This window comes from Cibotium barometz, chromosome 7, assembly GCF_041138505.1.
Source record: "Cibotium barometz isolate CiBa-2024 chromosome 7, ASM4113850v1, whole genome shotgun sequence".
NCBI lineage: Eukaryota > Viridiplantae > Streptophyta > Polypodiopsida > Cyatheales > Cibotiaceae > Cibotium > Cibotium barometz.
In genome coordinates this window covers 49,136,145-49,208,233 of record NC_141052.1, presented here as the reverse complement: position 1 = coordinate 49,208,233, position 72,089 = coordinate 49,136,145, and the positions used below count along the sequence as shown (strand labels likewise).

General features: G+C 41.9%; 1 protein-coding gene across 5 annotated transcripts; it reads left to right on the top strand.

Moving 5' to 3' along the window:
- The first annotated feature begins 36,303 nt into the window (after positions 1-36,303).
- LOC147637125 (uncharacterized) lies at positions 36,304-59,396 on the top strand. Of its 5 annotated transcripts, XM_086800727.1 has the most exons (8): positions 36,305-36,459; positions 37,217-37,359; positions 37,463-37,535; positions 43,533-43,660; positions 44,011-44,086; positions 58,350-58,530; positions 58,625-58,746; positions 58,862-59,396. In XM_086800727.1, exons 3-8 carry the CDS (start codon positions 37,496-37,498, stop codon positions 59,113-59,115), a joined length of 801 nt encoding a protein of 266 aa, XP_086656853.1. In that variant the 5' UTR covers positions 36,305-36,459; positions 37,217-37,359; positions 37,463-37,495; the 3' UTR covers positions 59,116-59,396. The 5 variants fall into 5 exon arrangements, with proteins under 5 accessions (XP_086656854.1, XP_086656853.1, XP_086656849.1 ...); XM_086800728.1 differs by having other exon boundaries at positions 36,304-36,459; positions 37,217-37,535; positions 43,533-43,597; XM_086800723.1 differs by having other exon boundaries at positions 37,217-37,535.
- Positions 59,397-72,089: the final 12,693 nt, after the last annotated feature.

The window sequence follows — 72,089 nt, the reverse complement described above, 5'->3', positions numbered from 1 at the left end:
ATGCCACTGGTGGTGAAACAAAGTACTGAGTTTGACTCCAAGGTTGGAGTGACTCAGATTGGGGAGGAGATCCAGACACAAGGAGATCTACATCAGGCTACAGTTTTACTCTCAGCTCAGGATCTGTTTCATGGAGTAGCAAGAGGCAGCCAACTATTGCCTTGTCATCTACAGAGGCAGAGTACCGGGCTGCTTGTGGTGCTGCTTGCGAGGTTGTGTGGCTGCGGAGGTTTCTTGGTGAGATTGGGTTTCCATAGAAGGATCTCACGGTCTTCATTTCTGCTGTGCATTTTGACAGGAACATGTGTGCATATTGTCCCAAATAGCTCAGTTTTGGACCATGTGATCGTCTCTTCTTCCTATCTATAGGTGATCCTGAAGCACTTGCTTGTGTGACAACCAGAGTCTCCTCGACTTCCGGTTCTGGGGTTGCGGAGGTCAACATCTCAAGTCGATGTTGCACACAATGCGGGTCGAAGATGACTTAGGAAAATTGTGAGCGATGAGCAATCACTCAAGAGCGATGCAGTAGTTGAAGGATTCATGCAAGCAAAATACACAAAATGAACGAAGTCAATTTTATGGAGCAACTGTCAGTCTCTTGACGGCCATCTTAATGAGGTAAACCATGTGGCCTTCTATGATTGGCAAAGAGAATGTGACCATTTCACGATGTGAACCATTTTGGATTAGTTCATGACGTAAAGCACTAATGGTCTCACGACATGAACCATTTCTGATCCAGTGCGTGCAAGGTTGATACCCTATGTACTTCATCTCTTGTTATTACCACGGACACCAATTAGGCATGTTATGGCTCACCCTAACCCCCCTTGAAACACATCTAATAAGAGATTACCTGGTGAACCGCAACTGTCGTGAGGATCTTTCCAATGGCTGAGCTCATAACCCTTGAGGTCTCCAAGCACTACAACTCCTTGGGAAGCAATTCCACCATGCCTTCCATGAGCGTTGTCACACCGCTGCGTTGTACTATGGGTACTTGTCCCTCCTCTCACCTCACTTCACTCACACACACTCACTAGCATGCATTAGGGAGAGAGATTAGCAAGAGGAAGACTTAATTGCACAATGGGAGAGTATCTTGTATTATGAGAGATATTCACTTATATACATGGCCATAAGTGTTCACACTCACTTAAACTGTGGCCAGCCGGGCACTTTAGGCTCATAAGAGGCCTAATGCTATTACAATGACTACTCTCATAATATATCCATGAAGTACATCACTTTACGACTTCATCCTATCTTGCTACCACATGCTCTTCAAGCGGGAATCGCCATAAATACTCCATCACACCATTACGGGCGCCCGTCCAAGTTGTAGTTTTGGACACTATTGCTTCATATCTTGAATGTATGACCCTTTGGTGTATCTATCGTGACTCCTTGATGTAAGATAATGGCAATAGATATTATTAACCCTATAATTGGGTTAACATCCCCCTCCTTCCTAATGGCGATTGCGTCGCATTGAAGACCTTTGTGTGGGGAGAATGCACAAGTTTTATAGATGGCTTTGATGTTGATTGACACTCAATGGTCTTTGTCCCTTCGAAAGGAATAAGAAAATCTAGTTAGTGAATAAAAAGGTTAGTGGTTTATTGGGAATTCCTAACGGGGTGGGGGTGGGGTTTTTTATGAATGAGATTGCATTTGTATATTTGTGTGAGCATGTTTTTTATGAATGATTGCATTTGTATATTTGTGTGAGCATGTTTTTTTTAATACTTTTTGCTCACTTTGTTTTTGGAAATCATAAGAAATATTACATGTCATTTGTGTTAGTGGTGATGCTAAGAGATGTTGACAATCGGAGAGAAGAGAGGGAAGGATCCAGAGGAACGTAGACTAAATCATCAGAACGAGATGGTGATTCTCAATTCCTCATTTGATTCATTGAAGCGACATTCATCATCTGAAGAAATTGGCTTTCGATGATGTCCCTTTATGTGGCAGGATTCTTGTCAAATGTTGAGTAGGACCTGTTCCTGCTTTCTTCTTCCCATGTGCTTTTTATGTTTTTATGTAGCCACTTGTTGGTGAGGATTAAAAGAATTACGTTGACTTGCGAGGCTAATATAGATATCTTCACTAAGGATTGAAGATCATTGATTTGTGAAGATGGTTGTGTCACTTGGAGAGGTTTGGAATTTGAAGGCAAATTCAGGCGATGGGTTGTATCATTAACCATGCTTTCGCCCACCATGGACCCCCTCCAGAGATGTACCTAGAAGTTGTTGATGGTGAGGCTTTGGTGCAAATGTTCTCCGGTGCATGAGTATGAATATGTACTCATGGAGTAGCTGCTACATTAATTTAGCCAAAAGAATAGTAAGCTATAAGATTAACAAATATATGATGGCTATTGAAGATCGTTGGGAAAGTGTTAATGCGTGAGATGGCTTAATCCGTGTGATATGGCTTAAATCGTGAAAGTGCAAGTTCTTAAGCCGTGAGAATGTTAATTCGTGAGAGACCTAAACTCGTGAGATTGCAGGTTTTTTGGCCGCCATGAAGGGATATTCCGTGAAATAGCCTAAACTCGTGAAAGTTAATCCCGTGAAATGGTGTTTCCAGGCTGTGAAAGGGTAATTCCGTACAATGGAATTCTGTGAAATGGGTTAATTCTGGGAAATGGAATTCCGTGAAATGGGGTAAACCCATGAAAGTTAATTCCGTGAATTGGAATTCCATGAAACGTAATTCTGTGAAGTGGAATTCCATGAACCATAATTTTGTGAAACGTAATTCTGTGAAGTGGAATTCCATGAACCAGAATTTTGTGAAATGTAATTCTGTGAAATGGAATTCCATGAAATTGCAAGTTTTGACCTTGATTTTTATTTGAAATGATCCTATGGGTCAGCTAGGGCATGACGTGCAAGCAACAGGTTCTTGTGTACTTATGCTTCACATCCAGAGGGGTGACAAGAGCATTCTGAGTTTGTTTGATTTTGGCAACCATATGATGGGATTACCATCATAGTACCCTTGTTGTTGAAGCACACGCACATGCACCCATCTATGATGAACATTATAAATTGGTGGGGCTGATGTGCTTGGTGCTAAGGCTTTCTTCTTTGTGCAAGCTTAGGGGACTTTGTGATGCGCTTGGGAATCCAAGCTTTGCTATTACTTTGGTAGTACCCTTGTGCTTACAATAATGTTTTTGGTACCCACACTTGTTGACTTGGTGGAGTTCTTTGAGAAACTCGCATCGACTTTTGTGGACGGTGTTGTGCATTATTTGTCTTTTTCTTTGGCCTCTGAGTGCTGCGTTGAGAAAGAGGCATTGACTGCCGAGACACCCAAATTTGATTAGCACCTTCATAGTAGCCTTGAGCTACAAGTAGCTGCTTTTCCACCCACATCTTGATACTTTTTAAGATACCTTGGTTGTGGTTGTCTTGGTGGACTTTTCTTTTGGGTTGATGTGGAAAGTTTGGGGCCCTCCTTTGGTTGGCACTGAGGCTACAGGTTTGAGACTGCACTGTTGACGATGATGAGGCTAGAGTCTCTTGTGGAGTGGTTGTTGATGATGAGGCCTTCGAGCATGCGGTTATCTCCTTTGGTGGGGTTTGTCAATGAAGAGGCATAGAATCCAAGGCTTTTCCTTTGAGTTCCTTATTTATTAGAGATAGATCGTTGTGCTGTGGGAACTTCTTTAGGAATAGCTATTGATTACGAGGTATTGGCGGACTCACGGCCACATGTTGATGATACCCCGGCGCCCCTACTCAAACTTCATAGGTGAGGATGGGGTTGAAGGAGTAGATGCTCTAACGGAGTCGATTGTTAACATAGATGGTAGGTCATTGTGTACAGGGGCTTCTGTGGAAGCGGCTTGTAACCTTTTGCGTTCAGTATCATAAAAATCCATTAAAGTTGGATCCTCTTCCTTACATTATAGTATTGTCAACTTTTTATCATTGACCATCATGATGACTCTATCACTAGCAAAGCACAGTGGTGCTTGGGCAGCAATAGTCCATTTAAGCCCCAAGATCAAATCTGCTTCCAACACATACTCAACCACAAAAAACTTGCAAGTAAGGGGGTTAGTTTCAATATAAATTGTATGTTCAAAGTACCCCAAACATGGCATGTTCAAGTCTCGTGTAAAGGGAATTCTTTCAGGATGTGCCTTGAGTGTTGGTTGACCTAACAAATCCCAACTCTTGGGTCATGGGATTGTGTTCTCGTGTTGGATAAAGCTGTGCTTGAGCTGTGGTGATTTTATTCCAAATTTTCAATCCAACCATAATTCTAGGGATCTTTTTAGTAAGATATGTTGGAAGTTCTAGGTCCTCCAAGGTCTCTTCCTCCCGTAATAGCAATTGTACATTACCTGCAGGAGTGTTCAAGGTGACTGTTTGCATGGATTCATTAATTGAATACAACGAGTCACGTATCCAAGTTCCACCAACCAAGGATGACATCATACTCAAGGGAATCTAGGGTAACATGGAATGTAAATTCCACATCTCCATCGATTTTTTGAGTAGCATAGCTAAAAGAACCAGGAACTTCAATGTTTTGTCCATTGGCTCCTCTCGCAAGACTATTGTCTGTAGGGATGAGTTTAGGTTGTCCCAACAATGACACCCAAGTGTTTATTGTCACATGATGTTATAACTAGCTCGAGGGTTAATCAATGTGTGTTTGTGCTTAACATCATTGTATGTAGGGAAATCTAACCATAACATGATAGAATCTTCCAAAGGAACCATGGATGTTTCAGTTTTTATTTTAGCTTCAGATCCCGTGTTTGTTTCATATTCCCATTCACTTTCATCCTCATTTTAGCTCTCGGCTTTTTCAAGAGTACCCAATGTGTACACTGGCACACCTAGTCCTCTGACAATTCTAAATGAGGTCTGTTTGGAAGCTTGTGAATCCTCACAGTCATGTTTTATGGAGCTCTTTATATCTTGGTATAACTTATGTTAAGCCCTTAAAGGTGCAAGTGCTGATGTTATGAGAGAAGAGCATTCCTCTAAATGAGGTTTTGAGAGACTCCTTTAATTTTGTAAGGGAATTATCAAATTCTTCACGTGCTTTCTCAACCGCGTAATTCGTGCAATCTGTCTCGAATGACTCTTCTGTAGTAGAGAGTATGTCTTTCTCTTGAAAGGGGAAGCGGTGCTCCTCTGGGTGTTGTATTTTGTTTTCTTTTTTTGGATTGGCATTATTAGGCTCAATCACAACCGATGATCCTGTAAAACACTCAACCAATGCTCTCATGAGCTTGCTTTTTGCGTTTCACATATATCATATGATCATGATTCTCAATTTGGGGTGATTGGGTGGGTTCTAGTTTCTTCATTGGTCTGTGAAGTGCACTAAGTGACGAATCAGAACTTGTTTCATCCCACTAGGTGACGTACTAGAACTTGTTTCATTTTTTACCTTTCTTTGGATTGTCAGTTTTTCATTATGTTTGCCCGTGCGACGAGATCAAACTTGCTTTTGGGCTTTTGTACCATGTGTCGCAAAGGTTTTTATGGTGGGCTTTGAGGTGGATGCTTCTACATCATGTATAGCTTTTGGCTCTTTTGGTTATGTCCCCTTTTGGGTTTATGACCATAGGCTCCTTTTCCTTGTCCTTTAATTTAACCTTGTTTTTGATAGTTTGTTGTCCCTTATTTTTAGCTCTTTTGGGTTTATGTCCCCTTTTGGGTTTATGACCACACAAACTCCTTTTCTTTATCCTTTAATTTAACCTTGTTTTCGATAGTTTGTTGTCCCTTGTTTTTCTTGGGTTTAGAAGGTTTTGCTTTTTCTTTTGGGTTCTACTTTAATGCATGTTCTTCTACCCATGTTGAGGTATTGTCTTTTGCGTTATTTTTGACCATCTCTCGTGCCTTGGCTTGTAAGCACATTTAAGGGTATCGTGGATAATTTCCCATTTTGTACACTTAAGATGTTAAGAGTTGTATTTTGTGAGACAAGTTGTATTGAAGCAACTCGTCTCCGACAATCTTAGAACATGTGATCAATGCCACATTGTTCACACATGGGTCGCAAAGTGTCAGTGAGACTATGGGCAAGGATGTATTCCAAACTGTGCAGTCTGCCACCTTGTGAGGTCCACGACAATAGAAACACTGAAGTGTTCGATTAACTGCTTCCTGAGCAGTTTCTTTCCTTTGGATTGTTTCCGTTTAGCGCATAGGAGATGGAGGTTTTTAGTCAAGTGTAGATGAAGTGGGACACTTTTTGGTGTCATGATCAAAGGTTTTACAATATATGTAGTATAGAAAAACAGGTGCCTTGTATGCACAATGGAGATTGGGATGGTCGTAGTGATTACACTCAACACAAGGCATTTCATTCCTCACTTGTAGAGGCATTAAGGGTGTTTGTTTTTTATGGATGTTATCCTTTCTTAGAGATGTTAATTGAAAGCTTTTAAGCAAGGCTGCATAGAATTCAGGGAATGATAATTTCGAGACCGATCGTTCTTTAGCCATTGCTTCACTTAGTCTAGATGAGGAACAACTCATAACATGATCATCTTCCAGCATGTATTCATCTAAACGTACTGCTTCTTTACAACATTGATCGAATGTTTTTGGGTTGGATACACTGATCAAGTTGTGTAAGCTGTTTTTCTTTAAGCCCATCATGAAACATCTCTTCAATTGAAAATCATTTAATTTTTCCCATGACTCACATCGTGAGTCCAAGAGTTTTATCCGAAGGATAAAGTCTCTAATGGATTCATTTGGTTGGCGCTCAATTGAATAGAGTTCTTTTGCTGCACTCCACCGATCACCTTGTCTTGAAAAACCGTGGATAAAGGCTATTTTCAAGGTTCTAAAGTTGGTCTTGATCATCGTCGGTATCAATGTGATGAACCATCAACTAGCTTTTCCCTCTAAGCATAGGTTCAACGCATGTACCTTGGTGGGACAGTTGGGATTTTCAAAAGCTTCACATCTCTGTTCAAATATTTAAATGAATTGAATAGGGTCTGTTGTTCCATTGTATTTGCCCATCATTTTGGAAATCTGTACGGTCGTATTTCTGTATGAGTCACTGAGGCCATATGTGAGTGCTCTTGTTGGGAGAGACTCACTGAGTCTTTGGGCTACCTCCCTTCCTAGATGAGTCAGTATGTCCAAGGTGTGGGCATCCAAGAAAGGGTTGGTACCTATAGGATTTGTGGGAATATTAGGTAAGGGACCAAAGCCCAGTGGGATCGAAGCGCACGGTGGTGTAAAACCGGATGACATGCTTGTTATGGGCATGGGCAATGGTATTGGGAGGTGCATTTGGGACATAGATCTCAATGGCTCAAAGATGTCAGCCATTGGGTTCAGTCCTTGCGTAATCCCTGGCAATCCCTCTATCGTTGCATGTCGGATCACCTAACATATTTTCTAATTTTTAAGCCCCTTGAGCAAAATTAATCACTCTTAATGACAAAAGCCAATTCATTAAGAGTGATTAGTCAAATTTAAGAGTTTTTTTAATGATTTTTTACTCCTAATGCTTGCTAACCCTCTAAAACAAACAATTCCAAAAAAAACATAATTAAACTAAAATTAATGATCTTAGTTCTATGTTTAACACTAAAGAGAGCTAACATTCACTAAAAATTGCATTCTATTGCATTATTTGATGCAAGGATGCAAGCTAAGCCTAATACAACCTATGTGCAAGCCCTAAAAACGTGAAAAACCACAATAACACAACAACAACAAAAATAACAAATTAAGCTAAAAATTAAGCAAAAAGTATTCTTTATAAAAACAAAAAAGAGAGCTATTCTACACTAAATCATACACAAATCACCATCAAATCCACATATTTTTCATGGGAAACTATTAATAAAGATAATGGGCAATGAGTAATATGTAGATTAGAGGAAAAACGATGGAAAAAGCCAAGGAATGACTCCCCCGACAGCGGTGCTAAAAATGTTATGGTTCACCCTAACCCCCCTTTAAAACACATCCAACAAGAGATTACCTGGTGAACCGCAACTATCGCGTGAGGATCTTTCCAATGGCTGAACTCGTAACCCTTGAGGTCTCCAAGCTCTACAACTCCTTGAGAAGCAATTCTACTGCGCCTCTTGCGAGCATTGTCACACCGCCACATTTTGCACTACGGCTACTTGTCCCTCCTCTCACCTCACTTCACTCACACACACTCACTAGCATGCATTAGGGAGAGAGACCAGCAAGAGCAAGACTCAATTTTCTTAATGGGAGAGTATTTTGTATTATGAGACATATTCACTTATATACATGGCCATAAGTGTTCACACTCACTTAAACTGTGGGCTGACCGGGCACTTTAGGCTCATAAGAGGCCTAATGCTATTACAATGACTATTCTCATAATATATCCATGAAGTACATCACTTAGGACTTCATCCTATCTTGCTACCACACGCTCTTGAAGCAGGAATCGCCATAAATACTCCGTCTTACCATTACGTGCCCCCGTCCAAGTTGTAGCTTTGGACACTATTACTTCATATCTTGAATGTATGACCCTTTGGTGTATCTTTCATGACTCCTTGATGTAAGATAATGGCGGTAGATCTTGTTAACCCCATAATTGGTTAACAAGGTACCTTGGCACTTATGGACATATGTTGTTTGCAACCGCTTCAGTTCAAAGTGGGAGTGCTTGATAATACTCTCTATCCAATTGAAAGATGACTCCTTGATGTAAGATAATGGCGGTAGATCTTGTTAACCCCAGAATTGGGTTAACAAGGTACCTTGGCACTTATGGACATATGCTGTTTGCAACCGCTTCAGTTCAGAGTGGGAGTGCTTGATAATACTCTCTATCCAATTGAAAAGTGCCTCCACTTAATCATGTTGATTGAGTATTGTTTCTTTTACATGTGGGTGCATGCTTTCTCTTTTTTGCTTCTAAAATTTGTTTATCCCTTTTATCTTAGTGGTTGCAGTTGGCGGTATTATTATCTTCTATATATTCGATGTATTGAATGGGTTTCTTTCTCCGTACCAATTTTTGTACCTTCTCAGCCTTTGCTTTAGCTGGAATTTGGTCCTATTTATTTTCATTGTCCTTCCTTGTATTTTTGTAGGTATTTGCGATATTGTACCTTAGGTAGGACTTGAGCACCCAGATTGTTGTATTGCCTTGGTAATACCCTTGTGCAACTAGCAAATCCTTTCAAACCCATTGCTTTTTTGAGTACTTTGTGGATGGTGGCTTTTCTTGGAATACTACTAGCTGACTTTGGATGGCCTTTTGTTTCCTTTACATGTGGTTTGAACTTTTTGCTTTAATACTCCAGTTACTCCTTTTGCTTCATAGTATCCCTGGGCTCAAAGTTGGTCCTTGGGAAACCACTACATAATTACTAGAGATTTTAGTTGTTTTTTGTGTAGGGACTGTGATGTTGATGCCTTCTCTGGTACAATAGTTGCTTTATTTGGCATTGGCATTTTTGTGTCATCCATCAGTGTGTGCTTTCCCTTATTTAATGGGCTCCATAATGGCATAGTAATGATATCCTTGCCCTCATTAAGTTGTGTAGCCCTCTTTTCCCACTGGATATTACAATTACTGCGCACAAAAATCCAAGATCGTCCAAGGATCATTTCTCCCTCCCATAGATCTTGCAGGCATAACAAACACCTTTCCAACCAAGGAATTACTTCTCATGGAAATATTAACACTTAAGAATCCCACAACTTTGGTAGTTGACAGATGCACACTTCATACTTGTGCATTGGCGGCCTTAAGGTGAGGTTTGTCTAAAGCTTCCCATGTTTTATAAGAGATCAAGTTATGACTTGATCCTGTAAATGCAATTCTCATTACATGACTTTTAGCCGTAGTAGAGACTTCCACACTAAGACATGCCGGTTCAACGTCTAGGTCATCCTCTTCAAGGAGGGTTAATGAAGTCATGTTCACATGTAATACTCGCTCCTGGAGTCTCTATTTGGCCTTGGCTTCTTCCTGAGCTTGCTTGATTTTTTCCCTGGCTAGCTCTTTCTGTTGTTTTAGTAGAATAGTTTCGATTCTAACTGACCCTTGAGGTGAGATTTCAGATACTAGAAATGGTCCAAATCCTCTATAGTTGAGTTTGTTTTTTCTAGTGCTTCTGACACCATACATAAGGACAAGGTTCCTCATTTTTAATTCTTTTTGTTTCAGGTTATGGTCAAACCCACGCTTCCTTCGTAATTTCTCGACCATAAGCCCATGTGATGCAATTAGCCGGGTTTTATCAAGTTTCTCTAAGTCAACCAACCTTTCGGCTAATGCATTTTTAGTTAATCTCTCTTGCATTGTAATTTGTAGGCTTAGAACTAAGTACTCCATAGGCATGATTGCCTCAACGCCATAAGCTAGACAAAAGGGAGTATACCCCGTCACTACCTTATACGATGTTCAATATACCCATAAAGCTGCAGTCAGCTTATGTTCCCAATCCGTGCAACTTGCTTCTAATGTTTTTGTCAAGATAGTACACAAAATCTTATTTGTACTCTCCACTTGATTGTGGATAATAAGGTGATGACTTTCGGATTACAAGGAATCCAACATGTAAGTGATCGATCACCTCATTAATGAAATGTGAACCACAATTACTGACTAATTTCAATGGGTAGCTGAATCTCGAAATGATTTTCATATAAGAACTTAGTCATTGTTCGTGCATCAGCTCGCGTAGAGGCCCTCGCCTCTACCCATTTTGTGAAATAGTTTGTGGCCACAATCACATATCGGGCTTGTGATGGATGCACAGCTGGACTAATGGGTCCAACAAAATCAATTTCCCATTTTTTGAAAGGCTGTCTTACAATCATAGGGTAAGCGGCATCCTGTCTCTTTGTTGCGGAATAGTAAATCTTTGACACTCTTTGCATCTTTCTACAAACTCCATGGCATCCCTAAATAACGTAGGTCACTGTAGTCCTACTTGGTTGCGAGCTGTAATTTCCCCAACGAAGCCAGCTATTCTTGAGTGTGCTTCATCTAATATTGTGACAAATTCATCTTCCTGCACACATCTCCTTAAGACATTGTCCTTACCTAGCTTGTATAATTCTCCAGCAATTAATTGATAAGGTGCAGCGAGCTTAATAAGCTGACGCATTTTATCTTTATTCAAAGGTCATTCTTGCTGTGAAAACCATAAGCTAAATAGTCTGATATTTCTTCACTCCATTCAAGCACCATGTCTAATTTGAACAAACAAGCATCTGGGAGGTCATCTCATCAACACCAGTTGCTGGTTTCCCATTTGGAATCCTCGACATATGATCGGCTAACACATGCTATATTCCCTTTCTTACCGTGACCTCATGAAGTCGAATTCTAATAGTAATAACAACCAGCATCGTGTGATTCTTCTCATGGTGCAAGGCGTATTCACCACCAAGTATAATAAAGCCTGATGGTCCACAAAGAATACAAATTTGTTGGCTAATAGGTAATGTCGATACTTCTTGATAGCATAAACCATGGCCAACAAACCCTCTCGTTCTGTGGGTGATGTAATTTACCTCTGCATCATTCAATTGGCAACTAGCAAAGCAGACTGGGTAGTCCAACTTGAACTCACCAGGCTATGCCAACACATATCCTATTGCAAAGTTTGACGTATCGATGTGCACATGGAATATAAGATCCCAGTTAGGTGGTCTCAGAATTGGTGCACTAGTCAATGCTTGCTTCAATTTATCATATGCTTCTTGGCATTCTTCAAATCCATTCAAAGACAATGAGTAGCCTATATAATGGTTTGAAAATTTTAGTATAAAATACTATGAAGTGACGATAATACCTAACGTGGCCCATAAACCTCTGTACACCTTTGTAATTGGTGGGTGGAGGTAATTCCAAGATCAGTTTGACTTTGCTTTCATCTATGGAGATACCGTTCTTAGAGATAATGTGTCCCAAGATCACACCGTGTTTGACCCAAAATTGGCATTTCAAAGCATTTAAGGATATACAATACAATCGACATCGCTCAAACACCTTTCTCTCAAGCAAGCTAAATGGTCCGTCCATCATGAGTGTGCACACAGATTGTCAATGAATACCTCCAACCACTTTTCTAAGTAGTCTTTGAAGGTTGTGCACATCAATCGTTGGAATGTTGTTGGGGTATTGGTGAGGCCAAATGGTATAACCTTATAAGAAAATGTCCCCCAAGGCCATTTTATGTTGGTCTTCGGGCGTTATAGACACCTGATTGTACCCTGAAAATCCATTTAAGAAGTTGTAAGCTTCTTCACCACCACCTACCCTTTCCAATACATGTTCAGTATAAGGTAGTGGGTAATGGTCCTTCCTCATAGTTGCATTAACTTTCTTGAGGTTGAGATAGACCCGTAGTTTCCCATTCTTTTTTGGCACTATCACAATTGGTGATAGCCAATCGGTGTGTTCTATCTCGTAGATGAAATCCGCATCAATGAGTTTATCAATTTTCTCATTTACAATTGTTGCATATTTTGGATTCATCTGGTACGATTTTTGCCTGGTTGGTCTTGATCCTTCCATGATTGGGATCGTGTGTTGCACCACTTTAGGTGGTACGCCCTTCATCTCTTTGTAGTTCCAAGCAAAAAAATCCTTAAACTCCTTAAGGAGAGCAATAAGTTTCCTTTCCTCAAGTGGAGTCAAGTCCTTAGCGATATAGACAAGTTTGGTTTTCTCCCCTGGCTCTGCAATATAAATTTTCTTGACCTCAGCTGGTGGGCCATGGTATAATGTGGATAAACCATCTTGACCTCAGCTGGTGGGCCATCGTATAATGTGGATAAACCATCTTCTTTAACTCTTTTGGCCATCAATTGGACCACTTTTCGTTTGTCAATTGTGTATGTCTTGAAATGGTTTGGCACTGAGAGTAGGTATGGTTTATCATCATCCCCTCTTTTTGTTTGAGCCATCACCTTCTTAGCCTTGCGCTCGGCATTCGCCAAAGCCTTGTTTTGTTTTTGGTGCCCTGCTTTTGTAAAGCTTAGGCATTTCCAATTCTTGAAGGGTGACCTCCTTCTTCTGTTTTTCTTCAAAAGGGATATCTTGCTTAACTCCTCACCCCAATTCTTAGAAAACTCATCGTGCACCTTAGTAGCTTCGAGGTATCTCAGCCACTAGGCATCCGTGGGTTTTCTTCGTAGGCAGGGCATTTCGTCGAGCGATATACCATTTCTGCTTTCACCATCTTCTAAGGCGTTGGGCACAAGTGTGGCCTTGTGATCCAGTACTTTCTATGCTGAAGGCTTCCTCCTCCGATTCCTCTTCAATTGGTTGCACATTGACCATATAGACAGAGGTGGTGAGAACATTCTCAAATTCAATGTACTAGGTTCCTTGGGGTCGCATAACATCTATGGTGGCCATTGGCCCACACGTTTCCCATGTGGACTCAAAGATCTCAACATGTTGAATCAGATCCCCATCCCCTGAGAACTTTTGTATGAGCTTGGAAATGATGTGTGGCTTCATTTGGGATGGCCTAGATTCTAGAGTAGTGCCTAGTTCCCTAACCATTCCTCGGCCCATTTTCGCAGCCATATTCAACAAATCTGCCCTTGTGGATGCATTAAGATCTACAATTGGATCCACCATTGGTCTTTGGGGAACTACTCCCCCCTACCTAGACCTCGTCCTCTTCCTGCATTGGCTTTTCTATGCATTTCGGGTCTATGGGTAGGTCTGGCCACCTCATTATGGCCTGGCTCATTATTAGCAGCTTCTGCTCATCTTTGTTGAATTAAGAGCTCCATATCCTGCAAGAATGTGGGATGATTGATCATTTACTCTATGTCTTTCTTTATGTACAGGTGGTCCTCTACTTCTGCAATTTCCCTAGTTAGATTATCCCCTTCGTTCTGGGTATCAAATCCTTCCTCTGCTCTTGGCTCTTCATTAATGGGCTCTAAATTTGGGATGTCTCCCTCAATCCTGCCCATGACCATTTCTGGTTCATTGCCACATGATTGAAATGGATTCACATTTTCCATTTCCTTTTATTCAACCCTCACTCTTCAAGTATCGAGCTCTTGTTTACCTAAGCTCAATTCTCACAGTTGTTGCTCTACTTCAGGCCTTTTCAAGTCTAATTCTACTTCCTCTGAGGTTGGGAAGAAGAAGACTTGACTTGTCCTTGCTGCGCTTTCCATGTCTCTCCTCATCCTGGGAGTTCCAGTGTTAGACAGCCTAGAACTTGAAGGTTGGGTTGGTAATTCTTGCCTTGGACCTAGTCCAATGCTGGTTGACGGACCTGTACCCGTAGATTACGCTTCCTCATCATTACTAGTTTGGAGACCAAAAAATCCCTGGGCTATGTCAATGATACCACTGGATCTTGTAGGGGAAGGTGGTTTTTCCTCCTCTCCAATCCTAGAGAATCGTAGCCCTTCTTCCATGGATTCTTCACTACTTGTATCAATGGTGGTCAGATTCCTCAAAACACTCAATTGAGTGCTCGCTGAGTGGCTTGAACCAACACTCTTTTGATGGGAAGATCCTGGGTAGTTCGATGCACTATCGTCGGGAGTAAGGTTATCTCTGATGAGTTTGCCAAACCTTAAGTACCTGAATATGATTTGATAGGCTGATTTGCTTCCCCAAATGAATTTTGGTGGGATTCTGTCGATCTTAATTTTTTGGTGTGATGAGTCTGCAGAGAGTAGTTCACGCCATGAGATGTCAGGGAATCGTCACGTGTTGTGAAACCCTAAATGGTTCACATCGTCAAATGGTAAGTAATTCATGTCGTAAACTAGTTTCTGCACTCTCACATGCTCGAGGGTTACTTCGGATTTTCAAGTCCACGTAGCCTTGATCTAAGTTGATTGGTCTCAAATTGCCTAATTAAGGCACTTCCCTAACCTTAATTTGACAATACTAGGTTCATGAACTAGATCTGTTTACGCTGTGAAACTGTGGAAAACAGTTCATGTCGTGAAATATTTACTGGTTCACGCCATTGAAAAGGTATGCGGTTCACATCGTGAGATCTAATTGGTTCACGCCATGAAACAAATGGTGTTTCACATCGTGAAGTATTCTCTACTAGTTCATGGGATAAAATTATGTAGGACGTGGTGTCAAAGATGTTAGGATAAGGCGACCTATTTTTAACAAGGTAATCCCGTGATTTTTGGCACTAATTAAAGCGGTTTACGCCATAAGATAGCAGAAAATAGTTCATGTCGTGAACCGTTTTCCTGCACTAAGTTCCAACATTGACTGAGAGGAGTTTGGGGGTAAATTACCTATCCAGATGCTCCAAAATGGTTGTGCTAGTCATAAGGAGTGTAATGCAAGTTCAAAACACAACCAATGGCTCCTTATTTTGGTGATTTTTGTGGATTTTTAAAAAAATATATAAAATAGAGTATCACCTTGCTCATTCACATTCATGAATTTGGTGATACAAACATCAAAATTGAAAGGAAAAAATGGTGTAGCTTTCCTCTAGGGTCACCTCAGTACTCACCCACATAACATAAACAACCAATTTCTCACAAACCTTCACTTCCACTCAAACCTTATCCATTTATTCCTTACACAATGCACTACCAGAATGCAAAGCAATGATGAAACTTGTATAATGGAAGTTGAAACTTAAGGAGGATGGAAGAAACAAGGGTGTTTCCCTGGTAGCGGTGCCAAAAATGTTATGGCTACCACATCTCCCTAGAAGGAACTCTAAGCAATCAGCGTTGGAAGAAGCAATAGATCACAACCGTCGTAGGGAACTTACCAATTCTTCGAGCTCGTGTCCCTTGAGGTCTCCAAGCTCACTTTGAGAAGCTCCAATCCTCCAAGCTCCACCTCCATGCTGTCACCGTATAGTCGCTTCCATCACCATACAAGGCAATCTCTCTCTCTCACTGCTCTACACAAGCATACAAGCATAGAGAAGGCACATGTACTAGAGTACACTCTCACACTCTCTCTCAAGATAAGGCAAGAGCTCTCATAGCACAAAGGGGGATTGTGTCTATTCATTATGAGAAAATACCTTATATACAATTGGCCCTTATTCACACTTGGGCACCCAAAACTTACACTAAGGCTTGGGTGGCCAATATCTCATAATGTTACAACTTTTATAGTGCCTATGACACTTATTAATGTCCTCAAATGGAGGAGCATAATTATTAATCTTAAATGGGATTAACAATGAGTTAATAATGCCGATGGAAGCTTCCTCTATTTCAATTATTAATAAGAAATCAGCTTACTACTATGTGCTCCTTCTCGGGAGTATGGTTCATCTGAAAGTGAATTCCTGAAGAAGTAACGTCCATCTAGCCAGCTTGACCCGTCAAATTTATGTTATTGACCAAGTATAAACAAAAGAGCTTGATGATCCACATGCAAAGTGAATTTGTTTCCTAACAAATAGTGTTAGAACTTAACACCATAAATCATCCCAAGGGCTTCTCTTTAAGTGGTGGAGTAATTCTTCTTTGCTTGAGAAACTGGCATAATATAGGTCGAAACCCCCCATTCTTGGATTCCTACATTAATGCATATCCTATGGTGACATCTGAGGCATCTACAAACACATGAAAAAGCTAGAACTAGTATAGCACTTGCAAAATTGGGGCTATCATCAGCATCAGCTTAAGCTGTTAGAAGGCATTATCACACTCCACTATTATTAATCCAATTCTAGGGTTAACAAGATCTACCACCATTATCTTACATCAAGGAGTCACGATAGATATACCAAAGGGTCATACATTCAAGATATAAAACAATAGTATCCAAAGCTACAACTTGGACGGGCACCCGTAATGATGTGACATAGTATTTATGGTGATTCCCACTTCAAGAGCGTGTGGTAGCAAGATAGGATGAAGTCCTAAGTGATGTACTTCATGGATATATTATGAGAGTAGTCATTGTAATAGCATTAGGCCTCTTAGGAGCCTAAAGTGCTTGGTCAGCCACAGTTTAAGTGAGTGTGAACACTTATGGCCATGTATATAAGTGAATATATCTCATAATACAAGGTACTCTCCCATTGTGCAATTGAGTCTTGCTCTTGCTAATCTCTCTCCCTAATGCATGCCAGTGAGTGTGTGTGAGTGAAGTGAGGTAAGAGGAGGGACGAGTACCCGTAGTGAGTTTGTGTGAGTGAAGTGAGGTAAGAGGAGAGACAAGTACCCGTAGAGTGCAACGGAACGGAAGAGAGGGTGATTCTCCACCTATAAAAGGAGCCCTCCTCTCCCTTTCAAATCAAGGAATGAGCCTCCTCAATTGAGCATGTTGTGTCATTGCCATTCTCTTATCTTTCAAACCCTTATTCAAACACTCTCTTTACATGTGAATGCCTCATTTACTATTTGCTCCTCATGCTTAACCCAATTTTGGACCTCTTTGATGATTCATGATAAGTGGGATAAGGAGTTATTATCTTGGTGGGCCTGTGACTTCTCAAGGTAGCCCTTGCCTTATTGCCGCCTTCCTTTGGAGGTATCAATGGTTTTAGTGGTAATGAGCATGTGGAAAGAATTTGGGAACCATAGGTAAATCTTTACGATTGTCCGCTGAGCAATGTTAACCCTTACCCTCTAGCTTGAATAATGAAGGAGATGAAAGACAAGAGGCTATGTGAAAATTGAGGTTTCATGCAAAGAGAGGGAAGTGCAGTTTTTGTGGTCCAATACCCAATCACTCGGGTATTAGTTTTTAAAATTGATCATATGGCTAGGAATCTCTTTATATTCTCTTTCTACTCATATAACTAATTTCTTAATCCTTTAATTCATTGATGATCAGAATTTCTCCCAAAGTTGCTAACTTTTAGGTGAATTTTGGCAGTTTTATAGTCTTGTAGTAAAATGATCATAACTTTTCGCTCGGTTGCCCGTTTTTGAAAGTTTTTATATAGACGCGAAGCTCTCTTCAAGCTCTACGCACTTATGTATCCTCTTTTGCACAATCTATATGGATTTAAAACTACAATTCTCTGTGTATCTCTGTTTTTATAGACTTTTGGTCATTATTTCTTCTTAATAATGATTAATTCCTCTTAATCTCTTATTAAAAGGTCAATCCCACCATGTGTCTTTATCCTCTTGTAAGTGATTGCTATATTCTTTTACTTTAATATGTTCCGTTAAAATCACCCAATTGGAACGGATGAACCTTACCATTCCCTGTATGTTTCCGTTCACATAATCCTGAGAGTCCGAAGATTTTCTTCCAACAAAGAATCGCCCTCTTGTTTGGAGCTGCAAGACTGGCAGAAATTCTTGCTTCTCCGGAGCCTTTCATCTTTCCTTCCATGAATTATGATCTCACCTTTGTTATGTATATCTTTATCTTAACCTAGGGAGAGAATGGGAGGTGAGGAGACTGTGAGGTTTCATACAAGTGTGTTTTGATTCTAAGAAGTGACCAAAGTCCAAACCCCAACTTTGTGTCACATCTTTTGGTGGAGTTGACAGGCAGGTTTTACTTAGAATTATTCTATTTTAACCTCAAGGTCCGGCATAATTAAAGAAAAGTTATTTTGAAATAAGTAAATTTCCCTTGTTGCTACTCATCTTTTGGTGCAAGATGTTCAACATTCCGGTGTTCCAAGGATCGGAAGGAGAAGACCCGGGGAGTTATCTCCGAGAGTTTAACCGAGCATGCCGCTTGACGGGTTGGTCTATGAAGGAGAGGGCAGAAATACTTCCAGATTTCTTGGAGGGTGTGGCCTTAACTTGGCATAAGGCTTTGCCAGAGGAGTCCAAGAATGATTGGGAAAGGTTGACCAAAGCCTCCTAGGTGGGGGGAGGACTTTTTTGTGAACCCAAGTGTCTCATCACATTCAGTGGGTGCTATACTCTTGCAAAAGGGAGAGCAAGAGCGTATGCAACTAGTGTATTATACAAGCCGACAACTCACTAATGCCAAGGAGAGGTATGGTGAAATGGAGAAAGGTGGTTTGTCGCTTGTTTTTGCAATAAAGAAGTTCAGGTCATACTTGTTACCTCGCCCTTTTTTCTTCCTCACATCTCAACCTTCTTTACAATTCTTGGTCCGCAAACCCAATCCTGCAGGAGGGAAGTTTGCAAAGTGGATTTGTGAGCTTCAAGAATTCTCTTTCACTTTTATTACAGAAAACACCACTAGGGCCTCTCTTGCAAATTTGCTTACAAGAAAGGAAGAGGAAGAAGGAACAGGAACGAAGGAAGAAGTATATGAAGATTTGGAGACACCACCAATTGCTTTCACTATGCATTTTGATGGAGCCTTTAGCCCTTCCAGGCAATGTGGGGCTGGGGGGATAGTTTTATTTGATCCAGAAGGAAAAGAGGTATGGGCCAAGGGTAGGGAATTTCCAAAGGCTATATCACATAATGTGGCTGAGTATAATGCATTAATTTGGGGATTAGAAGATTACATAAAAGATGGAATTAAAGAGGTAGAGGTTAAAGGGGATTCACAAATTGGTCATCCGACAAATGAAAGGAGAATATAAGGCAAGGAGTCCTAATCTCCAAGAATTGTATAAAAGGACAATGGAGTTAAAAGAAGCTTTTGAGTTTTGTAAATTTGTGCATGTTAAACAGGAAGGATAACCAAAAGGCCGATGAATTGGCTACTAAAACCTTGGCTTCTTTCAAAGTAGCTACTCTTGCATTAATGGATACAGGTTGGCCGGAGCTCCAGGCCTGAGCTCCAAGATGTTCAACACTATTTAGATACAGGATACTTCCCTCCTAGATTGAATCCTCAACAGAAGCAAAGGCTTACCAGGAAAGCTCATCCTTACACAATTCTAGGGGATGTTCGGATAATTGATGGTGACATCTACCCTTATGTCACTGAAGGGTTGAAGATTTTTATGTTGTAATTTGTAACAATGGAAGAGAGGGTGATTCTCCACCTATAAAAGGAGCCCTCCTCTCCCTTTCAAATCAAGGAACGAGCCTCCTCAATTGAGCATTTTGTGTCATTGCCATTCTCTTATCTTTCAAACCCTTATTCAAACACTCTCTCTTTACATGTGAATGCCTCATTTAGCATTAGCTCCTCATGCTTAACCCAATTTTGGACCTCTTTGATGATTCATGATAAGTGGGATAAGGAGTTATTATCTTGGTGGACCTGTGACTTCTAAAGGTAGCCCTTGCCTTATTGCCGCCCTCCTTTTTGGAGGTACCAATGGTTTTAGTGGTAATGAGCATGTGGAAAGACTTTGGGGACCATAGGTAAATCTTTACTATTGTCCGCTGAGCAATGTTAACCCTTATTCTCTAGCTTGAATCATGAAGGAGATGAAAGGCAAGAGGCTATGTGAAAATTGAGGTTTTATGCAAAGAGAGAGAAGTGCAGTTTTTTGTGGTCCAATACCCAAATTTCAATCGGTAATTACTCATCACTCGGGTATTGGTTTCTAAAATTGATCATATGGCTAGGAAGCTCTTTATATTCTCTTTCCAATCATATAACTAATTTCTTAATCCTTTACTTCATTGATGATCAGAATTTCTCCCAAGGTTGCTAACTTTTAGGCAAATTTTGGCAGTTTTATAGTCTTGTAGTAAAATGATCATAACTTTTCACTCGGTTGCCCGTTTTTGAAAGTTTTTATATAGGCGCGAAGCTCTCTTCAAGCTCTACGCATGTATGTAATCCTCTTTTGCACAGTCTATATGGATTTAAAACTGCAATTCTCTATGTATCTCTGTTTTTATAGACTTTTGGCTATTATTTCTTCTTAATAATGATTAATTCCTCTTAATAATGATTAATTCCTCTTAATCTCTTATCAAAAGGTCAATCCCATGTGTCTTATCCTCTTGTAAGTGATTGCTATATTCTTTTACTTTAATATGTTTCGTCCAAATCACCCAATTCAAACGGATGAACCTTACCATTCCCCGTATGTTTCCGTTCACATAATCCTGAGTCGGCAAATTTTCTTCCAACAAAGAATCACTCTCTTGTTTGGAGCTGTAAGACTGGCAGAAGTTCTTGCTTCTCCGGAGCCTTTCATCTTTCCTTTCATGAATTATGATCTCACCTTTGATATGTATATCTTTATCTTAACCTAGGGAGAGAAAAGGAGGTGAGGAGGCTATGAGGTTTTATACAAGTGTGTTTTGATTCTAAGAAGTGACCGAAGTCCAAACCCCAACTTTGTGTCACAGTACCAATCCTTTCCTGGATGCCCACTTCTTGGACATACTAACTCATCTAGGAAGGGGGGTAGCCCAAGGACTCAGTGAGTCTCTCCCAATAAGAGCACTCACATACGGCCTCAGTGACTCATACAGAAATACAACCGTATAGATTTCCAAAATGATGGCAAATACAATGAAACAACATATCCTATTCAATTCATTCAAATATTTAAACAGAGATGTGAAGCTTTTGAAAATCCCAACTGTCCCACCAAGGTACATGCATTGAACCTATGCTTAGAGGAGGAAAAAGCTAGTCGATGGTTCATCACATTGATGCCGACGATTAAGACCAACTTTAGAACCTTGAAAATAACCTTTATCCACTGTTTTTCAAGACAAGGTGAATGGTGGAGTGCAGCAAAAGAACTCTATTTAATTGAGCATCAACCAAATGAATCCATTAGAGACTTTATATCCTTTGGATAAAACTCTTGGACTCACGATGTGAGTCATGGGAAAAATTAGATGATTTTCAATTGAAGAGATGTTTCATGATGGGCTTAAAGAAAAACGGCTTCCACAACTTGATCATTGTATCCAACCCAGAAACATTCGCTCAATGTTGTATAAAGAAGCAGTAAGTTTAGATGACAACATGCTGGAAGATGATCATGCTATGAGTTGTTCCTCATCTAAACCAAGTGAAGCAATGGCTAAAGAATGATCAGTCTCAGAATTGTCATTCCCTGAATTCTATGCAGCCTTCCTTAAAAGCTTTCAATCAACATCTCTAAGAGAGGATGAGATCCTTCAAAACCAAACATCCTTAATGCCTCTACAAGTGAGGAAAGAAATGCCTTGTGTTAAGTGCAATCACTAATGACCATCCCAATCCCCATTGTGCATACAAGGCACCTGTTTTTCTATACTGCATATATTGTAAAACCTTTGATTATGATACTAAAAAGTGTCCCACTTCATCCACACTTGACTCAAAACCTCCATCTCCCGTGCACCAAAACAAAAACAGTCCAAAGAAAAGAAACTGCTCAGGAAGCAGTTAATCGAACACTTCAGTGTTTCTAGTGTCATGGACCTCACAAGGTGGCAGCAGCACACGGCACAATTTGGAATACTTCCTTGCCCATATTCACTGACACTTTGTGACCCATGTATGAAAAATGTGACATTGATCACATGTTCCAAGATTTCCCAAGACGAGTTGCTTCAATGCAACTTGTCTCACAAAATACAACTCTTAACATCTTAAGTGTACAAAACAAGCAATTGTCCACGGTACCCTTAAATGTGCTTACATGCTTACAAGCCAAGGCACGAGAGATGGTAAAAAAGAACGCAAAAGACAATACCTCAACATGGGTAGAAGAACATGCCTTAAAGTAGAACCCAAAAGAAAAAGCAAAACCTTCTAAACTCAAGGGAAAAACAAGGAACAACAAACTATCGAAAATAGGGTTGAATTAAAGGACAAGGAAAAGGAGACTGTGGAGGTCATAAACCCAAAAGGGGATATAAACCCAAAAGAGCCAAAAACTATATATGATGTAGAAGCATCCACCTCCTCAAATCCCACCACAAAAACCTCAGCGACACATGGTACAAAAGCCCAAAAGAAAATTCGATCTCGTCGCATAGGCAAACATAATGAAAAACTAACAATCCAAAGAAAGTTAGAAAATGAAACAAGTTCTAGTACATCACCTAGTGAGGATGAAACAAGTTCTGATTCGTCACTCAACTTCACAGACCAATGAAGAAATTAGATACCACACCCAACCACCTCAAATTGAAAATCGTGATCATATGACATATGCGAAATGCAAAAAGCAAGCTCAGGAGAGCATGCTTAGCTTGGTTGAGTGTCTTGAAGAATCACCAATTGTGATTGAGACTAATAATGCCAATCCTAAAAAAGTGACAAAATAACAACACCCAGAGGAGTACCACTTCCTCTTCCAAGAGGAAGACATACTCTCTACATAAGAGTCATTCGAGACAGATTACACAAATTACGCGGTTGAGAAAGCACGTGAGGAATTCGATAACTCCCTTACAAAATTAAAGGAGTCTCTCAAAACCTCATTTGGAGGAATGCTTTTCTCTCATGGGGAAGCCAGCATAACATCAGCTCTTGCACCTTTAAGGGCTCAACATGAGTTATACATGGATATAAAGAGCTCCATGAAACAGGACTGTGAGGATTCACAAGCTTCCAAACAGACCTCATTTAGAATTATAAGAGGACCACGTGTGTCAGTGTACACATTGGTTACTCTTGAAAAAGCTGAGAGCCAAAATGAGCATGAAAGTGAATGGGAATATGAAACAAAAACGGGATCTGAAGCTGAAACAAACACTGAAACATCTATGGTTCCTTTGGAAGATTCTATCATAGTATGGTTAGATTTCCCTACAGGAAATGATGTTAAGCACAAATGCGCATTGATTAGCCGTCAAGCTAGTCATAACATCATGACAATAGACACTTGGGTGTCATTGGGATAACCTAAACTCATCCCTACAGGCAATAATCTTGCAAGAGGAGCCAATGGACAAAACATTGAAGTTCTTGGTTCTTTTAGCTAATGATAGTCAAACAATCGGTGGAGATGTGGAATTTACATTCCATGTTACCCTAGATTCCCTTGAGTATGATGTCATCCTTAGTGGAACTTGGATACGTGACTCGTTGTATTCAATTGATGACTCCATGCAAACAGTCGCCTTGAACACTCCTGCAAGCAATGTACAATTGCTATTACAGGAGAAAGAGACCTTGGAGGAGTTGGAACTTCCAACATATCTTATTGAAAAGATCCCTAGAATTATGGTTGGATTGAAATTTTCAAATAAAATCACCACAGCTCAAGCCTAGCTTTATCCAAAATGAGAACACAATCTCATGACCCTCAAGTTATGGATTTTTTAGGTCAACCAACACTCAAGGCACATCCAGAAAGAATTCCCTTTACACGAGGTTCGAACATGCCATGTTTGGGGTACTTTTAACATACAATGTATATTGATACTAACCACCTTACTTGCAAGTTTTTTATGGTTGAGTATGTATTGGAAGCAGATTTGATCCTGGGGCATAAATGGACTATTGTTGCCCAAGCACCACTATGCTTTGCTAGCGATAGAGTCATCATGATGGTCAACGACAAAAAGTTGACGATACCATACTGTAAGAAAGAGGATCCAACTTTAATGGATTTCTATGATGCTGAACACAAAAGGTTACAAGCCACTTCCACAGAAGCCCCTCTACACAATGACCTACCATCTGTGTCAACAACTGACTCCGTTAGAGCATCTACTCCTTCAACCCCATCCTCACCTACAAAGTCTGATGCCAATACCTCGCAATCAACAGCTATTCTTGAAGAAGTTCCCATAGCGCAACCATCTATCTCTAACAAGGAACTCAAAGGAAAATCCCCAAAGCCTATGCCTCTTCATCGACAAACCCCACCAAAGGAGACAACTGCATGCTCGAAGGCCTCATCATTGACAGCCACTCCACAAGAGACTCTAGCCTGATCATCATCACAACAATGCCCATGAGTCTCAAACCTGTAGCCTCATCGCGCCAACCAAAGTCAAGGAGGGCCCCAAATCTTCCACATCAACCCAAAAGAAAACTCCACCAAGACAACCACAATCAAGGTATGTTAAAAGTATTAAGGTGTGGGTGGAAAAGCAGCTACTTGTAGCTCAAGGCTACTATGAAGGTGCCAATTAAATTTGGGTGCTTCGACAGTCAATGCCTCTTCCCCAACGCAGCACTCAGAGACCAAAGAAAACTCCACCAAGACAACCACAATCAAGGTATCTTAAAAGTATTAAGGTGTGGGTGGAAAAGCAGCTACTTGTAGCTCAAGGCTTCTATGAAGGTGCCAATCAAATTTGGGTGCCTTGTCAATGCCTCTTCCCCAACGCAGCACTCAGAGACCAAAGAAACAAACAAATACTCCACAACACCATCCACAAAAGCCGATGCGAGTTTCTCAAAGAACTCAACAAGTGTGGGTACCAAAAACATTACTGCAAGCACAAGGGTACTACCAAAGTAATAGCAAAGCTTGGATTCCCAAGCGCATCACAAAGTCCCCTAAAGAAGGAAGCCTCAGCACACTAAGCACATCAGCCCACCAGTTTATAATGTTTATCATAGATGAGTGCATGTGCTTGTGCTTCAACAACAAGGGTACTATGATGGTAATCCCATCATATGATTGCCAAAATCGAACAACATGAAGAAAACCTCACCACACGGACTTCAACCCCAACAGCTTCGCCTAAAGTTCGACAACAAGAATGGAGGCCCAAGAAACAGCAAGTCACTCAACCACTCTTGTGCATTCAGCACCTACACAAGAGCTTCAGCACCTACACAAGAGCTTGTGTGTTCAAACAACCCCAATGGGGTAACCAATCAGTAGTCTTACTTACCGCCTCGACAACATTTGAGCCAAAAATTCAAGAATCAATACCCACGTCTACAACGGAGACTTATGAGCACATTAGAGACAAACTCACAATGCTCTTGTGACCCCTTTGGATGTGAAGCATAAGAACTCCGTTCACACGTCATGTCCTAGTTGACCCATAGGATCATTTTAAATAAAAAACCATTGAGGTAAAAAACTTGCAATTTCATGGAATTCCATTTCATGGAATTACACTTCACGAAATTCCACTTCACGGAATTACGCTTCATGGAATTCCATTTTATGAAATTCCATTTCACAAAATTAACTTTCACGGGTTTAGCCCATTTCACGGAATCCCATTTCACGGAATTAACCCATTTCATGGAATCACCCTTTCACGGCCTACACTTTTATGGAAACACCATTTCACGAGATTAACTTTCACGGGTTTAGGCCATTTCACGAAATATCTCTTCACGACCCAAAAACCTGCAATCTCGCAAGTTTAGGTCTCTCATGAATTAACAGTCTCACGGCTTAAGAACCTGCACTCTATGATTTAAGCCATATCACAGATTAAGCCATCTCACGCATTAACACTTTCCCAACGATCTTCAATAGCCATTATATATTTATTAAGCTTATAGCTTACTATTCTCTTGGCTAAATCAATGTAACAGCTGCTCCATGAGTACATATCCATACTCATGCACTGGAGAACATTTACACCAAAGCCTCACCATCGACAACTTCTAGTAGGTACATCTCTGGATGGGGGGGCATGGTGGGCAAAAGCCTGGTCAATGGTACAACCCATCGCTTGGAATTTTTCTTCAAACCCCAAACCTCTCCAAACGACACAACCATCTTCACAAATCAATGATCTTCAATCCTTAGTGAAGATATCTATATCAGCCTCGCAAGTCAACGTAATTCTTTCAATCCTCACCAACAAGTGGCTACATAAAAACATAAAAAGCACATGGGCAGAAGAAAGCAAGAAGAGGTCCTACTCAATAACATTTAATAAGAATCCCGCCACACAAAGGGACATCATCGGAAGCCAATTTCTTCAAATGATGAATGTCGCTTCAATGAATCAAATGAGGAACTGACAATCACCATCTCATTCGGATGATCCAGTCTACGTTCCTCCGGATCCTTGCCTCTCTTCTCTCCCATTATTAACATCTCCTAGCATCACCACTAACACAAATGACATGTAACATTTCTTATGATTGCCAAAACAAAGTGAGTAAAATGCCAAAAAAAAACATGCTCACACAAATATACAAATGTAAGCATTCGTAAAGAATTCCCAATAAACCACTAACCTTTTTATTCACTAACTAGCTTTTCTTATTCCTTCTGGAGGGACAAATACCATTGAGCGTCAATCAACATCAAAGCCATCAACAAAGCTTATCCATTTTTCCCACACAAAGGTCTTCAACACAATTCATGAGGACACGATCGCCATCAAGAAGAGGGGGATGTTAACCCAATTCTAGGGTTAACAAGATCTACCGCTCATTATCTTACATCAAGGAGTCATGATAGATACACCAAAGGGTCATACATTCAAGATACGAAGCAATAGTGTCTAAAGCTACAACTTGGACAGGCGCCCGTAATGGTGTGATGGAGTATTTATGGCGATTCACACTTCAAGAGCGTGTGGTAGCAAGATAGGATGAAGTCCTAAGTGATGTACTTCATGGATATATTATGAGAGTAGTCATTGTAATAGCATTAGGCCTCTTATGAGCCTAAAGTGCCCGGTCGACCACAATTTAAGTGAATGTGAACACTTATGGCCATGTATATAAGTGAATATCTCTCATAATACAAGATACTCTCCCATTTTGCAATTGAGTCTTGCTCTTGCTAATCCTCTTGCTATTATCTCTAACTAATGCATGCTAGTGAGAGTGTGTGAGTAAAGTGAGGTGAGAGGAGGGACGAGAACTCGTAGTGCAACGCGACGGTGTAACAACGCTCGCGGGAGGCTCGGTGGAATTGCTTCTCAAGGAGTTGTAGAGCTTGGAGACCTCAAGGCATGAGAGAAGAGGGACCATATTGTGCGATAATACGGTCCACGTCTAACTCAAAAAGAGAAACCAAATCCCAATTTTCCTTCAAAATCTTCTCTTTTTCTTCAACCCTTGTTAGGCAATTTAAACCTTCGGCATAGAGTGGTCTTGTAGATTTAGAGAATTTCTCTAACCCAATAACTATGAACTTGATCTTCGTCTTGCCTTCTCTACAAGGTGATCTAGTTAGTGGCCCAATTATGCTTGATCTTGCCTTCTAGGTCTATCCCAATAGCATAGGGTAGGCTCCAACAATTTCCTCCATCTTTATAACCAAAAATACTCTAGAGTACTCATATCCAATGATTTGGATTTGTACCCTATATATTAGCCCCAAGGGCTTGAATCACCTTTGATCTACCATTCTTACCAATTCTAGAATCCCTAACTCTATCTGCATGGTGCCTGAAATGATGTTTATGACAGACCCACCAGCTAGCAAAACTTCCATATGAACTTAGGAATACGTCATGCTTTTATTGTTAGTGTTACTTCAAGTATTATTGTGTTCCAATTCGATTCAGATGCCCCATCCTACCATGATAGTAACCTTAGGGTGAAGATCCCATCTTACCTGTATATGCACCTTTGGATCAACTAGTTTGCCCCTAGGAGCTATCTCTCTGATAATTAGATACAAGGCTTAGCAATAACAACAACTGGTCCAGTGTCATATTGATATTCATGTGCTTCAAATCTTCCCATAGATCATAGTGTGCTTTTTTTTTGCCATTTGTATGGCTTTTTGGTTGATTACTTTGGGTGGTGGATTTTGCTTTCAAGTGGTCAGGGTTTGGTATCGTCTGTTTTTAGGTTGCCTTTAATCTCATAGTTGTCTTAAGTGTTGCCTCTATACTTTCCTCCGCTAGTGTAAACACTATCATTGGAGCATCGAGACTAGACAGTGGGATGGGATCCCATTCTTGGGCCTCCCCAACCATCCATGTCACTTACTCATGTAATTACTTTAGCTCCTACAATGCAAGTAATTTTTCTCCTTGGGTGGGGGATTTCCCTAAGCTATGTGAACCATTGTTGCTTGTGTGACCATGTCACTGCCAAGGCTGTTGGTTCATCCTCCTCTTCATTAATGAAGATATCTACAAGTTGTGCATTATTCTCTATTATGCTGGCTGTTGAGTTTGTATCTTTGTTGATGTTTTATCCATATAGAGCACTATGTCTCATAGTGTCCCATCAACTGTCGACATAAGAAGCAGTGGTATCCTTCTGACGGTGGATTTCACCTACCCATGGCCAAAAGCCCGATGGGGGACTTGGGGCTACTAAAGCCACCGCTGCTACCAGAGCGACTAGCTACTATATTGGTATGATTGGTTGGGGCATAACTGTCTAGATAGGCACCATATTCTATGTTTGAGCATTCATGCGATTTGGAGGTATCTGACTAGATCAGATGTTGTAATAACACTATTCAATTGAACAATTGGTCAAATCATAGATGGCATAGTAACAAGTTGTCGTGTAGTCATCCTACAAATGTTCAGGCTTAGAACACTTTCCACACTTGACTTTGGGTCAGATCCCAAATCCGAATACTCCCGCATTGCCCCTGGTAACCTTAGTCAAAGCTACTATCAGTCATTCTTTAACTTTCTTGTCAGTTTTCCAGCTCCTTCGATACATGTGCCACGTATCCTCTTTTGATAGGTTTGATGAATCATCCTTAAATGTTGATTCGCCCCACTATTGGATGTAGAGGAGTTTGATTCTTGTGCCTTTTTCTTACTCTTTCGTTTCTTTTTTGAATGTAAATTGACTCCTAAACACCATTTTTAAATCCTAAAATGGCTTCCATAGCATATCAAAATCAATGTGAACTAAATCCATCAAAGCGAGCGCTTGATGTAGCTTTGACTAAAAGCTCTGTAGTAACAAACCATCTATCCCGACGATGACTTCGTTTGGATGAGCGATTGGCTGCATCCACCCGTCCACCATAGGGAGTGCATAATTTAGCTATATAATCCTCCACTAAAATAGGTTCTTCTACCTGTGATCAAAGCTTATCCAATACCTCTGAAGATATCTTGGTAGAACAATATTGCTAATGCGAAGGAACGCATCATACAATGCTGCATAAGTGGAAAAATGTGTATCATTATACTATTCTTTCTAGCCATCAGCTTTAGTTTCCAAACACATTCTGTTTTATATCATCCAATTGATTTTGATTACCATTGGAGGCACTCAGAAGTACTAACATGAGTATCAAGGTCCTCCAAATGCTTCCCCTTCAACATGGGGTACTTCATTTTCTTATGACGTTTCACCATTTGAAGAGGTGGCAGATCGCCTCATATCCCCAAAACTTGATTCAGCACAGAGGCCGTCGTGGAGCCGCCAGAGTCATCAAAAGAACTTTGGTTATCAACAAGTTGGTGGTAATAGCTCGAGGATCCGTGTCCAAAATGACATCATAGTGATGGATCATCCAAAAATCGACTTCCATCATCAAGAAATTCCACTCGACTGGGTTGCAAACTAGCCATGCCCCGAGTGTCCTCTACGGACAGATTCAAAGAATTTATCCACCTCTTTATACTGGTCCATACACCATTACACATGGCACCAAGTTGCCTCTCTTGTTACGGTATGTTGTTTACATGGCATCATGGATATGATGTAGATGCCCTAGCACAACGACCACCATTAGCCAAAAAGAAAAACACCGTATCATAAAGAGGTCCACCATGCCATCGCCCACACCAAGAAGAATGAAATCACAACAGGATAGTTAAAAGTGTTGGGGGTCAACCAATGCTTACTAACCCATGAGCAAGAAGGAGAATCGATTGCCTTGCTCAAGGAATTTCAAGATGTGTTTGCTTGGAAATACACTGACATGAAGGGAATTCCTCTAGAAGTGGTGAAACACACCATCCCTTTGCATGAAGGTGCAAAACCATCCAAACAGAGAGCCTACCACATGAATCCTGATTTATGTAGGAGATCGAGCACACTGAGTGGGTGGTGTCACCGATAGTGATCGTTTATAAAAAGAATGGAAAGCTTGTATGTTAACCTCCAAAAAGAATGGAAAGCTTGTAAGTTAACCTTCAAAAGCTTAATATTTCTAAGAACGGCATCTCCACTGATGAAAACAAGATGTGTGAGATCTTAGAGTTTCTGCCACTTGTCAACTACAATGGGGTGCAAAGATTCATGGGGCCAATAGGGTATTACATACGATTTATCTTCCTATATGCCAGACCTTTGTATAAAAAGCTATTGATTGTCTTTGTCAAATAGATAGACGAATGCCAAAGGGCATACGAGAAATTAAAGAAGGAATTAGTAAGCGCACCCATCCTGAGATCCCCCAATTGGGATCTAATATTCTATGTGTATATAGATGCTTCAACATTTTCTATTGGGATGCATGCTCACAGTCGGGGGGGGGGGGGGGGGGGGGAGCATAACATGGACTTCGCTATGACCTTTGCTAGTCATCAACTTAATGATGTTGAGTGCAACTACACCACCACTGAAAGAGAGGGGTTAGCCATGGTATATGCCATGAAGAAGTATATGCATAACCTATTGGAAACCAAATTTGCATTCTTTATTGACCATCAAGCATGCATTTTGCTATATTTGGTGAACAAGCCTTGCACCACAGGGCACATCACCATGGTTGCTTATTCTTTTGGAGTTCAATTTGACCATCACCATTGACCATCACCATGCAAAAAGGGTGGGGTCTATGCATGTCCATACCATATGCTAACCACCTTTCTACAATTCCAAACAGAGAACCCTCTCAAGAGGTGGAAGATGATCTTCCTGATGCTCCATTGTTCCCCATCAACCATGTACCTAAATGGAGTGAAGATATCACCCACTTCTTGGCCAATGGATTTCCCATTGACTATCCCATCAAAAAGGATAAAGCTAAATGACTCATTAGGAAGTTAGCCCCCCTTTAATTAGCAAGAATGCTTTACAAGAAGGGTCAAGATGACATCGTGAGGAAATATGTTTATAAAGATGACTTTGTCACCATTCTTGAATAATCCCATTATGGAATAGGTGGAGGACACTTTGTTGGGGACACGACTGCCTGCACAAGGTCCTCTAGGCTAGAGTTTAGTGGCCTACACTCTTTGGAGACATAGTTAAGTTTGTCAAGCAGCATGGATAAATGCCAAAGGTTTGCCATAGTCCATGATGAGAAGGACAGAATGCCCCTAATCCCACTAGAAACAACCCTTAAAAAAATGGGGCTTAGATTTTTTTGGTCCTGCCGTGCTATTTCTAAGGGAACCTACGCATGCTTTATCATCATTGTTGGCACATACTATTTCATAAAATGGGCCGAGGAGGCCAAAGCAACACAAAAAAACTGGCATGAGAGCTACTGCCAAGTTCCTCTATGAGAACGTAATTACCTGTTTCAGTTGCCCACTACGAATAGTGAGCGATCATGGTACACATTTTATCAATGAAGTAATGAAGTTCTTGCTCAAGTAACTCCTTGTGGTGGTGTATAGAAAGTTGGCACCTTACTATCAATAAGCGAACATCCATGCCGAAAAGCACAAACAAGACTTTGTGTGCTATTCTCACCAAGACAATAGAAGCATAGAGTGATTGGGAGCACAAGCTACACTCGACTCTATAGGCCTACCACACGGATACAAGGTGGTTGTTAACATCACGCCTTTCGAGCTCGCATTCAAGCTTAGATGTAGTCATGATAATGGAAGACTTGGTTCTAAGCCTACAAACTATGACCAAACATAGCCTTAAGCGAAACCCTCTCATGAAGAGGTTAGTTGCCTTAGAGCAACTTAGTGAGTAAAGACTGCGATCTAGATTAGTGGTTGAAAATTGAAGGTGCAAGTAATGGTTTGATGACCAACTCAAGGATAAGTGTATGGAGGTAGGAGACAATATGATGCTAATGTAAAGTGTCAAGAACACCAAACAAAAACTTAAGTATAGAGGCCAAGGTCCCTATCGAGTTACAGAGATTGCTTCTCAAGGCATAGTAAACATAGAGAGCCTGGATGGGATTGAGATGGAAGGTTACTTCAATGATGGTAGCAAATTGAAACCCTATTATGGAGACCTCTCACCTAGGACATGCTCTTCCAAATCCACAAGAAAAAAGAGGAGAAGTGGGAGGTTGACAATGAAAAATGGAGGGCATATCTCGAGGCGGCAGCTCAGCAAAAAAAAAGACCCAAAGAGGCTATAGAACCCCTAGTGTATAGATGAAAAAGGCATGACGGTGCTAAAAAAGTTAATAGAGGCTCAAGGGTGAAGGACTAAAGGGCAAGGTGCACATCAATGTTAGGTTACAAATATTATTGTGGACATAGCCAACCACACTAGTTCCCAATATGTATATGCATCCTAGTCTCAACAATATAGTTAAGTCAACACTCATGCTATAAATAAAACTTCAAGTTCATTTACACTAGGTACCAAGGTTAAACTTTCTAGCAACTTTTGAGAACACCAGAAGTCTAGAAGGTGTGGACATACCTCATCCAAAATGTGCATATGGATGATTGGTTCAAAAGTGTAACATTGTCCATCACACTAGAGGATAAACATGGTTGTAGTGTTGAAGTGATTGTTGAGATAGAATGCGCTTGGGTATAAGTTTCTATAAAGGAGGTTGGGTTGTAATTAGATGAACAAACTTTAGCACTACCTTGCAAGAAGGATGATGGGTAACACTCACTTCCTCATACTCTCCACACTAATCTTCACATCCACATCTCTCCCCCATCTCTCATGCTAAATTAACACTATCACATCACCTTACCTTCACAACCTCCCTTGCATTTCATGACACCTCACACTCTCACACCCATTTCACATGCCCATAGTCATACTCATTTCACATTCTCATAATCACACCCATTTCACATTCTCATAATCACACTCTCTCGCATTAACTTGTTGCACTTATTGCTTATAGCTACCTCTCACCCTTGCCACTTCACACTCTCACCACTTGCACATGACCACTAGTTTCTCATATTAATTCTTCACACCTTGAATCCCTCGCTCTCATGACACTTCATGCCTCTCTTGGCACTTCATATTCCCCCCAACATCTCACACTCTTATCGCCCTTGCTACTTCACACTGTCACATTCACCCTCACCCCCACCACGTGACAACTCCACCACTCTTTCCACCTCACCTCACCTCACTGCATCCTCACCCTCACCCTATCACACTCACACACACCACTCACTCACCCCTCACACTCTCAACCCCTCACAACCATATACTCTCTTATTCGTTGTTCACACCACCTTAATCACCTCTCATGACCATGCCAATCATCTCCTATCATTCCCCCTAACCCCCTCTAATCATCTCCTTAACCCCCTAATCAATTTTCTTACTTCCATGCAAGAACCTACTCAACCACCCATGATAACCTTCCTTTGTGGTTGCTCGTCTATTCACCTCTGTGCTTGAAATAACGATAAGCGAGGTTAAGAGAAATGGGTTTGTGAGTCATAATCAATCACTAAATTACTAGTGCTTGGTATGTCATTGAATGGAAAAAAGGCACAATACTTTTGTGTGCTCATCGAGTTGACACAATACTTGGTATCTTGCATACTAGAGGAGTCTCCTTCTTGTTTTCAAGGCACCCTTCCCATCTTCTTTCCTTACATGCTATCTCGGGTCATCTCGGGTCGTGTGAACTTCTAACCTTCTTTTCACCTACTGCTTCAGCCTCTATGTAATCTTGAAAACCTATTGAACTAAGAAACTTGCCAATCTTCTTTTTATCTTGCCACTTATAGCACTATATCCAACCTTGAAAACCTGCTTCAATGTGGAAAATATTATTACTTAGCTTTCTTGGATATTTTCACATCTAGAATGCAAAGCCATATTATTACTTAGCTTTCTTGGATGGTTTCGCATCTAGAATGCAAAGCCATATGTGCTCTTTATTGTTTTAGTTTATCAAGATACAAGTTGGCTCTAGGAGTTGCCATCTTTGTCAATTGCCCTCTCCTAACTTTGATGGGCTTATAAAATCTAGATATACAAGAGCTTCTTTGCTTGAAATAGTCCATGTTCACATCTTTGGTTGGGGTCATGCGCCTTAATTTCCACTAAGCATTCCTAGATAGCAGAATGTGAAAGGGCATGAGCTAAACATTGCTAGCATATTAAAAATATGGCTCCAATACTAGCATATGAAAAATATAGCTCCACTACTAGCATATGAAAAATACGACTCCACTATTAGAATATGAAAAATACGACTCCACTACTGGAATATGAAAAATATGCCTCCTTTCACTTAATGATGCAACATCTTAATATACCCAATTGTTGCTCCCACATGATGTCTTTTGGTTTTTGTGAAGCCCCTTATGATCAACTTATGATGCTCTTTCATCATTTGACTATCTTTCACTTAATCAATAATGCAACTTGACTAGCTTTCACTTATGATGCTTATGATGCTCTTCCTTTATTTGACTAGCTTTCACTCAATCAATAATGCAAGTTGCCTAGCTTTCACTTATGATGCTTATGATGCTGTTCCTTCATTTGACTAGCTTTCACTTAATTAATAATGCAAGTTGACTAGTTTTCACTTATGATGCTCTTCCTTCATTTGACTAGCTTTCACTTAATCAATAATGCAAGTTGTTTTCCATAGAGTTGGATCAAGTTTACCTATGAAATCCTTTGATGTAGCCCTCAAAGCATGATTCCAAATATTAGCACACTGAATTGCAATCCCTTAATGTTGAAGAATGCTTCATGCTTTTTAAAGAAGAATACAATGCTTTGTTGGGTACAATGTAGACAAATGGCCTTAAGCCAAGTCACTTTGATAAGAGGGGGCACTTTACTGCATGCAAAAAGATGCTAGATCGAAGTAGACATAAAAAACTACACGAAGAAGATGCTTAACTCTACCATTAGACCATAGTCTATCCTGACTATAAGGGCCTTTCCACATCAACACTTTTGCTGCGTTCAACACTTATATGATGAAGAATGCTTGCAAAAAATGGGAGACTTTTCTGCCCATGCTTGTGGACGGGGAGTCTCCCTCGTCCACCTCTCGCACACACTGACATGTCCTGTTTTTCACGGTGACAGATGTGTAAAGGCCCTAAGTCAAATATATCTATTTGCCTTATGAAATAGTGGCATAGTAATAAGAATTTCAAAATTGACCGCGCTTGCCCACAAGTAGCATTGTCATACACCATTGTAAGAAACGCTGTTGGATAAGAAATGGCAAGGCCAAGAAAGTGAAAGTATGGAGAGCCATCTGTACTTGCGTTGAATCTTTCATATATATAAATGCATGGTCTGAAAAGAACCTTGTACAAAGTTCATGCGTGTCTTGTATTAGACCAAAAACTCTCAAGAGATTCTTGAGCCATGGAGAAAGTTGGAGGAAGAGCCCAACAAAACAAAAATAAAACTAGGATGGAATAATTTCACCATCGAATGTGCAAAGTCATGTGAGCTTTGTTGAAATTAAATATCCTAAAATGTGCGTCATGACTTCATTGCTTAAGCAAGAGGTCAAGCAAAAGCAAATACAAGCAAAATTCAAACGAGAAGGGTTGCTAATGCGAATGTTGACCGCGTCGGCCGGTTAATCCTGTAGGGTTGATTAAGAGGCCTGATTAGATTGATAAGTATGATACGCTATTTAGGCTAGCTAGGTGGCGGGCAATTTGATCTCGGTGAAGACGAAGGGGTGCAAAATCAGCAAGCAGCCGCCATAGCTCACAGGTATCATCTGTTCATCTGCTTTATATGTCACATCTTTACCGCCATCGCCACCCCCCCACCTCCCCCCTCACTGTCTTCTTCTTTTCGTGCTTTCCTCTCGCTCACAGTGGCCATTGTGCCACTCTTTCAGCAGATTTTGGCCCCTGGCCACACCTCACCCAGCTAACAGCTAGCTTCGCAAGCTTTAATCCACATCCACCAAATTTAATCTCGTTTCGGGCGTCGCAGTTCCGCTTGTCGGCAGCTGTGTCCGGCATAGCTTTGCTCTTGGGGGGTCGAGCTACCTGCTTTTCTCCGTGTCGGCGTTCGCGTTCTATGCTTTTTATTTCTTGTGGGCCGTCGGATTTTCTGCTGGGCGACATAGCTAAGCTCATGGCAGGCAATTTTTTTTTTGCATAGGGCCTCAATCTTTACGCGCCATAGTGGGCAGCTGCATCATTTTCTCGTAAGCCCTTTCAACTGTTGCTGGCCTTTTTTGTCTGTTTCCTTGTTCTTCTGCTCTTTCACCTAGCTGTCTGCTTTTATTAATATGTATACTTTTGCTGTATTGTATGTTACATGTAGATGTGTACTATGTAAAAGAGTATGCGATGTATGCATTTGTGTGCCCTGTATATCTACATATGTGATTCATACATCTATGTATCACGTATATGTATGTTGTGTGTGACTCTTGGGATGCTGTTTTATCATGTCCTGATATTTTTTAAAGCGGCCTAAGTGGGACATTTTTTTTTTCCTCTGCTCATGGTGGCAGGCCAGGGAGAAGATTGGCCTACTTAGCTTATCTGGGCTGCGAACATACGTGCTTTAACTTTGCAGACTACATGATTTGAATTCAAATAAGCTTACCAAACTTAATGAACTGGCATATCAACGAGTAAACAAATACTTTGCAAGGTTATCTACTCAAGAAGCTTTCTCTGCATCTTCCCCTTAAAGGTGAGAGCAGGCTACTCACAGTTTGAAGTACCGAAGGAGTTAAAAGGGGATTCTGTGGCAGTTGGTTGGAGAGAGTGGTATCAGCACATTGGAAATGGTGAGCATCCGAAAACGGCGCCACCTTGGCATACAAGGTATATAATTGTCCTCGTGTGTGTGTGAGAGAGAGAGAGAGAGAGAGAGAGAGAGAGAGAGAGATTAACGGCCACCCGAAGGGGTGAATAGTACAATGATACCATGGGTATACACTGTACAGTGCCATGGAAACACCAAACTCTATAAGCCTCTTGATGGCATACGTGGCTATGGTGAGGGCATGTCATTTCGGTAGAGAATCTCATGGATCTGTCTTTTTGTGGCGGTGATCCTTGGTGCTTTGGATCGGGGATGCTTGTCATGTAGGATGGAGTAGTCTTGCCCACTTGGACTCTGTTGGGACACGAACATGGCCCTTGTGTACGGCTGGTATGAGCTGATGACGATGCGGCAGAGTCGGCATGGTGGCTGATGTGGATGCTTGTGCTGTGAAGAAACCAGGGATGGATCTCCAGGCAATGTCTTGTATTGGCCGGCCTCGTCTCTCAGCATGTCCTTTCAATTCTACGTCCCTATGTCGTCTGAGCTCTATCTGGTACATCTCAAGAAATGTTTGGTCCTCTTATTGCGTCACCTGTGCCAGTGGTCCGGACCCCTCCCGGAAGTTGGAGAGAGAAATGAAATGATATATTAACGTCTTCAAAAGGCCAAAATGACCTATGAGAGAGTCATATTAATGTCTACGGAAGACCCCAAGCCTCAAGGGCCTATGAGACCAAAAGTAATACAATGGTACCATGGATATACTGAGCCATGGAAAACAAAAAGAAAAAGTAAAATGAAAACAGATGATCCTGTGTAGAGTGAGATATGCTGTGATCAGCTAATGACGATACTTGCCTCGGCCAGAACCGATCTGATGGTGGAGAGAGAGAGAGAGAGAGAGAGAGAGAGAGAGAGAGAGAGATTCCTAATAGAAGGGGATTACAAAACCTTGTCTGATGTTGGTGGACATGAGGAATTGTCATGAGGAGTGTCTTTGACTCTGGCTGTGGTCTTCTTGCCTCCTTTATCACCTCATGAGGTTGTCTGTGTGTCTTTGTATAATATGCAAAAGCTTGCTACACTGTTGGTCTTCACACTCTTATTGCTTGCTGAAAAAGGCCAAACCCTTCTTTGCATAGGCAATGACAACGGCTTACGATCTCATAGTATGCTGGGCATTGAAGAATGACGTGCTCTCAAGTTTCAACTTCATGCATGTATTTTGCATATTCAGAGATCTTGATTGTCCGGGTAGATGGCACCTCTTTCCCTGCCCCATTATGGAGTGTTAATGATAACACCTATTGCTGGCCCATGGAGATGCTGACATGTAAATCCCTAGGTAACTTGGTATGCATATAAACCCCGGTCCCTTTGAGAAACTAGTTTTAGTATAAGCTCATTCTTCTTTCAAGTGTCTGTATTCATGTTCTATGGATGTATATGTGCCAAATTTCATCTCTGATAACTCTTCAATACTTGGCTAGGTGCTTCCTTGTGGCACTCTGACTAGAATGCTCCAAAACAAAAAGGAGAACGACACTTGTTGGCCCCAAAGCTTGGCGCCCCTTTCGGTATTTCTTTCTGAGTACAACAAAGCCAGTCAAGGAAAAGAAACTTGCATGTCTAATTTGGCAACCCTCAAGACCTCTTAGCATAGAGGATACACATACAGATCTGTGTCCCACAAAAGCAACACACTGTTGTCTCCTCTAATCAACCAAGACAATGCAACAGGGAAGCCTTGAGCATGCATTTGCCTGTTCCATGATCATAGCTTCAAACTCAACCAAAGAACAAATCCACTGTCTAACTCTGTTTCCACCCTTCAAACTGCCACACCCCTCCTCTCACAAAGGGCCAGAAGAAACAACTCTGAAGCAGTCATAAGCTAGTGGAAAGAGAGAGAAAAATATTCAACAGATTCATTGCTGTCCCTCAGTCCAATCTTCCTCAAAAACACTAGCCCTGAGAGTATAGAGTATGCTGTCCTGAAACTGCAGCCACCCACCTTTGCCCTCCAGAGCTCACACGAGGGGAAGAGAAGAAGAGAGAGAGAGAGAGAGAAAAAGAAGGATTCGACCTGCGCCAGCTGCCTTGTACAGTTTTGCACTAGCCGACTTGCGCCACTGACCAGTAGCCGCCTGTACCTGTTGGCTTGCACCGCCTGTACCCGCTTGTACCTGTTGGCCTGCACTGCCTGTACCCGCTTACACTAGTCGCCTTGTAGTCGCTTGCGCCAGATAATGTGCACTGGTACCAGCCTCTTCTCCACGGAGCCAGCCGCCTTCCTTATCCAAAAGCAAGAGAGAGAGATGGAGAGGGAGGCGTGTACTCTAAAAGTGGAGTAGGCCCCCCTCCATAATTATCCTAATGGCCCTTAAAGTTTTTAAAACTTTCTAAGGGCCACCCAAGGTTATAAACCTTATAAAGTATAATCGCTTGGTCCCCCTTCAGGCTTGGGGTTGTCCACACATGCTACCTTTTTGTCCGGACACCCAAGTATGAATCTTTAAAAATTTATCTTGCTCACCGACCACCATGCCCACACGTGCTGTTCCAATTTAACAAGATCATGACACACTCTAATAGTGCTATGGATTCTGTCAGACACTACTGGGTGATCTGATCCTCCTAACTATTGGCTCATATAATGCTGTAAAGACCTTGATAGAACCTTAATTCGTGTACTCATCTAGGGAGTCTTTCACAGGGGCAGAGTGTTGACGGCAACAATAGACCTCTGACTTTGTACAAGCTTTCTCCATTACAGTTGGAAATCTACAAAGCAACCATAGATCTTTGCTTGAGCCTTCTCTATTACAGATCAAAGTGTGAAAATTTGATTGAGAGTGGAGAAAGTGCGTCTAAAATGGGTTTGTCGTCTAGCTAAATGTCCCTTGGTTTCCTTTGCCTGATGTATGAGTGTGGAGAGAGAGAGAGAGAGAGAGAGAGAGAGAGAGAGAGAGAGAGAGAGAGAGATGTTATTAACGTCTTTAAAAGACTTGAAGGGTTTGTGAGACCGAAAAGTTGTTACATGTGATCCATGAGTAAATTAGATGTTGTCAAGACAACATGAAAAAAGTAAAAGACTAGCTATCGAAAAGATAGACAGGATCAATGTACTACATAGACCCTACGTGTACAGTAAAGTAGGCAGTAGAAGAACGGCATGTGTCCGGGCTGATAGTGTGTCATCCTCCACATGGACTGTGTACTTGACCTCATTATCCACTACCTTTGGGGCTGCCTCTTTATATCTCGTTGAAGTAAGTCCTGGACCTAGAGCTGGTGAGTGGAGGCTCTGGGTTGTCGGGACTCAGGAGTAAGACTTTGTAACCATGTAAAAAGTAAGGTATACCTGATGTTAAGCCAAGAGTTTATTAGAAGACAGGTAGGGTTATTCTCAATGTGTAGTGTGTTTCTTTTCTGCCCAGGCAAGCCTCCATCGAAGGGTAAATTAGGCAAGTGGCTTCAGGAAAGTATCTTGCAAGACTATTCTGTGTCTAAGGGGCTTTGATCAAATCAAACACTAAAAATGGGGAGAAAGTGTGAGTTGTGTCACGACAAAGATCACCACACTAAGGATTATCAATTCTATTTGTGTAACCCTAGAATGCAACGGGTCACCGGAAGTTGTATTGTGAACTATCATTGGAGAATGAGTTCAAGGGAATCTTAAATGCCTTGCATAAATCTAAATCACATAAGAAAGTTAAGAAGGCAATTAAAAGTCTAAAGGATATCATGAACACATTAAAAGAAGCACACGTATGGCATATAACATGTTGGCGGCCGGGTTTTCAGTATCACATCCTATCACATCGATTCACCTCACATCTCATCAATTCTATTCGTATCACATCCATTCATCTATTCAAATCTATCTGATTCACATTACATCTCATCACCTCACATCTCATCACCTCTATTCACATCACATCCATCCATCCATTTACATCTATCTGATTCGCATCACATCTCATCACATCTATTCACCTCATATCTCATCACCTCTATTTACATCACGTCTATCCATCCATCCATTCACATCTATCTGATTCATATCACATCTCATCACATCTATTCACCTCATATCTTATCACTTCTATTTACATCACATCCATCCATCCATCCATTCACATCTATCTGATTCATATCACATCTTATCACATCTATTCACCTCACATTCTCATCACTTCCCGTGGAATGATGACAGTCATCCAAGAACAGAAGTTGGAATCTTGTCCTCAAGTTTAGCAGAGGGGGATGTCATTTGCAAGACGTGTAGGCTTAACCTAGAGCTATTTTCTTGAAGGGCACCAAGATGAAGACTGAGATCAGAACCAGATCTGAAACATAGGTTGTTGGTATGGGCAGGGAAGGACTGGTTGTGGACAAGAGAGGCTATCGACCAATGCATGAAGGGGAAAAGGCACTTGTCGGCTATAGCAGAATTATTGGGATTTGTCCAGGATCTGGTCGACAGCAGCCGGCCAGTTCTCTAGGAAATTGCGAAGGCCTATTTAAGGCACAATTGCTCATTGTTTTGGGTATTTTGTCCTCATGGACTGGATCATAGATTTAGGACTTAGATTAGGTATTTACACCTTTTGATGAGGCAACCCATGGTTTCAAGCAAGGTTGTTTCTCGTATCGGTACGAATCTATTCCGTATGTATGGTACCGTACGATATCGTATGGTTTCGTACGGTACAATTTTTTTAATTTTTTATTTCTCCTCCCATCTTGAGAAAAAAATTCCAAATGCTCAAAAAAAAAGAAATCTTGCTCAATGAAGATCCCAAATGCCGGCAATACTTCACAAATTTCGTGTCCACTCAGTATTCCATATGGGGTTGTTGAGAGACCTAAAAAATTTGGCAAAGGTAGACTAGTAGTGTATACTTGATTGGTAGGATGAGAGAATCTTGCTACATCACTTGGAGATCCCTGGTATAGGTAGGCTAGACAGTCAGATCCTCAAGTTATGTATGAGGGAGAAGATTTGGACTTGGCCATTTTGATCTCGAGAGGAGTCCCTAAACCTATCACCCTAGATGCACTGCTTGTATTTGTGCAAGGACGGTCCCTTAGTCATAAACACTACACTCGGAGACCTTTTACCCACGCAGGCTCTTTTTTGGAGACAATTGGGAGATCCAACATGGAGAGACACATCTCCATGTTCTGGTTCCTCAAGCACTGTAGACTCCCCCCCCCTCCCCCAAACCTTCACTCACATTCAAGCTTGCATGATGCATCAGGCTCCACCATCAGATGAGATCTAGTGTTTCATTAAGATAATCCCAGACTTTCTTGCATCCTCCCTTTCTTTGAGGAAGTAGGTTTTTTGCTATTAGTTTTGTATGTTTAAGCATAGGATCATAGGTCATTTTGGCCTCCAATGGATGATAATATATTCTCATAGCATATCATTTATTGACTCTCTCTCTCTCTCTCTCTCTCTCTCTCTCTCTCTCTCTCGTTCGTCATACAACTATGTACCCCCCCTCCTTCCCTTTCCCCCTCCTCAGTTTTCTTTCTTATTTTCCGCTTTGCTTCTGAACATATTGTTGTTTAAGATTCATCTGAAACATTTTGGAACACGCATTTTGAAATTTATGGCTACTATGGTGGGACCACTTGGTATTATTATTTCATTGACTTGCTTTGCTCTCTAATTATGTATAGGGAGGTTCTTTTGCATTTTCATTTGTTTTGTTGTTTTACCTAATAAAAGTCTTCGAAGGAGGAAAAAATGAACTGCTGGCTAATATGGTTTTTTTTGATTATTTGAGGAGTTCCTGGGGTCTTTTCTACCATGCCTTTTTGTCCCTCAGCTTATGTTGTACCTTGTTTAGAATGTATTATGGCAAGACTTTTGGCGTAGAAGTTAATGAGGCTGTCTCTTGAAGTCCAGTAAATTGGTAAGGTACTACTAATTGTTATGTTTGGAAACTGTGTTTTCTGGTAATATATTGGCACAAGGAAGAGTTTTTGTCACTCTTAAGTTTTGACAGGGGTCTTATTTGGTGCTATTATTACAGAAAGGTATAGAATTTTGAATCAACTCTCGAGACTCAATGGACGGCGTCATGCAATGGAGCCCAAGGTGATGGTCGTGGATCAAAGAGGCAATATGGATTCATTGGAGAGTGGCATCGAGAGAAAACCGGTTAATTTTTATGTTTTACCACATTTTTCTGCTTATGTGGCACTTGAATGCCTCAGATTACATTACAATGGACAATGGACATGCTTAGCTTCTAATTAATCTAATCATGATAATGACCATGATATTAGCATATATTGTCATTTATGATTATCTTGCTTATATAATCATATGATGTTCTTGAACTAGAATAAGCATCACATCCTATGCTGCTTAAATCCCCGTGAATTTTCCTTGTTTTTATCTTAAGTTCTATCAAGTATGCAACCTTGTATAATTGATTCAAACCAAATGAGCATTGAAAAATTAAGCATGACTGGTCTTTTTATTGGAGCCATTTTGGTTAATGTTAGGTTTTAGAAGCTCAACCTGGTCCCTCCTTGTATATGGTTAGTAGCTCCTCCAAGGACATGAATAATACATCTCAAGGTAAATCTCTTTTCTATAATTTCAGTTGTTGTTTCTGTTGTATCTACTTTTTTCCCTCCTTCATAGAATTCATTTTTTCATTTTTTCATTTTTTTTGCCTTCTTTTGGGGGGGGGGGGGGGAGAGTTTGGGAGACACGCATATGCACACACATTCTTATAAATTTAGGTATATTGTTGGCTTTTATATAACAGGCTCTTCTTTTTTTGGGGCCTGACATCTATGATTTCCTCTTATTGATGACTCCACGGAAAGAGCATTGAATGCAATTTTTGGTGGGTGAACTTTAGCTCCTTTTTATTGAGGTAGCTTAGATGGAATCTTTGATGCTAGTTGTCTAAAATGGCCATATGTGCAAGAAAGTTGTTGCAACATAGGCTGTGCATGGGCATTGGCCATGTTTGGGCTGCATGTGTACTTTGAGTCCAATTGGGCTTTCTGCATGGTGAACCACACGCAAGTCCACGTGCTTGCAGCGGTTGGGTAGCCATGAGCCCTATTGACCTTTGGACTACCAACCATCCCTCCCCAAAACAACGGGGGCCCGAGGAGATGACTATGACAAGGTGCCACTCTGGCCTATCTATGGTTCTTTGACTTTCCATGGTGCTGCATATGGGATAATCAAACACACCTTCCAGCCATACAACAACCTAAAAGTAAATGTGCGATTTGCCACTCCAACTCTCCCCTGCAATTGTGCCATGCAATCAACAAGAGAGGAAGCGGCCCAGGGATCCATTAGACCCCACTTTGATACCATGTTGGAAACTTGCAACAATTGGCGGATGCATCCATGGCAATGCCAGCACACACAAAATTCCACAAACCAACACCACCCTCATGAGAGGGCGTGGTGGTTTGTGACACGTATTCTTATGTGGGTGGTGATAATTGATGATGAATGCTAAGCAACAAGATTAGCGCTAATTACATGTGCATGATGGCACTCAAAAGTAGAGAGATGGAGAAGAGAGACTCTTTACCTAATCTATTCAGTATATCACTAAATGAATGAGCAATTACAGTGAATGCATGAACATCATGCGTACTGCCTGTGTAGCCATCGTATATGTGTACCACTGTTTGTGTACCCGCTTGTGTCTGTGTGCGAACAACCCTTGTATGTGTGTGTGAACACTCACTTATGTGATTAAGTGTGTGAACAACCTCTTATAGCCGTTTGTGACCACCTCCAGGTTGCCGTCCAGCCCTTGAGATTGCTCCTATGGTCGCTGCCTAGCTGCAGCCACGTGCCATCTTCTTCTGTAGCAGATCTGTGCCACCTCTCGGTCCTTTGGGCCACCTACAATATTACTCGCAACAATTGATAGATTTTTTGGCATCGAGTTTCTTACCTGGCAAACCAACATGCAGCTCCTACTTATGTGAGAGGGAGTATGGGGGAGACATTCTTTGGAGATGATGAAGATCCAAGAAATACTGCTCCAGACGAACAAAAGGTGTGGCGACAACGCAATGAGAAAGCCATCGCCCATTGACCTAAGTCTTGGAGATTCTTTGGTGCATCACATAGACGTCAACTCCACAGCCAAGAGAATCTGGGCAAAATTGGAAGGTATCTTTGGTAATAAAAACACTAACTCTAAGTTGCCAAGTTTTGGTCAATAGTCCAACAACTTGCCAGTCTTAATGTGAGCCTGAAGGTGGTCATACTCATTAAGAGTATGTGGCACATCTCTCGATATGAGAAGACTTTGGAGATCCTTCGTGTTGTAGCTACAAAATTTGATGACCTAGCAACTTTGCTACTTGAGAACGATAGAAGAAACAAGGAGGACCAACAAGCGAGCAACATCCTTGAATACGATAAGGCTTTCGTTGGAGCATAGAAGTGGAAAAGCAACAAAAAGATCCAATGCAGGTATTGCAAACGGATGGGTCACATTGTTTTAAGAAGCTTGAAAAAGAGCAAGAGAAGCACCATGCATATCTTGCTGCTTTCGAAGATAAGGAGGAGCCGACTGAAGAGATTTTGCAGCAATAGCCCAAGTCTCAGTGAGGAAGACTATGATTGTTTTCTTGTGTGTTGAGTCAATAAAAGGTTCTATGTTCGGGTTGTCCTCCGAAAAAGATTTGTAATGTTTGTGTGTGTTTTGTGCCTTCACTTATAAAAGTGTAACGTGCGGAAGCTCTGGGTAGTCTTCTTTCAGCCCTAAACACTCTTGGAAACCTTCTGATGCAAAACGCACCATCTGATGCAAAAACGCAGGTAGAGAGCGAGTAGAGAGAGAGAGTGAGAAGTGCTGGAATTTCAGTATATACTATGGTACAAAAAGGTACATATCTGTACAGCCATGGGCTGCCTTCATAAAAAGGTTGTTAACCCTAAAATCTGTCCCCTATGGGACCTCTAATGATCCAATCCCCTAGTGGGAGAGAATGATTAAAACAAGGAGCAAGGAGCCCTTTTTATATGGGACTTTTGACACTTTATATGCTGGCCGACTGCTGGTCGGCCAGTTCCATGTCCCAATAATCCCTTTTAGCCTGCCCGACTGCTGCTGCCCCTTGTCTTTGATGCGCATGCTGCACACCCCTCTGCTGACGTAAGCCGACAGCTCCTCTGGCAGCCAGCCTCCACTGTCGACAGCCATCTGATCATGCTTTGCTCCATGTCCACCTCAGATGAGTCACCTGAAGCTCCTACCTTCTGGTTCTACTGGTTCATAATCTTTATCTGTTTGCCTCTTCTGGATCTAGCCCTGAGAAGGTCCATGGCATTGCTGATGCACATGACATCCCCCTCTGCTAAACTTGATGACGGGATTCCAACCTGCTCTTGGATGACTGTCATCATCCCAATCCTGTCCCGAAATCCCTCTGTCATCTTCCATCCCTGGCAAACCTTTTTCTCCGAAAATCCGGTCTGTTCTCCAAACCACTCTGTCTCTGATGAAGATCTATGCATCTGGTCTTCCTCTAGTCCACAATCCATTCCTGCCCTGACTCTGAACACCGTCTTGCTCTTCGTTCCTGGAACTGAGTCTGGCACTCTCACATCACCCTTGGAGGATCAACCTCCCTTGGGACCGTTCCCTTAGAACCCATCTGGCTCACGGAACTGCCATCCCCATCTGGCACTGTGGAACACCACCAACAAACCTCCTGGGAGTTCTTCCCGCTCTGTGTTCTTGCCTTGGGCTTTGAATCCGTGTACTTTCCTGTACCTTGGACCTGTACACCATCATCTGGGACTGATTCAGTGTTTAGCTTGGCTGAGCCTGATGCTCTGATACCAATGTAACGTGCGGAAGCTCTAGGTAGTCTTCTTTCAGCCCTAAACACTCTTGGAAACCTTCTGATGCAAAACGCACCATCTGATGCAAAAACGCAGGTAGAGAGAGAGTAGAGAGAGAGTGAGTAGTGCTGGAATTTCAGTATATACTATGGTACAAAAAGGTACATATCTGTACAGCCATGGGCTGCCTTCATAAAAAGGTTGTTAACCCTAAAATCTGTCCCCTATGGGACCTCTAATGATCCAATCCCCTAGTGGGAGAGAATGATTAAAACAAGGAGCAAGGAGCCCTTTTTATATGGGACTTTTGACACTTTATGCTGGCCGACTGCTGGTCGGCCAGTTCCATGTCCCAATAATCCCTTTTAGCCTGCCCGACTGCTGCTGCCCCTTGTCTTTGATGCGCATGCTGCACACCCCTCTGCTGACGTAAGCCGACAGCTCCTCTGGCAGCCAGCCTCCACTGTCCTGCAGCCGACAGCCATCTGATCATGCTTTGCTCCATGTCCACCTCAGATGAGTCACCTGAAGCTCCTACCTTCTGGTTCTACTGGTTCATAATCTTTATCTGTTTGCCTCTTCTGGATCTAGCCCTGAGAAGGTCCATGGCATTGCTGATGCACATGACAAAAAGGCTCCATTTTATTTTTCATCCTTGTTAGGAGTTAGGGGGGGTGACGAAGAGTTGGCCTTAATGCTTTGGTCACTTGTTGCTTGGAGGATTAGCATGGCACGGGAGGTGCGCATGGATAGATCACTTTCTTGTAACATGTGATGGAGTTAGAAGGTAGCTACTTCTTTTGTGTGTGGGATCTCACCACCTTCTCTTCAAAGGGGAGATTGTTGGGTATTTGGAGTCTCTCTGTGTGTATTACGTGTACCCGTGTTTGTATATTCGCTTGTCTGTGCGAACAACCCTTGTATTTGTGTGCTTTCTCGCTTACGTGAGTAAGCGAGTAAGCGTGTGTGAACCTCCTCTTATAATCATTTGTGTATGTGATAAGCAATGATGTCATTAGCGTAGCCGTGTGTCATTGCCTCCTTTATGTGATGTGTCAAAGATAAGGCTATTAGCCTATAAAAGCATGTACTTGATGTAAGGTTATCAATCAATTAACAGATCATTGAGTCGTGCAATCACCGTCCTTCTCTCTTTAGTTTGTTATTTTCTCTCACTCTCTCTATCACACACTTCACCATGGATATCTTCCAGCCTCCATAGCTGCTGGCTGTGCTAAGCCTAACCCTACTTTCCCACATTAGTGTCCTCCATGGGAGGTGTACTTGAACGATCCAAATGTTGTGATTGCATTCCTTTCGTCTCGCTTTCTTGCCCTTGGTCTTGGCTGTGCAATCTCTGTCTTTGAATATTGGAATGATCTTGACTTACTCTTGAATATAAATTTTGAAAGCAAGTTGTATTCAGGTCAGCCAGCCTCTTTTTAGGCCACAAAAAGTTGTTAAAAATATCATAAAATGCGTTCATATTGTGCCCATAATATGTCCCAACCATCGGTGCATGTTCTGGGCACCTTCGGGCGCTCTCAAAATTGCTCCAAACTGCCCATATACGGTCTCTAACTTGGCCTGGTTGTAAGAAATAATTATGTCTTTATGGCATCGGATTAAGGTGTGCACGTGACATCCCCTCTCGGTAAACTTGGAGCATTGGGGCAAACCATGCACCTTTGGGCCTTTCTTGACTTTGTCCTTCTGTAGGCTCCTCTCCCAACTCTTTGGCTTCTCACCTCCACTAGAACTGCTAGCACTTCTCTTGGCTCCTTAGCCAGTGGTGGATGCTCTTCCCAAACCAAGGGAATGAGAAACTCCTCTATCACCACAAGAACTTGAGTAGCACTTGTCTCATCCTCTTCTGTATTGGGTTTGGTGAGACATACTTGAACTGTTGGTGTTGCCACCACTTTGAAATTTTTTTGGACTTGACCACTGGTTCTGGAGTTGGTGGTGTGGGCTTGGCATACTTCGATAATCACACACACCGCTTGGTCAACCTGGACATGCGGATCCATCGATGTCCTTCGTGTGTCTGTGATATCCCTTTTGTCATGTGTATGCACATGGACATGCCTAATCCAAGGCTAATCTTGATAGGCAGCAGATAAACATCTAGGTTAGAGCTCTAGCATGGGTCAAGGTGTGGACAGAAGACATCCGCATCTCTCTCCATCTCTCTCTCGCTCTCTATGCCGATTGTTCTTGCATCAGGTGTTCCTATGTAGTGCTTAGGGCTGAAAGAAGACTACATACTTGATGTGCGGGGTTTCACGATTTCCAGTAGGCCCATTGGCATAGTAGCCGATCATGCATACCTGAGTTTCACACTAGTAGGTAGATTCCCGAGAGATGGACCAGCCACTCATCTACCTAGGTACCCAAGATATCAGTTTACACGAGAGAGAGTTGGGGTTTATCGAGATGCAGTATCTAATGGCTTGTTCGCTTTAGACCCGCATAGCCCTCTGGACAACATCACGAGAGGATTGGCACGTGTACTACATGCATCCGCCTCATATGTGTTTCCTTGCATTATTATCCCTTCCACCCACCCCCGGAGCACTGCCCCACAGAACAGTTGGTATGATGATGAGTGTCGTGAGTTGGCTCTATATTGGAGTGGAGCTGAGCCGATGGGCAGAGAGGCATGGTCATCGAGCACATGGGTAGGTTGGCTTCAGGAGAGGATTTATTACCTTGGATCACATACTGACACTTCGGGCACTTATTGAAGAGGGCAGGGCACAGAAGAGAAGGATATACTGCTGCTTTGTGGACTTCCGCAAAGCCTTCGATACCGTACCATGGCCAGGTTTATGCACAGATTGCATGACATTGAGGTACTCGAGGATATGTAGTGGGGGATATATGCTTTGTATGTGTCTGACAGGCAGAGTCCGAGCTCCAGGCGGACTATCTGATAGGGTGACCAGCACGATAGGGGTGAAGCAGGGATGCCCGCTATCGCCGACCCTCTTTGGACTGTACATTGATGCGGTCTCTGATTATGTAGACAGATTGGGAGGCCCAGGGGCATGCCTGGCAAGGGTGTTGATTCCCATCTTGTTATATGCTGATGATATTGTTCTAATTTCAGACTCTCCGGAGGGATTAGAGAGACACCTGGATGCATTACAGGCTTTCTGTGCGGATAGAGATCTAACAGTGAACCTTGGGAAAACCAAGGTTATGGTGTTTAACACCACACAGGCATGGGTGACGAGATCAGAGCCTCAGTTCACTTTCCGAGGGGAGCCGGTCGAGTACGTGAGGTCATATGTCTACTTGGGAGTTACTTTCACAAGACCGCGTTTCTCCCTGAAAGAGGCAACAACAGCTAGATTAGCTCGAGGGCATGCAGCCTTGGAGGCACTTGAGAGGCAGTGTGCACACATACAGTTTCAGGAGCCACGCACCAAATTGTGGCTATTTGATACGCTTGTCACACCGACCCTCCTATACGCAGCTCCAATTTGGGGACCCAATATACATCACAGGTCTCAGAGAGGGACAGATGAGGGATGGAGGTAAATGGAGAGACCACTGATTATGATGATTGCCCGCATGATTCGGAGCAAATCATCAGTACCACGTGGGATTGTTCGGGCTGAGGTGGGTGCCCCACTAGTAGTAACCGAGGCCCTATTCCAGGTAGTTACCTTTTTACAGCGGCTATGGGAGCTCCCTCAGCAGAGGTACTCCCGATTGGCATTGACCTCATCCGTACAGTTGGCAGAGGATGGAGATACTCATTGTTGGTACGCTCAGATGAGATAGTGGTTTGACCTACATGGTTTGCGGATAGAGGCACTACCACCCTTTCAGTACAGTTGAGATTGTCCATTTTTGGATCTCACCTGCTCAGAGCAAAACCGCGTGATGAGGATGGATATCATCAGAGTGGATGCAGAGAGGACATGGACTAGCTCCCTTGAGCCCTTAGGCACGAAAATGGGTCATTACAAGAGCCATTTTCTACACCTCTCATCGGATGATTTTATCACCTACCCGGCGTACATGGATGTACATCTATCACATGGGATACGTTAGCTGCGGATTGAGACAGGGCGATATGTGCATGAGATGTGGATGATCGTATTTGTCAGCTATGCTACTAGGAGGTAGAGACAGAGGAACACTACATTTGTCGATGTGCAGTCTATTATGAGATCCGAGGGAGATATCACTGCCTCTTTCGAGAGGGTTTTGGGCCGTTACGCAAGTTCATGGAGTTTGAGGATCAGAGATGCCTAGGATTGTTTCTACTTGAGCTCAGGAGACACAGAGAGACCCTCTTGGCAGGCAGGAGGCCGAGCCATGATGTACCTAGACAGAGGACCCTGACAGATTTCTTCGGCACCAGCACCAACAACCCAGCCCACACACCTCTTGATACCTACTCCATTGGGCCATCAGGGCACCGACCACGCTCCTTGCGAGTCACCACTGATAGAGCAGTCATCTTATGTCGTGCTCGTCGACCACGCCCACCAGGATCCTGACCACGGCATCCTCACCATCGCCAAATTAGAGCCATTATTGCTTGGCATCGGAGGCGCCTACCTCGCTTCTACGACCTCTCCATTCTAGACAGCCCCATGGCGGAGATACTTGATCTAAGGAGAGGGCGACACTTCAATTGATCAGCATACATGGATCTACTTGATATACATTTTTCAGTATTTTCCAGTATTTTCTACTTAGTAGCATCTCGAAGTCTTACATTTTTCAGTATTTTCTACTTAGTAACATCTCGGAGTCTTACAGTTCTATTCTTATAACTGTAGGACAATCAATTTATTGTACTTTTTAGTCTCATTTAGTTGTTCTCTTAGATGAGACATCAACTTCAGATGTATTCTCAGTTTTGGTCTCATTGGCCACTATGCCCTCTTAGAGACGTTAATATATCATTTCATTTTCATTTCTCTCTCACACAGAGGATGAGGGGGAGATTACAGATTATGGCAGGCATTTTCTCACACTAGGGAGTGCACATGGGTTGGTCATATACAATGGCTTATCGAGATGGCAATGATCAGATGCTCTCACACGCTGGAACTCTAAAGGGGGAGCGAGCACAATGGACTACTTGATGGGATCTCCTTCACTGATACGTGATGTGCGGGGTTTCATGATTTCCAGTCGGCCCTTTGGCATAGCAGCCGATCATGCATACCTGAGTTTCACACTAGTAGGTAGATCCCCGAGAGATGGGCCAGCCACTCATCTACCTAGATACCCAAGATATGAGTTTACACGTGAGACAGTTGGGGTTTACCGAGATGCAGTATCTGATGGCTTGTTCGCTTTAGACCTGCATAGCCCTCTGGACGAGATCACGAGAGGATTGGCAAGTGTACTACATGCATCTGCCTCATAAGCGTTTCCCTGCACTATGATGCCTTCCACCCACCCCTGCAGCATTGCCCCACAGAACAGTTGGTATGATAATGAGTGTCGTGTGACATGAGCATAGCTAAAGCGTGAGATTGCCATTGGGACTCACACGCATAGACAAGGTAGGATGATCTTTCGGCGCCTTGTGCGGAGGAAGAAACGAGCCTATCTAGCTAAGCTAGATGAGGAGATCTACCAACTCTTCCTGGGGAAGGACAGCAAGAGGGCATGGAAGATGTTTCGGGAGAGACAGCCTAGTACTCCGATTATTGCACTTGAGGCATGGCATACTTATGCTAGAGAGCTATATGATGCACCAAGAGAGCTATATGATGCACCAAGAGAGCCCTCCACCCCCACTCCACTGGGAGCTAGACCGGCTAGCAGCACCTTTTTTACTTTGCGGATGGTGCTAGATGCGATAGATAGGTTACAGAATGGAAAGGCACAGGATCATGATGGGCTAGTTGGAGAGCACTTCTCATATGCACGTGACACTTTGGCTCCGCTCATCATACATGTGTTTAATCATGCCATTTGTGAGGGTTTCTCGGCAAGCTGGACAGAGCATATCATTGTACCACTCTTTAAGAGTGGGGACCCCATGGTACCAGGCAACTACAAGACGATCATGATTGGTCATTACTTGGCCAAACTATATGGCTCTATATTGGAGTCGGAGCTGAGCCGATGGGCAGAGAGGCATGGTCATCGAGCACATGGACAGGCTGGCTTCAGGAGAGGATTTACTACCTTGGATCACATATTGCCACTTCGGGCACTTATTGAAGAGGGCGGGCACAGAAGAGAAGGATATACTGTTGCTTTGTGGACTTCTACAAAGCTTTCGATACCGTACCATGGCCAGGCTTATGCACAGATTGCATGACATTGAGGTACTCGAGGATATGCAGTGGGGGATATATGCTTTGTATGAGACTGTGATGACAGGCAGAGTCCGAGCTCCAGGCGGACTATCCAATATGGTGACCAGCATGATAGGGGTGAAGCAGGGATGCCCACTATCGCCCACCCTCTTTGGACTGTACATTGATGCGGTCTCTGATTATGTAGACAAATTGGGAGGCCCAAGGGCATGCCTGGCAGGGGTGTTGATACCCATCTTGTTATATGCTGATGATATTGTTCTAATCTCAGACTTTCCGGAGGGATTAGAGAGACACCTGGATGCATTACAGGCTTTCTGTGCGGATAGAGATTTGACATTGAACCTTGGGAAAACCAAGGTTATGGTGTTTAACACCACAGAGGCATGGGTGACGAGATCAGAGCCTCAGTTCACTTTTCGAGGGGAGCCGGTAGAGTATGTCAGGTCATATGTCTACTTGGGAGTTACTTTCACAGGACCGCGTTTCTCCCTGAAGGAAGCAGCAGCAGCTAGATTAGCTTGAGGACATGTAGCCTTGGGGAGGCAGTGTGGACACATAGTTTTAGGAGCCACGCACCAAATTGTGGCTATTTGATACGTTTGTCACACCGACCCTCCTATACGGAGCTCCAATTTGGGGGGCCAGCGTACATCACAGATCTTAGAGAGGGACGGATGAGGGATGGAGGCAAATGGAGAGACCACTGATTATGATGATTGCTCGCATGATTCGGAGCAAATCATCAATACCACATGAGATTGTTCGTGCTGAGCTGGGTGCGGCACCAATAGTGACCGAGGCCCTATTCCAGGCAGTTACCTTTTTACAGTGGCTATGGGAGCTCCCTCAGCAGAGGTACTCCCGATTGGTATTGACGTCATCCATATAGTTGGTAGAGGAATGAGATACTCATTGCAGGTACGCTCAGATGAGATCATGGTTTGACCTACATGGTTTGCGGATAGAGACACTACCACCCTTTTAGTACAGTCTGGATCATCAGAGTGGACATGGACTAGCCCCCTTGAGCCCTTAGGCACGAAAATGGCTCATTACAAGAGCCATTTTCTACACCTCTCACCAGATGATCTTATCACCCGCCCGGCATACATGGATGTACACCTATCACATGGGATACGTTGTGCCATTGGACAGATCCGGACCTCATCACACCAGCTGCGGATTGAGACAGGGTGATATGTGCATCAGATCTTGGATGACCGCATTTGTCAGCTATGCTACCAGGAGGCAGAGGCAGAGGAGCACTACATTTGCCGATGTATAGTCTATTATGAGATCCAAGGGAGATATCACTGCCTCTTTCGAGAGAGTTTTGGGCCGTTACGTAGGATCATGGATTTTGAGGATCACAGATGCTTGGGATTTTTCCTACTTGAGCTCAGGAGACACAGAGAGACCCTCTTGGCAGATAGGAGACCGAGCCATGATGTACCTAGACAGAGGACCTTGACAGATTTCTTCGGCACCAGCACCAGCAACGCAGCCCACACACCTCCTGATACCTCCTCCGTTGGGCCATCAGGGCACCGACCACGCTCCCAGCGAGTCACCACTGGTAGAGCAATCACCTTATGTCGTGCTCGTCGACCACGCCCACTAGGATTCCGACCACGACATCCTCACCATCGCCAAATCAGAGCCATTATTACTCGGCATCGGAGGCGCCTACCTCGCTTCTACGACCTCTCCATTCTAGACAGTCCCATGGCGGAGATACTTGATCTAAGGAGAGGGCAACACTTCAACTGATCAGCATACATGGATCTACTTGATATACATTTTCCATAATTTTCTACTCAGTATCATCTCGGAGTCTTACAATTCTGTTTTTATAATTGTAAGACAATCAGTTTATTGTACTTTTTAGTCTCATTTAGTTGTTCTCTTTGATGAGACACCAACTTCAGATGTACTCTTAGTTTTGGTCTCATAGGCCATTATGGCCTCTTAGAGACGTTAATATATCATTTCATTTCTCTCTCTCTCTCTCTCTCTCTCTCTATGCCGACTGTTCTTGCATCAGGTTTTCCTATGTAGTGCTTAGGGCTGAAAGAAGACTACCCAGAGCTTCCGCACGTCACACCTTTGTCCTCGGCCTTCAACAACTGTGGTACTGTAATCAACTTTAACTGCCACCTTGCTTCCTTTATTGTACTTGGCCACATGATTGCCATTATGTTTTCCAACCGCTTCAAGCATCTAACTAGCTCTTGATCCCAGTGATAGTGCTCCTTGTTTTTTATGCCCTTCCATTCGGCCATACATTTGTCTCAGTGCCATCTGAACTTGGGTTTATTCTCTTCAACTCTTTGCCAATGTTAAGTGTCATCTCTTCGTATTTTCGGTTGTCCTTTGTGTCAAGGTGAGATTTTGGTCAAGGGAATATCTGAAAGAAACCATTTCCTACCTAGGTTAGACCTAGGCAAAAACTGATCAAGTCCTAGACTACATGCAACCTATGCTCGATGTGCAAATGGGATGGAACCATAAAATGCAAACCTTAGCTTGCTCTGCAAACTAGAAGAGGGTTGAAAATGCTGGTGCAAGGGTTGAACTCACGCAAAATAGGGGAACCCTAATTTCTCAAGAACCCTAGTTTCAAAAACCTAATTTAGTATGCAAAAAGTGCTACCTAGGATTGACCTAGAGGTTGTGATACCAATGTAACATGCTACTTATGCGGAAGTGTGATAATTGATGATTAGTACTAAGGACAAAATTAACGCTAATCACACATGCGCATGATGACACACAGCAGGAGAGAGAGAGAGAGAGAAGAGAGACTCCTTACCCAATCTACTCCTACTATTGCATATTACTAAATGAAAGAGTAATTATAATGAATTGTGAATGCTATGCATGACCATCATGCTTATTGCCTTATTGGCCCTCCACTGGAGGTGTACTTGGCTGATACTAACGTTGTCATTGCATGCCCTTGGTCTTGGTTCTGCAATCTCTGTCTTTGAATGCTTGGAATGACCCTTAACTTGCTCTTTTATAGGGTTTTTGATAGCAAGTCGTGTTCAGGTTGGCCAGCCCTTTTTAGGTCACAAAAAGGCATCAAAAATCTCATAAAATGCGTCCATATTGTGCCCATAGTATGTCCCAACCATTGGTGCATGTCCATTGTCCTGGGCACGTCCGGCATGTGTAGGGCTTTCAAAACTGCTGCAAACTGTCCATATACAGCCTATATCGAATTAAGGTGTGCACGTGACATGGCCGTCGAGTAGGCTCGTATCTCATGCCCTACCAGCCCTCCCCAAAACAACAGGCATGGGGCGATGCCTATGACAACGTCCCATTCTACCCTATACATGGCTCTTCGACTTCCCATGGTGCCACATATGGGATAATCCAACACACTTTCTAGCCATGCATCAACTCGAGATTAGTTGTGCGATTTGCCACTCCACCAAGGGGCCCATGCAAGAACACAACCTCTGAAATATGGGGCAGCTTATGTGTGCGCTATCAGCCATGTGTCACTTGGGAGGGTCCAGAATAGTATCAAGGAGGTGAAAAAAGAGGAAGCACACGCAAGTGTTCTCACATATTGGAGAGGATTATAGGAATTGGATTAGACAAGACTTCATGAATCATGCCTTTGTGCATATATTCCAAGGGCACCTTGTGGAATAAAAGATATATGATCCCTAAAGCATGCCCTTGTTATGGAGGAACTCATTTCATAGACACATGACCAGAGGAGGATACATTATATTTCAGTAGGTACCCCTTATTGTTGTGCACGCACAAGGTCTTTAGCGACTATGTTTTCATCTGCTATTTGCACCTCACACTTGATCCATATAGTCTCAATAGACCCTTGTGGCCTTTTATTAGATGTTAAAAACATTTTCTTTTCTTCCCACGCATGCTGGACATTCACTGCTTGTATGGTTTTGTATACATATTGAACACCAGATAAGATCTCTACAGGGGGTAGAGATGCACGTTGTTTAGGGTTCTCTCCACAAAAAGCAGCGCTATAATTTGTCTTATGTGCTTGGCTCTCAATGATGCTATGGGTATAAAAATATGGTCTAATGTGGACTGGTCCCGTTTATATTCTGCCTGGCCCATAGATCTGACTCCTTTGCTCTCAGGCCAATTACTCAAGAATGCCTTTGGGGCAGCTTTGTAGACCTTCGATTGAAAACCGTCCCACCTCCAATGAGTGTGGCATTGCATTTGTCTCTGCTGCTGAGCTTTGGCTTTCTGATTGTTCTGTAGGTCGTTTTAGGGCGTCTAGCAGCAGCTAGGTGTCTGGAAGATAGGATGGTAAATTGCTGTGGCTGGAACTCTGTCTGTGTGCCCTGATCTGGTGCACTTGGGTCTCCTCCTCATAGTCTGGCTCACTCTTGGACGGTCCTGTTCAATGCTCTGGAAGAAAGATATGAGGAGTGTCTGACTGGCTGTGTTCTCAGAGAGAGAGAGAGAGAGAGAGAGAGAGAGAGTTATATCAATGTCTACTGAAGGTCAAAATAACCTATAAGATGATGTACATTTCATCAAGACCATGTCGGCTTTCATCAAAATCTGTGGTCTAGCAAAAGAAAAAACACCCTACTAATCAACTAGTAGATCTATAAAGAGAGAAAGAAATACTGATATATTAAGTGTTTTGGGTCCATATGAGAGAGAGAGAGATCGATTCTCTTGTTTTATAGGTTATTCACTGAAGAGCAGGAAATCTTCTAGGAGGAAGCAGTCTGAGAACCAAGATGCTTGCATGCTGCGTGGTGTGTACTATAAAAATATGAAGTGGCAGGCTGCAATCAAGGTGGATAAGAAGCAAATACACTTGGGCACTGTCGCTTCTATGGAAGAAGCAGCTCATCTATATGACAGGTTAGAAGAGATTTACTTGATGCTTTTTTGCTGGATACTGATGCATGGACTAGAGTAGTTGCATCATGGTTACTGACATGCATGTTATGTGAAGGGCTGCCTACCTATGCGGTAGGGTACCAAATTTTGAGCTCTCAGAAGAGGAGAAGCTCGAGTTACAGGGGCTTCAATGGGAAGAGTTTCTTCTAATGACAAAAGAAGCCATTGCAAACAAAAGTAAGGAGTGTTAAACTCACATGCATGGGTAGGATGTGGAAAAAAGTTCTATTGCACTCCCCTTATTGTGGGTGTTTGTTTGTTTGTTTGTTTGTTTATGAATCCTGCTTTGCAGAGAAGCGGAAGAGGGTTGAGACTTGTATACGGAGGCGGCGGACAACAGCTTCCCTGGAGGATGGTGAGATTGACACATCATCTTTTCATCAATCAGAATCTTTTCATCAGACGGCGTCTTTTGATGAGCTGGCATCTTTTCACCAGCAGGCAGCATCTTTCCACCAGGCACCATCTTTTCACTCGGCACCATCTTTTCACCCGCCAACATCCCTCCAGGAAGCCACCTTTGCTGCCAACAGTCCCTTTCCTTGATGTTTCATATGTTGATGCTTTGACTTTGTTGATTTTCATAATCTGAACTTGAGCAATTAGTGGTGTCTAGTAGTTTTGGAAAGGGTTAGAGCATTTTGTCAATTTGGTAGAGCATCCCATTATGAAGTGATGCACTAATTGAAACATACCTTGTTGTTAAGATCATAACCCTTGTAACATAGTAGGGGACTCCATGGCAAATTGTGGTGCCGCATTTGACAAAGGGTGTAATTAAGTGATGAAAAACAAGACTGAAGAATTGGATTTTGTTTTTTGATTATGTGCTTTGGTTCTTGAGAAGGCCAAGGTCTCATTGTTTTGTTTCTGTTTTATTTTCCATTCCATGATGAGATATGCCATGGACATTATTGTATCACTTTGGTCCATTGGGTCTTTTAGTAGACGCTTAATATATCTTTCTTTCTCTCTCTCTCTTGGCTGTGCATATCCCCACTGCCCAGTTAACGGTTCAGGACAGCCATGGGAGCTCCATAGCCACTGTTTGCTTGTAGCTCCAAGTCCCCAGTTGAATCTGCTTCCAACCTAGTAGCCTTGCTCCAATAGAGACAACCGGTCGCCAGCCAGCTCCATTTCAGCGCATGCAGCCAGCTCCGCTGCAGTGCACACAGCCGGCATAGCTTTTCAAGCCTGGCTCGTCCGACAGACGGCCAATTCGTCGGTGTACTGGCTGGGATCTGCAATGCTCTAATCAGCAGAGGTTTGAATCTCCAAGCAATTGCCTAACAAAAAAGCAGCACGTCTACCACAGCAGCCCACAGCTCGTCGAACCGGGACGTCAGTCCAGTGCACGAGTGCTATTACCACCATGACCAGCACACATCAAATCAAAAGTCACTTCAGCTCAAGTTGAGGAAAAAGGCCTTAATCAGGCAAAGAGGCCCTTCAGATCCGTGTGGGCGGTTTATTTGATGCGTAGTACATGGATGGTGATAAGGAGAGGTGCTTAGGTGAGCAAATACATGCTGTTGTGCCAATGAATAATTGGGAGTAGTATTTTCCTCAGTTTCAAGACACGGTAATCGTGCAATTATCATCACAAAAAAGATAAGATTGGGGTTCTAAAACAATCGAACAAACTCAAGGGTAAAAAGATAATGGTTGCTTAGAAAATCTTGATGAATTTCAAGCAAAAGAAAACAGAATTAGCCAAGGTTGGAGAAGTTTAGTGGGCATTCTATCGCAAACTTTTGAGTGCTCATTGAGGATATCTGAATGGAGAAAAACCCAAGCCAAAACAAATACCATGTGATTTTTAGTGGAGGTGATTGTAATTGATGCTTGACATTGCAGATTTACTAGTAGATTAATAGGATGTTTTAATGTGTGTTTTTACTCTTCTGGATCATAATTTGAGCTCAAGCCCGATATGGTCTTTCAAGTATGGATTTGTATTGTATATCATTTTGGCCTTTTGTAGACTTTAGAATCACTTCATTTCTCTCTCACACACATCTACATGTACACATGTTTGCATTGAAGTGCATATGTGATTCAATATCATACGTTTTAAATAACATTTGATAGTGGGGTGGATGCCCTTTGACATGAATGTTGTAGGTAAAACAAAATTTTTCAACATTTATGTAAGAGATGGTGTTTATGAGTGACAATGTTAATCATCTAAAATACCATTGGCCATTGTTAATGGCATGCGGTAGCGTGGCAATGAACCATATTAGCCATTGTCAGGATCTTGCTTGTTGCCGCATTGGTCAAGGCACCAATCATAATTATGCTCTGTGAAATGTAGTATCTTGTGTTACATGGGGGTGATTGTTGCGATACAGGTGGATTATAAAGCTCAATAGGTCCACTAAGTTTGTGCTAAGGGTTTATGTAATGGTGCAAGATGCATTATTGGTTATCTAGGAGATGATAAGTTACAAAAAATCACATTAGAAGATCTAGATATCCACTTTTTCCAGCTCTCTTCTACCAATAAAATTACCCATTGAGAGGGGTTCTTTGCTACAACATTTCTTATGCCAAGTGCACTTTTTTACTCATGTATTCACACTTTGGATGTAGGACGTAGTAGATCTCCCTTGTCTACATTACATAGAGACGCTATTTACTTTATTTTTTTGGAGTTAACCCTAGTCACTACCAAATGATCTTGTGTGAATTTGCAATTGGTTGTTACTTGTTCATGCAGATTTCAATTCGACATTTATCTCCAGAGGGAATGTTCTCAAAGCATGAGTTTTTCTTATCTGTAGCAACATACTAAAATTGGGTCACTATCTAATTTTGGAACTCAAGCGCCATACAACAACATAAGAGAGAAAAAATATATTGGGGAGATGGATTTTCATTTCACATATATAGGACATGGGTCCAAGTGAACTTTTTGTTTTGTTTTACGAGCTGGTGTTTACATGGCACAAAATGTGTCATAAATTCGTGAAGAGCGCTTTTTTCACTAGTTTCATATCTTTGCTCACATTAGGGAGACTTATCTACTCTCTTAGGGTAATTCCATGGGTGACCAAGTAGAAAAAAACCAAGAATCGAGCATTCATCACCTACCAAAATAAGAGGCTAGGTCAATATTCTTCGTCTATCCAATCAAACATAGTAAAGGCTACCACACTATGGATATGAAAGAAGGTCGAATTAACCCAAGTGGAGCAAAAAGGCACGGAGCTATCCAAAGTGCAAGCAACACAAAAAGAGAGAAAATGGGCCATCATTTAACAAAAGTTTCCTTTCATAGGTGATGAAAAGTTGATTGTTTTACTAATACATACATAGTTCACAAGATTATACAGATGATCTTTCTTCCTTCTTTCATCTCCCAATCTTTGACTTGGCTAATACATGAGTGATTGTCTTTATGCCCTTCCTCTTCACAAATGGGGATTTCTTTTGCTTTCATGTTTAGACACATGAATTAATGCCTAGGGCCTCTCCATGGGAATTTCTCCTCCAATCATCCACCCCACCCATTGTCCTAACCCTCTGGAATCTTTGTTACATGCTTATCCTTATAGAAATCTCATACATATGAGTGATTTAATACATCATCTCCCTAAGGAAAATCTATGTCCTTGTTGGAAGTAACATTAAGGATTCTCTTCTTTAAATTTTTAACCTTGTTCAAGGTTGAGATTTCCTTTGGTCTAAACTTCCATTCCACCATGATATTCAAAGTTTTCAATGATAATACATCTTATTCTCACTAGGGTGTGTTTTGGTTCATGTGAAAGACTAGCTTGTTCTTTTACTAATTAGATTTTTCACAAGTACAAGGAGGCACTTGTGTAAATATATTTACTCTTTCTTACTAGGTTATTTATGGCCACAATGCCACCAACAACACACCCTCTCATAGAGCCAATCCCAAGGGTAGAGCCAAGGTTAGGGAATGGGGATAAAATCTGCTAGGGGCAGCATAAATTTCTTCCCTGATCATTAATCTCAAGCTTAAGGCTTTGGATCATCTGGGTTAGGTGGAGGAGGCCTTGGAACAAGTGGATCTAGAGCAATATGCTCAAGAACAAGTGGATTGGGATCTGGAGGATTTCAATCTAGATTACGCCTAGGATCAGGAGACTTGGTTGGAGGAGCAGAAGCCTATGGTGCAAAACGCCACCCCCATATCCTTACCCCTGTAGTGCCAGCTGACCAAGGTTAGTAGTCAGAGGGTGGTCACTTAAAGAATCATCAGCACGTCCACCAGTGCCATCTTGACCCTCAAGATGCTAAGGTTAGCCAGAGGGTTGTCACTAGAGAGGGTAAAGAAAACCAATTCGCATCTCTAAACTAATGACAAAAGATGGAATTGGTGACCCCATACCTCATCTAGAGATGTTCACTTAAAGTTGTGAGACCTATGGCTTGAGTGGATGACCCAATTAAAGTGAGTTCCTTTGGTCGCACACACAAGAAAGAAAACTAAAGGGGTAGTGGTTTCACTGAAGGACAAGGCAAACTTTGAAGCCTTGAAAAAATCTTTCATAGTTGGAGACTCCCATGGAGCCCAATTTGATACCTCGATTGAGCCCAATTGACCAACTTCGCCATGTCAAGAAATTGGATAAAGATTTCATAACTTGTGTGCGGTTCTTCCACCCTCGCTGCTGTGATGATAGAGACAAGTTCTGTTGTGACAAGAGATTGATAGGAAGATTCCTAGAAGGCCTCAAGGACATAATGCTACATAATATTTATATGACCAAGAATATAAGTCGTTTGAGCAAATATTATAGAAGCGCTATAGACTTTGATTTCGTGGGAACCCTCATGCATGCAAGCTACTTGAAGGGATGACTCCATTGGGAGCCTCATGGCACTGTTGCTTGGTCTTGTTGCATTTTAATTGTGATTTAGTGTGGTGTGTAATCTGTCATGCTAATTATACAAGTATCTAGTTTTGAAACTTACAGCTGGACAGCTCTTTACTATGCTCATTGCAATATGCTCGGCAGTCACAAGACTTCCAACTATTTGGGCCACTCATGGAGTGGGTCTGAACTAGGTGAGTAAAGTGTTACTACACGAGTTGTAAAATTGCACATTATTTTTTCCCCTTTATTTGGGCTCATACGTTTGGATGAAATTGAATCATGCGATTTTGGAGCAACTAGGCTCACACAAGTTTGGAGAAGTAAGCTCATGGAGGTTTTTGGTGAACGAGGTTCATATAAATTTGGTGAGCCAAGTTTGGTGATGTGGTTTTGATTTTCTAGGCTCACACAAGTTTACTGATCTTGGCTCACACAAGTTTACTGATCTTGGCTCATGTGGTTTTGATTTTCTAGGCTCACACAAGTTTACTGATCTTGGCTCATGTAGGTTTGGTGGGCTTGGCTCACGTGATTTTGATGAGCTTGGCTCATGTGATTTTGGTGAGCTAGGCTCACACAGTTAGACACCCAAGTGGAGCAAAAAGTTTGAACTTCCCCTAAAAGATGAGACAACAAGTAATATGTACTTCTTCTCATCGAGCGTGCATGAGGCTATATACTGTTCACTACCTTATGTAGATGAAAACACTATGCAGCTTTGAAGTTCCATGAATTGCTATTAAAATTAATGCAGTTTTAAAGAACCTTTGTGTTTGACAAGCTTTTGTGTGTGTGTGTGTGTGTGTGTGTGTGTGTGTGTGTGTGTGTGTGTGAATGGATGTGTAATTCTATGTGTGTGTAACTATTTGTGTGTATAACTGTGTGTGTGTAATTGTGTGTCTAACTTTGTGTTTGTAAATATGCACGTGTAACTATGTGTCTAACTGTGTATAACTGTGTGTGAGTGTGTGTGTGTCTAACTGTGATAGTGAGTGAGTGAGTGAGTGTGTGTGTGTGTGTCTAATTGTGTGTTTGTCCCTCTAACTTTGTGTCTAACTCTGTCTGTGTGTGTGTGTGTGTAGCTCTGCAGGTGTAACTGTGTGTCAAACTGTGTGTAACTATGCGTGTGTGTGACTATGTAGCTATGTGTCTAAATCACCATATACTGCCAAGTTTGAACTGCCACTAAAAGATGAGACAAGTAATATCTACTTCTTGTCATCGAGCGTGCATGAGGCTATATACTATTCACTGTCTTATGTAGATGAAAATACTATGCAGCTTTGAAGTTCCATGAACTACCATTAAAATTAATGCAGCTTTAAAGCACCTTTGTGTTTGACAAGCTTTTTGTGACAAGCTTTTGTGTGTGTAATTCTATGTGTGTAACTATTTGTGTGTATAACCCTGTGTGTGTAACTGTGTGTCTAACTTTGTGTTTGTAAATTTGCAGGTGTAACTGTGTGTGTGTGTGTGTGTGTGTCTAACTGTGTGTAACTGTGAGTGCGTGCGTGCGTGTGTGTGTGTGTGTGTGTGTGTGTGTGTGTAGCTCTGCAGTTGTAACTGTGTCAAATTGTGTGTCAAATTGTGTGTAACTATGCGTGTGTGTGTGACTGTGTAACTATGTGTCTAAATCACCATATGCTGCCACTACATAGGCTATAGCCCTTCAAAAAGAACCCACCTTGCTGTGCTTTCGTGCGCCAAAACAGGTGCTTAAAAGCATCATGGTCAATATAAAGACATCAATATTAAAAAAAAGATTTTACACATGTAAATATAGATATCCTTTGCATTATCAAAAATTTTGCACATCCTCACCACCATGAGAGTCACAATATCAACGATTTTTACATAATACCGTTTTTACAAAAATTTTGGACAAAAGGGGATTCTAAAACTTTTAGACAAAAGGGGATTCATCGACAACTAAGATCTACCAGTTTTACTATAGTCAATTACAAGTTGACTGATGTGATCTCGACGGTTCTGTATGGGGTTGAAAAAGAGCCACATCTTTGGGAACGACCATTGCGCCCATCTACTTAACCAAGGCAACAAGGTTTTGGTCAAGTACTTTAGATCTTGTGCATCATCTTTGGGAGCATATTCCTATGGACAAATGTAGGTGTTGTCCGGATTCCGCAGACTCTTGTATCTACTATCATCCACCAATAGCGTGTTGTTGATGTCATATTACGGCAGCTTATGCCAAACAGTCGACAAGTTCTTCAAAAACACTGGCTTCTGCCAAAAGTTTTGAGGAGCACCAGGCACACACTTGAAGTTCGGCAATAACATCTCACAATCCTCCTGCAACAAACAGCACCATTGTAGCAACACAATATAAAATTAGCCATTGACATTTTAAAACATAATTAAGAGGCTAGATTAAGTACAATCTACTAAAAATTTGGAGTCCATACACCTTTAAAAAAACCATTTTCATTCCATAAAGTTGATAAGCAGCATGTCATAGTAGATGTAATATTGTGGTATGTGCAAGTGCTCCACAAAACAATATCCCCCAACTCTTTTAAGACTTTTAGAAAACTCCTTGAATCCACTCTTGATATACACCATTTGTTGTCCAGTACTCTGAATTCATTCAAATTATGAAACTTTGAATGACATTGCCTTGTGCCCCACACCCTTTTCATCAGTAGCCCATTCATGTCCACCACAAACTGTCTCCTCTTCTTTGGAATCCCATCAACTATATCTTTCATAACATGTCTACTCACTTTAGGACCAATTGAGAGCTTTTCCATAGCACCAATTACTTCAGCACACCAACTGATGAACTACACATATTGGTAGCACACTAACATGCTCCTCAGACTGCTCTTGAACCTCTGCAATCCTGGTTGAACCTATATATGAACATCGACACACTACTACGTAATTCACAAAATTAGGTCATTATCAAATACAAAAAAAGAGAGACATGTTTCAAATACACAATAGAGGCATAAAGAGACATGATTTTGCAAAAGATTAATACATTGAAGATAAATTGTCAGTACATGAGGTGACAATGATTCCATGGTAGAGGATGCACGATTCCTAGAGGTGTCAACGATGCTAGCGCACACACCCCCACACACAGGCACATACAATCACACACTAGGATATAGATTTCCTAGATGACTTGCATCTCCCGGTTCCAACCATAGATGACAAGTACACATCTTCTTCATTCTCATTACCACTAGGGGGATCCTAATTCCTTTCACTTGGGACTTTTCTGGTCTTTGCAAGCCTTGATCTCTGAGTGTTGCATGACAATGTCCCATTTGTGGATCCACGCTCAACAAGTGATCTAAAAGTGGACTTTGCATCTATACATTTGCGCTTTGGAGGTGACCTCACAGGTGGTTGCAGCTGTATATCCAATTCTGTCCACTCCAAATCACTACGTGTACCCATTCGTCGTTTGGGTGTATCTATAGGTATGTTCTTCTCAGCTTCAGTCCTCGTCGATGTCCCACTAGAAGCACTTCCATCATCCTGAAAACCCAGATTAGACGTTGCAGGCTTCTTTGCTGGTTTAGGAAAAACCTCCTCAAGGAAAATATCCCCCTCTCCTAGATCTGTGACCTCCTTAACTGCATACACCAATATTCATATCTAATATAAGCTAACAAACATGATAGGGAAAGCAACAAATGAGAAGATTGCCAATGTACAAATCATGTCACCTGGTTCAGGGGTCTTCACATGCACCTCCTTGTTGATAGACTGCCTCCTTGTGTCAGTCGTCTCCATCGTCTTGCCATCTCCCACTACACTTCCATGAGAATATGTGACTGAAAAAAGTCAAGACAACAGATTAATCTTCAAATCCTTCAAAACAATAACATATCAAAACATATTAGGTCACATACATTTGAATGGTGTGAGAGTTTCATCTAATTTATCACCAGAGTTGTCCTTGAAGTCCTTAGGCATATATGTTTTGCCCTGTAATGTGTAAGAGAAGAATAAACACATAAGAAAACATAAAAATTCAAGAATTCTAAATGTGCATCCGCACAAACAAGCATAAAAGAAATTATTCAATACCTAAAGCATTGGCGCACTCTTTACTCATAGCATCAAGACCTACCATCCTCAAGGTCCTGTCAGGAACAATCTGGTCGCACTCTAGAGCTACACATTTCTTTACTTCCACACACGTGCACAAAGCACATGAAATGATAAACTTGTCGGCAAGGCAAGGAAAACACCTTGAGTGCACGTGTTGAAGGCATGACCACACCCACATCACTCACTAAAGCCAGAAATGCTTATACTGTCCCACCATTCCACACGTGGAGCTGACAAAAGAGGCCGAGCCAAGATATGAGCGCTTCCATTAGCCTTATTTTGTAGCTCCCTTGCAAAGCTGAAATTTAATCTTGCTTTTTCCAGAGTTCTCTCTTTGGCTTCCAAAGTCTGCCACCATAGAGTGCACCATAATCAGAGAAACATGAAATCTATATGCACATCAGTATTAGCACCATGTGATTGAATCAAGCATATGTGCAAAGCTTCAAACCACCATGCAGAAGTAGTGAAGCACATCATTGAGCTAATGCGCTATGCTTTAAAGCACCATGCCTATTGAAACAAGCATTTGTGCAGTGCTTCAAAGCACCATCTAATATAACATCTTACATGTGCAGTGCTTAAAAGCACCATGCAGATTAAATGAAGCATATGTGTAGTGCTCCAAAGCACCCTACAAATTGAGTCAAGCATATCATTGAGCTGATGTGATGTGCTTTAAAGCAACATGCTCATTAAAACAAGCATGTGTGCAGTGCTTCAAAGCACTATCCAACACATTATCTTGCATGTGCAGTGCTTCAAAGCACCATGCAGATTGTCAAGCATATGTGCAGTAGTGCTTCAAAGCACAATGCATACTGAGTCAAGCACATCATCTTGCATGTATAGTGCTTCAAAGCACCATGCAGAGAAAGAAGCAATTATATGTGTAGTGTTGTTGCAAAGCATCATGCAGATTGTATCAAGCACATCATTGAGCTCATGTGTTAGTGCTTCAGAGCACCATGCACATATAACCAAGCATTTGTGCAAGGCTTCAAAGCACCATCCAATAGATTGACTCAGGCATGCAGTGCTTCAAAGCACCATGAAGATTGAGTAAAGCACATCACTGGTCATGTGTTGTGCTTTAAAGCACCATGCTCTATCTAGCATTGCTTCAAAGCACTATCCAGCACATCATCTTCAAAGCACCAAATCTACAATTGTCCTGCAAAATGTTCTCTGCAATGGCTCAGTAATGGGACGCCTCTTCTTGTGACCAGCCTTAGATGACTTAGTAGGCTTAGGCATCTTCCAAAAGAGGTATCCCCTGCTAAGTAACCCTTGCGGTGCCTCTCTCTCTAGCTTAAAAAACAAGGTGCATGTAGGAGAAATGGCCTAAAATGTTTAGAGGGAGCTTGGAAGGAAGCATGCAGGGCAGGAAAAGCTTACCTCTACTTGTGAACAACAAAGCATGCAGAATTGAGTGGCACCCTACTCCAGTCATGACAGTTACAAAGGTTCAGAGGCGCCCATGTCTTCAAATGAATGCCCCATCACTTTTTCCTAAACTTGAAAGGCTTTTTTAAAATGTATCCTATAGTCTAGAAAAATGGCCTTTGTAAAAAAATGAATTTTATCAACCTTTTAAAAGGAAAAATAAAACCTTCAAAAGGTGTTGGATTTCCATGCTTGAAAGCCAAAATAGCATGACACCTTCCCATGCTTTGACCCTCATCCTTTATACCAAAATTGCCATGACCCTTCTGATCTAGCCAACTATCAACGAGTTAGGGAGTACCAATCTCAAAACTGCCATGATCTAGCCAACTATCAAATGAGTTAGGGGGAGTACCAATCTCAAAACTGCCATGATCTAGCCAACTATCAATGAGTTAGGGGGAGTACCAAAAGACAATTCACTTGAGAAAGACTTTTTTGATTCATGATCAGTGCTTCAAAGCTCAATGCATATTGATCATCTTGCAAGTGCAGTCTGAACTGACATTTAAATACAACTAAGGAAAGATAGCTACACCAAAAAGAAGAGATAGATATGGTACCTTAGCAGTTGCAACCTTCATTTCAATCTCACATATCTCATCCTCATTTGGAAACAAATACTGGACCCTTGAGATTATATGAGAGACACCTTGCATTCTAGCCAAGCAATGACTGGATCTCCTCAAAATTGCTCTTTTGTGGGCGACTGAGTGAACCTTTTGCCAAGTGTAAGGCGTTGCTTGCCTCTTGCTGCTCTAACACCAAATCGGATATCTTCTAGCCCATGGAGACCACCATTTCATTAAGGGGATCTTCTTCTTCCTTGGTAAGGCACACTTTTGTAGAGCAACCACCATAACTTGCACTTGGTTGCTGGGTAGTCGGAGCGAGGAATCGACCCCATGGTAGAAGTACTCTGCAATCTCTTCAGAACCCTGTTCTCCTTGAGGTGCCACCTGTCTATCTTGCTTGCATGATCTTTGGATGCGCGTTATACCTCTCTATTTTGAAATTCATACCAAATGCCCACTTTCTACTACACCACTCAAATGACACCCGATTTGCATGATCTTTGGGTCATTGGAAAGATCTTTATGAGTAAATCAAGGATGTGTGAAAATAGATTTAAAAAGTCAACTGTCCTTGTTGACCAAAGTTGACCAGCCCCACCGCTTTGAGTTGACAAGTCAAATGGTCTCTGAATCAAGCATGCTTGGGCTTGATGGAAATCTCTTGATATGTACTTTCATGCTATGAGATCCCTTTTCCATCAGCTCGAGGCATTTACAAATGGGCCAAGGTTTTGTACAATCTTTCCCAAAAACAATGTAGTGGAAAATGCAAAAGTTCACCGCCTTTGTAAATTTCGATTCGGGAGTTCTACTACTTGTTAGAAAGAACTTTATTAGTGCTACCTAACACTCCAAAACCCTTCAAAACAGCCCGTACCTTTTGTGACTGAATTAAGCTTTTTTGCATCATTGCTTGCACATAGTCAAAATTGTCCCACTAGTCTGCAATGCATCAAGCTTGACCACAAATGATCTAACCAATGTCAAATAGTATGTGTTGACTCAAGATAAGCATTTGGCATTGCATTTTGAAGAATTTATGACATGACCTTTGGGAAATTACTACCGGATTTCAATCCAAAATGTGATGAGAAACAATGCCCAAGCGTGCGGCAATATGTATATACCAAACAATTGCAATCCTTTTTCACTTTGTTTGTGCCATTGCTTTGCCCCAAATGCAATTACCAAATTATGCCATGTACCATTTCTTTTCCCAAATGCAATTACCAACAAGATGATTGTCGATGAAGCGGGTAATGCTTGCTCCAAGCACTTCCCACCCTCTTACCAAGTTTTGTATCCAAGGCAAGAGTTGGGGCCAAGTCTTTGCATCCAAGTACCTAATCCCCTCCTGCACCTCTTTACCAAAAGCACTCATGGCACGGTTGGTTCAAAACATGCTCCCCCCAGTCTCTCCGCCATATGCCGAGGTACCCTCACACATCACTTGTTTACTAAAAATTGAAATGTAGATACAAGTGTGTGTGAGGCTTACACTTTGAAAGTATGTATAGAGTCACTTACAATTGGCACTTATAATTGCATGCCCATTCACTCTATTACATTACAAGAGTCTAATTCTAGTGAAGAGGCTTGCAAGGGTTCACTCCAAGTGGTTAGTATCCAAGGAAACCAACCATAGGCTATGCCATTGCCATGCCATCCCTTCCAATCAATTTGCTTCTTACCAAGGTTCAAAGACACCACATAATGCATTCAATCAAGCCAATCCATTGAAACCATCCAATCCTTGTTATAGCCAAAACTCACCTCAACGGAGAAAGCTTAGCACTCAATGGGAATATGTGAAGCTCAATGTGTCAATGCATAGTATGTGATAGCTAATGATGGCAACAACACATCCCATTAGCTTGCAATCATGCATATAGCATCTCCAATAGCATGTATGGATTAATCCTTGTTCAAATGGAAGCATAAGAGTGGTATGGGCCACCGTTCAACAAAAACAGCATGTGATTTTGGCTATTTGGCAAACCAATAGGCTTATGAAACCCTAATTTCTCAAGAGATTCAAGAAATGCAAGGAATTGACAATTTCCATGAAATCCCATGCTTAAGCAAAAATTGATCACATTTATGAGTATAGCCAAGCATGAGGAAGAAGATTATTGAAGATTTTTTTTTTCCAAATTTTATGAAAGAGACCCTGCTTTTTCATGGGAACCCTAATATGCAAGAGCTTGAACAATGGAAGCATTGAAGGCATATGGAGATTTCTTACACTTGAAAGAAGCATTGTGATTTTGGCTATTTGGCAAACCAATAGGCTTATGAAACCCTAATTTCTCAAGAGATTCAAGAAATGCAAGGAATTGACAATTTCCATGAAATCCCATGCTTAAGCAACAGTTGATCACATTTATGAGTATAGCCAAGCATGAGGAAGAAGATTATTGAAGATTTTTTTTTCCAAAATTTATGAAAGAAACCCTGCTTTTTCATGGGAACCATAATATGCAAGAGCTTGAATAATGGAAGCATTGAAGGCATATGGAGATTTCTTACACTTGAAAGAAGCATTGTTGTCCTT

Coding starts and splice junctions, on each gene's coding strand:
- LOC147637125 (XM_086800727.1), top strand. CDS start 37,496: ATGGTGAGCATCCGAAAACGGCGCCACCTTGGCATACAAG. Junction 44,087..58,349: donor CATGAATAATACATCTCAAG/GTAAATCTCTTT, acceptor CTTGTTTTATAG/GTTATTCACTGAAGAGCAGG. Junction 58,531..58,624: donor GCAGCTCATCTATATGACAG/GTTAGAAGAGAT, acceptor TGTTATGTGAAG/GGCTGCCTACCTATGCGGTA.